At 43.5% G+C, this 60,948-nt stretch overlaps 2 protein-coding genes and 1 long non-coding RNA gene across 4 annotated transcripts; 1 reads left to right on the forward strand and 2 right to left on the reverse strand.

The window, feature by feature from the left end:
* Positions 1–741: 741 nt before the first annotated feature.
* Positions 742–21,736, reverse strand: PSMC3 (proteasome 26S subunit, ATPase 3). Its single transcript, XM_056526537.1, has 12 exons — positions 21,583–21,736; positions 19,017–19,100; positions 10,118–10,243; positions 9,924–10,028; positions 8,808–8,870; positions 8,414–8,551; positions 8,190–8,333; positions 7,961–8,109; positions 7,415–7,511; positions 7,174–7,319; positions 6,917–6,998; positions 742–964 (listed from the first exon to the last, which is right to left on the reverse strand). Exons 1-12 carry the CDS (start codon positions 21,607–21,609, stop codon positions 854–856), a joined length of 1,272 nt encoding a protein of 423 aa, XP_056382512.1. The 5' UTR covers positions 21,610–21,736; the 3' UTR covers positions 742–853.
* A 21-nt stretch (positions 21,737–21,757) lies between these two features.
* Positions 21,758–60,392, forward strand: LOC130276736 (hatching enzyme 1.2-like). Of its 2 annotated transcripts, XM_056526535.1 has the most exons (13): positions 34,495–34,628; positions 35,135–35,162; positions 35,243–35,296; positions 35,884–36,024; positions 36,163–36,280; positions 42,298–42,476; positions 43,115–43,196; positions 44,138–44,265; positions 44,777–44,886; positions 45,001–45,220; positions 47,252–47,370; positions 50,101–50,308; positions 60,139–60,392. In XM_056526535.1, the coding sequence occupies exons 1-13, from the start codon at positions 34,563–34,565 to the stop codon at positions 60,204–60,206; spliced, it is 1,521 nt and encodes a 506-aa protein (XP_056382510.1). In that variant the 5' UTR covers positions 34,495–34,562; the 3' UTR covers positions 60,207–60,392. The 2 variants fall into 2 exon arrangements, with proteins under 2 accessions (XP_056382511.1, XP_056382510.1); XM_056526536.1 differs by lacking the exon at positions 34,495–34,628 and adding an exon at positions 21,758–21,814 and having other exon boundaries at positions 35,135–35,296.
* On the reverse strand, positions 38,487–43,108 carry LOC130276739 (uncharacterized). The gene is made up of 3 exons (XR_008845229.1): positions 42,909–43,108; positions 39,119–39,195; positions 38,487–39,025 (listed from the first exon to the last, which is right to left on the reverse strand). It is a non-coding gene; the product is annotated as an uncharacterized LOC130276739 (long non-coding RNA).
* Positions 60,393–60,948: the final 556 nt, after the last annotated feature.

Consider the following 60,948-nt stretch of genomic DNA (forward strand, 5'->3'; position numbering starts at 1 on the left):
TCTGTATACTTCATTGTCCTCTTATGCTCTAATAAACCACTCCAGTGTTTTTTACCAATACTTCTGGTTGGCATCTACATCTACTCTGGAACTAGCAGCACCTCTGTAAGGGTCAAATTTTCCTTCTTCACCTCCCCTTGTGATCAGTGTCATCCACACTAAAGGCCAATACCAGCCAGGACCCTATGCAACAGCAGTACATGGGCCTCTAGCTCACTAACAGCTTCCCTTAAAGAGCACCCACTTTATGTCTCTATAACAATCTTCAAGTAAATTTGAGCCATGAAATTAGGACAGACACAGTCTCTTAGATGCAATCTAATATACAGTAGGAATCTGCAGCAAGCACCCTTATCTACTGGGAACATGTATACACAGTCTATTGCAACCTGTAATAATAATGCTATGAACACACCTTCATGCATTCCAGATGTAATAGCCTAGGTGGTGTTCTGGTCAGTGCTGCATAATAGAAGATGCCTACAAGTCATAAAAAATTAAAAAAACAGAATAGGTTTCCTTGGCCCAAATTACACTGCAGAATGGTTGGAAACATGTGACAGCCAACCGGTACAACTTACAAGTAGAATTTTAGGGATTGGATTTCCAGGGTTCTCATTTTACTGTCAAAAGTAAAGAAGCAATTGGAGGAAGATGTGATCATGAAAGGTAAGGGGAATAAATCATCAAATGATTAATTGCTTGATATAGAAGCACAGATTCCAGAAAGAGGGCAGGATGCAAAGTTAAAGAGGTCTGGTTTATTTCTTCCTGTAACATAAGTAAACAGTCCTGACACAACAAACAGTGGGACTCGCCACTGGTCTTCCCACATGTTGGGGGAAAGATGCTTCTACGCATAGTACTGCAAGTTGGCTTTTTTCTTAGCTTGGACTTCCAAGATTCCCTCCATGTAATCTTCATGCGTCAGCTCAGTGGCTCCTCTGCGCAGAGCAATCATACCCTACAAAAAAAAGTAACAGTACAGGTCAGACACATGTATCACTGCCTGTTACAGACAGCATTTCCAAATTATCCAGAAAGCCAGGCTACTTTTTACATATACAACGCATCTTTTATTACTGGTCTGTGTCTGGTATCACAGAGTCAAATGTATAGCATGGAACAACCCATGAAAGAGGCACCATTTCTAGGCAAAATGCAGAGCCAATTTTCTTCTTCCAAACCAATTTAAAAGGGACTTTTCAGGATTATTTATCTGATTTTCTAATGTGATAGTGTAATACATAGAGGAGCAAATTTAACCTATTAATAGATGCTTCCCAATTGCACACAGGAGGCAGGCCCACCGGGTGAATTTGAATATTCATGGACGCTGGTCACGTGAGCGCTCAGTAGGCGCAAAGCAAAGTGTATCGAGTTTAGTGTGGGTGAACAGGATGACTGTTTTCCTTTAACACTAAGTTTGTTTATCTATTACTGTTGCAGATAGAGCGAGCTAAAGGTGTGACCATATTATCTAAAATAACCATAAAGATATATTCATATTTCCTTTTCACAGGAACTTAGAAAAATAGCAAAAAAGGAAGTTTTGCATGAGACGTTATTGATAATGCATTAACATCGTCTGATCTGTTGGATGCGACTCTCACCCTGAAGTAAAGGTGTAGCAGTGCTGGGTAACAGCTGCTTCTTCACCTATTTTACCTGCACAGCAATGCTCCAAGCAACCTAATGTGAAAGGAACTACAACACAGCCACATTTGAGGGAAGCAGTGCTGTAATGCCCAGTATAGTAAATGTGGAAGGAATAGGCCAAGTGACTTTTCTCAATAAAAAACAAAACAAAAAAAAACAAGATAGAATTTTATGGTATATCAGCCTTCGCATACTATGAAGGGAATATCCCCTTTAAATTTCTGGTAGGAAAGACTGCAGGGGCAAAATATAAGGTTGTAAAGTGACAAGGAACCACCACCATACAGGCACTGAGCATACAATTTAAAGGGGGTGTCAAAGGGAGTCAAACGTACCAATCCCCTGCTGCTCCAATGCCAACATTCTCCCAGTCTCCTGTCGTTCTATTCTTCCTATTCTAACAATGACACTAGTAACCACTGCAGCAAGTCACTGGCAGCAGTGGTGACCTCATGCCATTGCTGGAGGCCAGTAAAAAAAATACTAGTGGGGGACATGGAAAGCGTTTTACATGGGAGCAGCACAGGATTCATAAAGGTGTTACTTATTTTGTTATGTAAGTTTTCACTGGGTTACAGAATCTCCATATTTGATTCTTTTAATCTTCTCTTGCCAGTGGCACTATAGGGATAGGGCCATACAATGTGTATTTGCTTTGGTTTTTCACACAATTTCCACAGCATTTACAGTAGCAGTGGAGATTAAAAAAATAGTAATAATTATAATAAAATATATTTTATATATCTATCCATATATCTATATATATATAAATATATGCTGCGGAAGAAAAATATATGCACAACATCCATGCTGAAACTGTCCTGCCATATGGATTTCCAATAATCAGCATACAAAATCTGTGTGTCGGATATGCTGCAAGATTATTACAGATTGATCCCGTTGACTTCAACAGAGTCCAAATCCACAATAAATTTAAAAATGCTGAATTTTAGTACATTGCAATAAGTGTCTCCAATGCAGCACGATTATGTGTGGATTTCAGTGCAGTAATACTGCGTAATGTAAAGGTTTTCAGTGCGGAATATATAGAGTATTTAGGATCAACAATTCCTACTTTCTACCAGAGATCCTATTGAAAAACAAAGTGTATTATTTCAAGCCTATAATGGATGATTATAGAGATCACAGAAACGGATCTCTATAATTTATTTCTTAAACTAAAAGGGATGGTAAATAAAGTTATTAACCCCTTCCCGCAGAATGTCATATATAAACGCCGGGTTGTGCAGTGCGTTCGCGCATCCCGGCGTTTATAAATGACATGCAGTTAACCCGGCGATGCGCAGCATCGCACGGGTTAACTGGCAGAAGTCCCGCTGTTTCCAGCAGGGGACAACTTCTGCTTCACCCCCAGGACCATCAATTGGTGGTCCTGGTCAGCGATCACTGTGATTGGTCCCTGTGGACCAATCACAGTGATCTGGGGTGAAAGTTCAGATCCCCCGCACTGCCCGCCCCTGGAAGTCGGGCAGAACGGGGGACGAAGCGCTGCAGGGGCTCGCGGGGACCTGCGGCATAGGGGGGGAACACGTGGGGACCGGCGGACTTACCTGATCCAGCGGCGGGACCGAGGAGCAGCGCGGGACCGGCCACGTGGACGAGCAGCGACGGGTAAGTATGTGGTCCTCAGAGGCAGCAGTGAAGATCTTCACTGCTGCTTCTAGGAGTCTGAAAACTACAACTCCCAGCATGCCTAGACAGCCTTTGGCTGTCCGGGCATGCTGGGAGTTGTAGTTTTGCAACATCTGGAGGGCCCCAGTTTGGAGACCATTGTATAATGGTCTCCAATCTGTGCTCTTCCAGCTGTTGCAAAACTACAACTCCCAGCATGCACTGACTGTCCAGGCATGCTGGGAGTTTTAGTTCAGCAACATCTGGCCCTTCAGATGTTGCCGAACTACAACTCCCAGCATGCCCTTCAGCTGTCTGGGCATGCTGGGAGTTGTAGTTTTGCAACAGCTGGAGACACACTGGTTGGGAAACATTGTTTCTAACTCAGTGTTTCCTAACCTGTGTGCCTCCAGCTGTTGCAAAACTATAACTCCCAGCATGCACTAAAAGACCATGCATGCTGGGAGTTGTAGTTTTGCAACATCTGGAGGGCCCCAGTTTGGAGACCATTGTATAATGGTCTCCAATCTGTGCTCTTCCAGCTGTTGCAAAACTACAACTCCCAGTATGCACTGACTGTCCAGGCATGCTGGGAGTTTTAGTTCAGCAACATCTGGCCCTTCAGATGTTGCCGAACTACAACTCCCAGCATGCCCTTCAGCTGTCTGGGCATGCTGGGAGTTGTAGTTTTGCAACAACTGGAGACACACTGGTTGGGAAACATTGTCTGTTTCTAACTCAGTGTTTCCTAACCTGTGTGCCTCCAGCTGTTGCAAAACTATGACTCCCAGCATGCACTAACAGACCATGCATGCTGGGAGTTGTGGTTTTGCAACAGCTGATGCAAGCCCCCCCCGCCCCGCCACCCCCGTGAATGTACAGGGTACATTCACATGGGCGAGGCTTTTACAGTGGGTTTCTCGCATCTTGAGATGCAGCAAATTTTGCGCTGGGAAACTCGCTGTAACCCCCGCCCATGTGACTGTACCCTAAAAACACTACACTACACTAACACAAAATAAAATAAAAAGTTAAAAACACTACATATACACATACCCCTACACAGCCCCCCTCCCCCAATAAGAACGTCCGGTACACCACTGTTTCCAAAGCAGAGCCTCCAGCTGTTGAAAAACAACAACTCCCAGTATTGTCGGACAGCCGTTGACTGTCCAGGCATGCTGGGAGTTTTGCAACAGCTGGAGGCACCCTGTTTGGGAATCACTGGCGTAGAATACCCCTATGTCCACCCCTATGCAAATCCCTAATTTAGGCCTCAAATGCACATGGCGCTCTCACTTTGGAGCCCTGTCGTATTTCAGGGCAACAGTTTAGGGTCACATATGGGGTATCGCTGTACTCGGGAGAAATTGCGTTACAAGGTTTGGGGGGCTTTTTCTTCTTTAACCCTTCATGAAAAGGAAATGTTGGGGTCTACACCAGAATGTTAGTGTAAAATTTTTTTATTTTTTACACTAACATGCTGATGTTGCCCTATACTTTACATTTTCACAAGAGGTAAAAGGGAAAAAAGCCCCCCAAAATTTGTAACGCAATTTCTCCCGACTACAGAGATACCCCATATGTGAGCGCAAAGTGCTCTGGGGGCGCACAACAAGGCCCAGAAGGGAGAGTGCACCATGTACATTTGAGGTGATTTGCACAGGGGTGGCTGATTGTTACAGCGGTTTTGACAAACGCAAAAAAAAAAAAACCCCACATGTGACCCCATTTCGGAAACGACACCCCTCACGGAATGTAATGAGGGGTGCAGTGAGAATTTACCCCCCACAGGTGTCTGACGGATCTTTGGAACAGTGGTCCATGAAAATGAAAACTTGTACAGCCCACTGTTCCAAAGATCTGTCAGACACCAGTGGGGGGCAAATGCTCACTGTACCCCTTGTTACGTTCCTCAAGGGGTCTAGTTTCCAAAATGGTATGCCATGTGTGTTTTTTTTTGCTGTTCTGACACCTTAGGGGCTTCCTAAATGCGACATGCTCCCCGAGCAAAATTTGCTCTCAAAAAGCCAAATATGACTCCTTCTCTTCTGAGCATTGTAGTTCGCCCATAGTGCACTTCAGGTCAACTTATGGGGTACCTCCATACTCAGAAGAGATGGGGTTACAAATTTTGGGGGGTATTTTCTGCTATTAACCCTTGCAAAAAGGTGAAATTAGGGGGGAAACACACATTTTAGTGGAAATTTTTTTTTTTTTTTTTTACATATGCAAAAGTCGTGAAACACCTGTGGGGTAATAAGGCTCACTTTATTCCTTATTACATTCCTCAAGGGGTCTAGTTTCCAAAATGGTATGCCATGTGGGTATTTTTTGCTGTTCTGGCACCATAGGGGCTTCCTAAATGCGACATGCCCCCCGAGCAAAATTTGCTCTCAAAAAGCCAAATATGACTCCTTCTCTTCTGAGCATTGTAGTTCGCCCATAGTGCACTTCAGGTCAACTTATGGGGTACCTCCATACTCAGAAGAGAAGGGGTTACAAATATTGGGGGGTATTTCCTGCTATTAACCCTTGGAAAAATGTGAAATTTGGGGGGAAACACACATTTTAGTGAAAAAAAATAATTTTTTTTTACATATGCAAAAGTCGTGAAACACCTGTGGGGTATTAAGGCTCACTTTATTCCTTGTTACGTACCTCAAGGGGTCTAGTTTCCAAAATGGTATGCCATGTGAGGGTTTTTTGCTGTTCTGGCACCATAGGGGCTTCCTAAATGCAACATGCCCCCCAAAAACCATTTCAGAAAAACGTACTCTCCAAAATCCCCTTGTCGCTCTTTCCCTTCTGAGCCCTCTACTGCGCCCGCCGAACACTTAACATAGACATATGAGGTATGTGCTTACTCGAGAGAAATTGGTCTACAAATACAAGTATACATTTTCTCCTTTTACCCCTTGTAAAAATTTAAAAATTGGGTCTACAAGAACATGCGAGTGTAAAAAATTAAGATTGTGAATTTTCTCCTTCACTTTGCTTCTATTCCTGTGAAACACCTAAAGGGTTAAAATGATGACTGAATGTCATTTTGAATACTTTCGGGGGTGCAGTTTTTATAATGGGGTCTTTTGTGGGGTATTTCTAATAAGAAGACCCTTCAAATCCACTTCAAACCTGAACTGGTCCCTGAAAAATAGTGAGTTTGAAAATTTTGTGAAAAATTGGAAAATTGCTGCTGAACTTTGAAGCCCTCTGGTGTCTTCCAAAAGTAAAAACTCGTCACTTTTATGATGCAAACATAAAGTAGACATATTGTATATGTGAATAAATTTTTTTTTAATTTGTAATATACATTTTCCTTACAAGCAGAGAGCTTCAAAGTTAGAAAAATGCAAAATTTTCAAATTTTTCATCAAATTTTAGGATTTTTCACAAGGAAAGGATGCAAGTTACCAAAAAATGTTACCACTACGTTAAAGTAGAATATGTCACGAAAAAACAATCTCGGAATCAGAATGATAACTAAAAGCATTCCAGAGTTATTAATGTTTAAAGTGACAGTGGTCAGATGTGCAAAAAACGCTCTGGTCCTTAAGGCCAAAATGGGCTTGGTCCTGAAGGGGTTAACTACTTCTTAGCTAAATACTTAAGCTACAATACTCACTGCTTCCACACACACAGCTTTACATTGTGCCCCATTAAAGTCATCAGTACAACGAGCAAGCTCCTCATAGTTGACATCAGTGCTGCAGGAGAAACAAAAAGTTTTCATGTCATTACGCAGTTACAGACACAGAACCTGTTTCCAGAGTGTATTGAACACAGAGAAACCACTAGACCAAAACAGGGGAAAATATCAATAAATAAATCTACAAAACTACTAATACTGTTCTTTAAAACCACAGAAATTCTGATCCATACCTAACGTTCATCTTTCGGGAATGGATTTGCATGATTCTGGCTCGGGCCTCTTCGTTGGGCATTGGGAATTCAATTTTCCTGTCGAGACGCCCAGAACGGAGGAGTGCAGGATCCAAGATGTCTACACGGTTTGTAGCAGCAATAACCTGTGCAATATTATATGGAACAGATGAAAACTCTGACCATAAGACTGGATATAGAGACATGAAAAAAACTACAAGCATAATGAATGGGTTTTTACCTTAACTTGGGTGTTAGGTTGAAAACCATCCAACTGGTTTAGAAGCTCCAACATGGTTCTCTGCACTTCTCTGTCTCCTGCCTTTTCACTGTCAAACCTGCACACAGGGTCATAAACCAAGTTTATTACATTTCCATCACATTAAAAACTTAAAACTGGTCATCTGCCAATTCTATTTGGTACCATGTAATACTACATTCCTCCTGAAGCAATGCTAAAATGGGATATGTAAACACATAGGCTTCTGGACCACCCCCCATGATCACATCATGGTCAAGGGAGATGGCTTCACAAATGGTTAAATGTGTCCTGGGCGGAAAATCTATGTATAGGGCTATCTTCATCTTAGGAAGTGATGGTATATTGCTGGGATAAACCATCACTATGATCAGCAGGGGTCTAACCTCCAACAATCACAAGAATGAAGGAGACAAAGCACTTGTGTATTTTCTTGCACATCAGCACTCCTGACCACCCACTAGCAATATGCCATTATTTATAAGGTGGGAATAATTTCTTAACACAATGCTAAAAAATACAACCAACCTTTTTGTTCCAATAGCATCCAACTCATCAATAAAAATGATAGATGGAGCTTTCTCCTTTGCTAGGGCAAAGGCATCTCGGACAAGTTTGGCTCCATCTCCGATAAACATTTGAACTAACTGAGGACCAGCGAGTTTCAAGAAAGTGGCCTGGAAGAAGAAGGTAAATGTCAAAAACAACCCGCTTCCATCATTCTTCTTTCCCTGGTCACCTCGGGTAACTAACTTACCTTAGTCTGAGCGGCACATGCTCTCGCTAGGAGGGTCTTTCCAGTCCCTGGGGGTCCATACATTAGCACACCTTTAGGAGGCTGAATTCCCAAGTTCTCAAACTTCTCCTTGTGGTTCATTGGTAGAACAATGGCTTCTACCAGCTGTGTAAGGAATGTTTGGTAGTCAGTACTGTGGTAGCATAACAGAACCTTTCGTAAAAGTTAGGTGCTCTGATCCATACCTCCTGAATCTGCTTATCAAGACCACCAATATCACTGTATTGCTCTGTCGGCCTTTCATCTACCTCCATGGCCTTAACTCGTGAATCATATTCTGTAGGTAAAGTCTCCAGGATGAGATAGGAATCCTTATTCACCCCCTGAAAGAATAAAGAAAAGTTAAGTTATACATATGTTGCCTCTAAAACTGCAAGGATAACAGAAAAAAAGTGTTACTCACTCACATGCCATACATCCCTAAGGTGTTGCTAGGTGTCCACTTTATTACATATAGTAACATATAGCCCCTTTTTATCTTATTACTGCCTTTTAATGTATAGACTCCCATCATGTAAACTTGAATATACATTTAAACTTAGTTCCATTTCATCACATTAACTGAAGTACTGAACTCACCACAAGATCTCCAGGTTTTAGCTTTTCAGCATCCACCAAACCAATCACTGGCAAGAAGTACGTCTGGTGAAAAGAGCAAAACAAAGTGAATAATATTGTATAGTTATGAGTTGATCATTGGCGCGCACACACTATTTTATCTGATACCTATGTTCTTCCATGGGACTTCAGGTTATACTACTGGACTATATCTATACCAAGGACAGTGATACTATATAACTGTGCTAGAGGAAGTGGTCATAGAGAAGCAGTAATTATAATAACCAAGTACACAGAAAAAAAGTAATTATAATAATATTATTATTATAGGTTCTAGTCACTAGATTCTGAAGAAAAGTCGATTACATTTTGAAAATTTTGTCCATTTTTAATGGGAGGGGTGTTTGTTGGGGACTTTAGGATGCAAATGCGCATGTGCAAAGTAAAAACCGTATATGGTTTCCCGTATGGAACTGTATACATGTGCGTTTCCCATTGACGTCCATGTTAAAAAAAACGTATGCGGTTGCAGTACGGTTTTAAAACCGGAGACAAAAACGGGTTTGACTCCGGTTTAAAAAAACGTACTGCAACCGCATAGGTTTTTTTTTTTTAACATGGACGTCAATGGGAAACGCACATGTATACGGTTCCATTTGGGAAACCGTATACGGTTTTTACTTTGCACATGCGCATGCTGCATCCTAAAGTCCCCACCCAACGCCCCTCCCATTAAAAATGGACAAAATTTTCAAAAAATTATGTTTTTTTTTTTTAAATAAAAACTGACGGAACTGTATGCACTATTAAAAACAGTATACAGTTTAAAAACGCATACGGTTTTCTTTTTCCGATACTTTACCATCTGTTTTTTTTTTGCCATACGGTTTTCTTTAGAAAAACAGATTGAAAACAGTATGGCAAAAACGTGATGTGAACCCAGCCTAACTGCATTTTTTTTTTATTTCAATTCATATTTCACCATGGTGGGGCACCAAAAAATAAATAAATAAATAAATAAAATAAAAAAGGCTGTCTTTTTAATGCAAAAAGCTCAGCAGAGCTGTATAATGCACATAATGGTAAATGTAGTGGCATATACACAGGACAATGGAAAGCACCTGCCCTGTATGTTACCTGTCGGGTAGATGTTTTTATTACTGCACATTTTCCCTTTCTCTGTGAATCAAGATCAATATTGGCGCCATCTTCCTCTTGGTCATTGGGATCAACATCTAGTAGCTGAGAATAAAAGAATTGCACCAGAGTTACACACAACAAGTACACTGTAGCTTATTGAGCTGAGGTTACTGGCCCTTACAACATCATACCTCAATGACATTGGACACCAGATAAGGGAGAGTCTTATTCACTTTGATTTTCTCACTGTTTTCTTTGATTTTGTCTTTCATAGCTTGTAACTCATGAGTCACACGTAGAACCTCACTCTTCATGATCTGAAACACAAACATAAATTGTTACATATGTGGAACAGGATACAGTGGCTATACACATTGCATAGCTGTGGGTCAACAAGTTCTCTCTCCCCATCTTCCATACAAAAACATTCTGCTAAGTCCTTAAAGTGGTACTCCGCCCCTATACATCTTATCCCCTATCCAAAGGTTAGGGGATAAGATGATTGATCGTGGGGTCCCGCCGCTGGGGACCCCTGCGATCTCGGCTGCAGCACCCCAGACATCCGTCCGGTGCATGGAGCAAACTTTGCTCCGTGACGGATGACTGGCGATGCGGAGGCTCGTGATGTCACAGCCACGCCCCCTCCCATAGACTTGCCACGGTGGCAGGACCCCCGTGAATAGACATCTTATTCCCTATCCTTTGGATAGGGGATAAGATGTCTAGGGGCGGAGTACCCCTATAAAATGTGGCAATGAACGGAAAGGTAGAGACCGGGTATATGCTGTTGCCACTAGGAGGCTGACACTAGGCAACAAAAGAAAGTCTGCTCCTCCTGGCAGGATATACCCCGCCTACACAGACTCTGAACTACCAGTTTAGTGCCAAAGCAGTAGTACAGGACTGACAAGGAAAGAAAAACCAGCAACTGTCCTAAGAAACCACAGACAAAAAATAACCGGAAATAACCCCCGGACAGACAACTGAACCAAAGACACCAGAACAAATGGGTGGGTGCTGTGTGCCCCAATGGATCCTATGAGGAAGATTTTACGGTAAGCATTAAAAAAAAATTACTTTTCTAAGTCAGCTTCATTGGGTGAGACAGAGACCGTGGGACGTACCACCTGCAACACTTTGCGACCCAAGCCGACGTCAGCGGACGCAAAACGTGCACCTGGTAAAAGTGTGCAAGGACAACCAAGTGGCCGCCTTACAGACTTGCAAGGCCCAGGCCCTATTGCGAAGAGCCCAGCAGGCCCTGACAGATCGAGTGGAATGAGCTGAGACCCGGAAAGGTGGAGTCATACCTTTGCAGTGGTAGGCTTCCTAGATGGCAGAACGGATCCACCGGGAAACGGTAGCCTTAGAAGCAGGAAGTCCCTTACAATGACCCTCCGGAAGCACAAAGAAAGAGTCACACTGACGAAAGGATGAAGTGACCGAAAGGTAGGTCCGAACAGCCCGAACTACGTCAAGACAGTGAAGTAAATGCTCCATGGGAAGGAGCAGGGCAGAAGGATGGAAGGACAATATCCTTATTTTAGGTGAAAAGAGGAGACCACCTTAGGCAAAAAGGTGGAGATCGGTCGGAAAATGACTTTGTCCTGGTGCAGGACCAAATGCGGGGAACGTCAGGAGAGAGCCGCTAGCTCTGAAACCCTCCAGATGGAAGTGACCGAAATTAGAAAGGCCACCTCCCAGGAAAGGACGCGAATAGGAACGTCTCGGAGAGGTTCAAAGGGAGCACCTTGTAAGGCACTGAGCAACAGATTCAGATCCCCTATGCCTTGCAGAAAAGAGCGAATGTGAGGATCGGACGCCAGGGGACACTGAACAAGAATGGAGAGAGCAGACACCTGACCCTGAGAGCTAAGCATGCTCCAGTCCAAATTGTAAAAAGGAAAGAAGGCACGGGAGGGAGAAGACAACTGGAGAGAATGATTGCGATTCACACCAGTGAAAGTAAGACCGCCAAGTACGGTTATAAATCTTTGCAGCGGGGGGCTTACGAGCCCTGATCATTGTGCGGATCCCTTAAGGGGGGAGAACCCTCTGGCCCTCAGAACCGCAGTTTCAACTGCCATTTCGTGAAATGCAGCAACAGTAAATTGGGGTGGCAAAGGGGACCAAGAGAGCAGGTCGGGAAGCAGTGGCACGTCGGCCACTAGGCGAGCGACGTTGGCGTACCACGCTCGTCTGGGCCAGTCCGGAGCCATGAGAATGGCGGAGATGCCCTCCGCTTTGAGCTTCCTCAGGACCCTGGGAAGGAGAGGAAGAGGAGGGAAGAGATAGGGGAGGAAGAAGTGCGACCAGGGAATCACTAAGGCATCCATGGCCAGGATCGCGGGACTTTGAAGAATCAAGGAACTTTCTGGTTGTGGCAAGACGCAAAGAGGTCTACGTATGGAGTTCCCCAGAGGAGTGGCTGAGGAAGTCCGCCTCCCAATTGTCCACTCCCGGAACGTGAATCGCCGAGATGGAGGGAACTCCGAGTTCCGCTCAGAGCAGGATCCTGGAGACCTCGGACATTGCCACCCTGGCGATTGACATACACCATAGCTGTGGAGTTGTCCGACTGGACACGAACAGGACAGTTCTGGAGAAGTCGCTCAAAATGGAGGAGGCAAAGGTAAATTGCCAGAGTTCCAGAATGTTGATGGGGAGAAGAGCTTCCCGAGAGGACCAACGGCCCTGGACGTCCGATCCCGGAAGACTCTACCCCCCAACCACTGAGACTGGCGTCCATCGTGATGACCTGCCACTGAGGGGGCAGGAAGGACCATCCCTGCCAAAGAAGGGGAGACTGGAGCCACCACTGGAGAGATTGGCGAATCGTGGCCAGCTGCCGAGGGCGATAATGAAACTGGGCAAAGGGGACGGCTTACATGGTCGCCACCATCCGACCCAGGAATTCCATGAATAAATCGAATGAAAACTGGAACGGGACGACAGAGAAGGCGAACAACTGCTGATAGAGAGCGGCGCTTGACCAGCAGAAGCTGAACCTGGGCGGCCGCCGTGTCGAACTGGAGTCCCAAAAAGATCAGGGACTGAGTGGGAGTCAGGTTTGACTTTCCCTGGTTGATTACCCAGCCGAAACGATACAAGGTCTGAAGAGTGAGGGGGAGACTCTTGATTCTGGTCCCTGGTTGGAGCCTCGATCAGGAGATAATCCAGGTAAGGGATCACCAACATACTCCGGGCTCGAAGGATGGCTATAACTGCCACCAGGGCCTTGGTGAAGACCCTTTGGGTCGTGGCTAGGCTGAAGGGAAGGGCCACAAACTGAAAATGGCCCTCTGGAATGGCGAAGCTATGCGTCCCGGATGTGAAGATATGCGTCCCGGATATCCACCGAAGATATCCACGAATATCCATAGAAACCACCACAGAACGGAGAGAGACTCCATACGGAAATGACGCAGGAGTAGGTGGTGGTTGAGGAGCTTCAGATCCAGGATAGGGCGGACGAAGCCCCCTTTTTGAGACGACGAAAAGATTTGAGTAGAAGCCTGAAAAACGCTCCCTGGGATGATCACTCCCTGAGCGAGAAGGGTCTTCCTTGGAAAGGAAGCAAACTTGATCCGATAGCCATCAGAAACGACATCTGGGACCGATGAGATCTGCACCTGAGCCAACTAAACATACCGGAACAGGGACAAATGACCTCCCACCAGGCGGAAGGAGCGTCCCTTCAGGCGGAAGGAGGCTTATGGGTGCCCGACTTGGCTGCAAAGCGGCCTGAACGGTTATCCGACTTTCAGGAAGGGCGTACCTTGAAGCATGGGACCTTCCTATGCTGTTAGGGTGCCAGTCTGGCTGCCCGACCCGAGCCAAAATACCGAAAGGAAGTTGATTCCCGGCAGGAATCAGTACGACGGGACTTGTTCTGCGATAGTAAGGAGCTCTTACCTCCAGCAGCCTCTGAGATAATTTCATCCAGGCGTTTTCCGAAGAGTCGGGTCCTGGAGAAAGGGAGTCCCGTGAGAGACTTCTTAGAAGCGGCACCAGCGTCCCAAGCCTTCAGCCACATGGAGCGATGAATTGCCACCAGTTTACCTGTCGGAAAAGCCAACAAGCAGAGCACAAGTAGTTGGAGTGCAAGATCTACGAAATCTTCCGAAGGGGCCCGAGACAAAATGCCCTGGCGGAGCTGGGAAGCCCAAATAGAAAGGGCTGTGGACACTCAAGCAGAAGCGAAGGCAGGAAGCAAGGATGAACCCGCCACTTTAAAGGCAAACTTGGCCAGATTCTCAATCCTCTTGTCCGCCAGATCCTTAACCCCTTAAGGACGCAGGACGTAATCAAACGGCCTCTTTTCCGAGTCCTTAAGGACTCAGGACGTTTGAGTACGTCCTGTCAAATCCCGGCCCCCCTGCCGCTAGCCGGAGGGGAGCCGGTGCCCGATGCCTGCTGAAATCGTTCAGCAGGCATCGCGGCATATCGCCCAGGGGGGTCATGATGACCCCCCATGTCGGTGATGGCCGCAGATCGCTGGACAATTCAGTCAAGCGATCTGCGGCAGATTCCGGGTCAATCGAGTCTCCAGTGACCCGGAATTGCAGGCTGTTCGGGGCCGTCGGAGACGGCCCCGAACAGCCATAGCCAGCAGGGGTAAGGTGGCACTGGTGCCACCTCACGATCGCCCTGATTCGTCGGCCGGTTTACCGTCCGACCAATCAGGGCACCTGCTGCGAGTGTCACTCCCGCAACCCGCTCCGCCCCTCTTCCGGAGCACGTGAGCGGGTGCGGGACGTGGACCCCGGGAGCTGGGGACCCTGATCCCCGGCGTCAATGTTGGGATCGGGGCCCCAGGAGCGACGGCGGCGAGGGACTGACCTGTGCACGGAGCAGCAGCAGCAGCAGCAGGTGGTGAGTGACAGCCTCCTGTTGTTGCTTAGCTACACCTCCCAGCATGCCCTGCAACAGCAGGAGACAGACCACCACAACTCCCAGCATTCCCTTATGGGCATGCTGGGACTTAGTTTTGCAACAGCTGGAGGCACATTTTTTCTATGGAAAAGTGTACCTTCAGCTGTTGTATAACTACATCTCCCAGCTTGCACAATCAGCTAAAGTGCATGCTGGGAGTTGTAGTGGTGCATCTGCTGGTTGCATAACTACAACTCCCAGCATGCCCGTTGGCTGTCGGTGACTGCTGAGAGTTGTAGTTTTGCAACAGATGAAGGCACACTGGTTGTGAAACAAGTAGCAAACCAGTGTGTCTCCAGCTGTTGCATAACTACAATCCCCAGCATCCCCAGCCAAAGTAGTATGCCTCCAGCTGTTGCATAACTACAAGACCCAGCATGCCCTTCCGCTGTCCGTACATGCTGGGGGTTGTAGCTTTTGCAACAGCTGAAGGCACACTGGTTGCAAAACACTGAGTTTGTTACCAAACTCGGTGTTTCACAACCAGTGTGCCTCCAGCTGTTGCAAAACTACAACTCCAAGCATGCACTGATAGACCGTACATGCTGGGAGTTGTAGTTTTGCAACAGCTGGATGTTTCTCCAGCCCAATGTGAACGTACAGGGTACACTCACATGGGCGGAGGTTTACAGTAGGTATCTGGCTGCAAGTTTGAGCTGCGGCAAATTTTCTGCCGCAGCTCAAACTGCCAGCGAGAAACTACTGTGAACCCCCGCCCGTGCGACTGTACCCTAAAAAAAACTACACTACACTAACACACAATAAAATAAAAAGTAAAAAACACTACATATACACATACCCCTACACAGCCCCCCTCCCCTCCCCAATAAAAATGAAAAACGTCTGGTACGCCAAGGTTTCCAAAACGGAGCCTCCAGCTGTTGCAGTATTGCAGTATTACCAGACAGCCACTGAGGCATGCTGGGAGTTATACAACAGCTGGAGGCCCCCTGTTTGGGAATCACTGGCGTAGAATACCCCTATGTCCACCCCTATGCAATCCCTAATTTAGGCCTCAAATGCGCATGGCGCTCTCACTTTGGAGCCCTGTTGTATTTCAAGGCAACAGTTTAGGGTCACATATGGGGTATCGCCGTACTCGGGAGAAATTGTGTTACAAATTTTGGGGGGTATTTTTTTTTTTTTACATATGCAAAAGTCGTGAAACCCCTGTGGGGTATTAAGGTTCACTTAACCCCTTGTTACGTTCCCCGAGGGATCTAGTTTCCAAAATAGTATGCCCTGTGTTTTTTTTTTGCTGTTCTGGCACCATAGGGGCTTCCTAAATGCGGCATGCCCCCAGAGCAAAATTTGCTTTCAAAAAGCCAAAATGTGACTCCTTCTCTTCTGAGACCTGTAGTGCGCCAGCAGAGCACTTTTCACCCCCATATGGGGTGTTTTCTGAATCGGGAGAAATTGGGCTTCAAATTTTGGGGGGTATTTTCTGCTATTACCCTTTTTAAAAATGTAAAAATTTTGGGAAACCAAGCATTTTAGGAAAAAAATAAAAAAACTTTTTTTTACATATGCAAAAGTCGTGAATCACCTGTGGGGTATTAAGGTTCACTTTACCCCTTGTTACGTTCACCGAGGGGTCTAGTTTCCAAAATGGTATGCCGTGTGTTTTTTTTTTTTGCTGTTCTGGCACCATAGGGCTTCCTAAAGGTGACATGCCCCCCAAAAACCATTTGTCGCTCCTTCCCTTCTGAGCCCTCTACTGCGCCCGCCGAACAATTAACAGACATATGAGGTATGTCCTTACTCGAGAGAAATTGGGTTTCAAATACAAGTAAAACTTTTCTCCTTTTTACCCCTTGCAAAAATTCAAAAATTGGGTCTACAAGAACATGCGAGTGTAAAAAATGAAGATTGTGAACTTTCTCCTTCACTTTGCTGCTATTCCTGTGAAACACCTAAAGGGTTAAAACACTGACAATGTCATTTTGAATACTTTGGGCGGTGCAGTTTTTATAATGGGGTAATTTGTGGGGTATTTCTAATATGAAGACCCTTCAAATCCACTTCAAACCTGAACTGGTCACTGAAAAAAAGAGAGTTTCAAAATTTTGTGAAAAATTGGAAAATTGCTGCTGAACTTTGAAGCCCTCTGGTGTCTTCCAAAAGTAAAATCACGTAAATTTTATGATGCAAACATAGAGTAGACATATTGTATATGTGAATTAAAAAAAATTATTTGGAATATCCATTTTCCTTACAAGCAGAGAGCTTCAAAGCTAGAAAAATGCAAAATTTTCAAATTTTTCATCAAATTTTGGGATTTTTCACCAAGAAAGGATGCAAGTTACCACAAAATTTTAAAAACTATGTTAAAGTAGAATGTGTCACGAAAAAACAATCTCGGAATCAGAATGATAACTAAAAGCATTCCAGAGTTATTAATGTTTAAAGTGACAGTGGTCAGATGTGCAAAAAAATGGCCGAGTCCTTAAGGTGAAAAAGGGCTCAGTCCTTAAGGGGTTAAAGGAGGCCGCATCCGCCAATGGTAGAGGAGTCGATATTGATAGACGAGAAACTGGAGGATCCACAGCAGGCAGTGTTGACCATTTAGCAATAAGGTCCTTGGCAAAGGGAAACAGCGCCTGAACCTTCTTAGTCCCTTGGAAGCGTTTGTCTGGATGCTTCCATGCCGCTGTGCAGGTACAGATGGAAGCAATGTCACAGCAAAAAAAAAAAATCATTGATCCACAGATATTACCTGCACAGGGAGGCATGCATACAATCACAGTGTGATTGTATGCATGCCTCCCTGTGCAGGTAATATCTGTGGATCAATGTTTTTTTTTTTTTGCTGTGACATTGCTTCCATCTGTACCTGCACAGTACCTTTCCTGGTAAAAACCTCCTGAGGAACCCCGGCCACCATTATGTTACCGGGGGGGAAAGGCGTAGAGATATTCCAAAGGCTTATATTTTATCCTTCTTTATCTTTTCCTATCTTCTATTTGTTTATTTGGTGAAGGATTTATTTATTTAACGTTTATTCACTATTTTATACACATAGATGTGCTGTATAATAATGCATCATTATATATATTATTAAAGGAGTACTCTAGTGCAGAGTATTCCTGCTCCGTCCTGCCCGGGCTGCAAAATAAATGAAAATGAACCATCACTCACCTCCCTGGGTTCCCGCGGAGCGCCACTACAGCTGATCGGTCCTCCGATCCATCTCCTTCATACTTCCGGGTGTAACGAAGCGTCACATGGTGCTCAGCCTATCGCCGGCCGAGGCAGAACATTGCGGCGGCCGGCGATAGGCTGAGTGCCATGTGACGCTTCGTTACACCCGGAAGTATGAAGGAGATGGACCAGAGGACCGATCAGCTGTAGTGGCGCTCCGCGGGAACCCAGGGAGGTGAGTGATGGTTCATTTTCATTTATTTTGCAGCCCGGGCAGGACGGAGCAGGAATACTCTGCACTAGAGTACTCCTTTAATGGCTTTGTATTGATATGTATGCATACATTTGGTCTAGTCAGCCATAGGGAGTGGAGAGTCAACGGTTGAAGTGGGGGCGCCTACCCCGCTGTTAGGTAGGGTAAGATTCTGGATATAACAGGAGTGTTATACACATCCGAATACCACCCTAACTTTATCTTACCCTACGACAGTCTCCTCCCTAAGGACTGAAAATACAGCCTGCAGTACGTGAGTGACACTTAACGATATTTTTATATTGTATTGTTAACCTGTCTGCATTTATCTGTTTTCCAAGTGTGCATACCTATGACATGTTTAGATACTAGCTTGATGTGAGCATCATCTCATATTTGTATATACAGCAGGTCGCTGGAAATATCTGTAGTACATTTTTAACAAGATATAATAAAAGGTTATATTTTAATAGGGTATTGGTATTATAGTAAGTTAGTTTCACACATACCCACTTATATGGTAATTATTTTGTAAGCTTCTAGTGTCAGCCTCCTAGTGGCAGCAGCATATACTCACGGTCTCTGTATCCCCAATCGAGCTGACCGAGAAATTTAGTTTTAGTTTTTTTATTCAGTACAATTTAGAGGACACTGATATACAGTGCAGTGCACTTACTAAACAATACAAAATATCAAGACAGCAGCAGTCATATTCCACATGTACCATATACATATTACAGTATGATAAGTGCAGGACTTACCTTGATCTCGCTGTCCAGGAGTCGGGTTCTCTGGATTATCTCTTCTGTCGACATCTTGAGGACTTCTTGTCCCACCCCATCCTGCTGTAATGTAACAGATTGAAAGTAAACATCAGGATTACAAAACAGTAACCACTCACCATCACTACAACAAACTTTCAGCTTCTAAAAGACATAGCAAGAGAGTTTTCGTCAATATAATAAAGTAGGCCACAACTCTACTTCCACATGTGGCCTTACCTTTTGGGACTGCAGCTGGGAGAAGACTACTTAAGGGTCATTTGACTCAGATTGAAATCTACACAGAAAATTTCTGATTCATGTGAACAGGGCTGTAGCAACCCCAAATCTTATTGGTCATTACTAATTTGTGACTCAATGGCCTTGACATGGTTGGTGATGATCGCACCACTATGTATGTTTGATAAGATTTCTGCCTGACAACTACCTTTACAGATGTTTAAAGGAGTTATTCCAGGATTAAAAAAACAGTCCCCATCCACAGAATAGGGAATAACTAGCAGATCGTTGCAAGTCTGACTGCTGGGACCCTCAGTGATCAGGAGAATGGAGGTTCCTTGTCCATAGAGAATGGAGCAGCAGCGCACACGCTTGACCGCCACATCATTCATTCTATATGGGACTTAAAAACATTTCTGCTGAACTCAATTCTGATACCATGATGAATAGAATGATGGCCAAGCATGCTGCTGCTCCAATTACTTGGTGGGACAAGGATTCTCCCTTTTCATACATGATGTGGGACCTCCTCCAGCAATCAATTGGTTATTTCCTAACTTGTGGATAGGGGATAACCTAGAGCTGGGCGGTATGAGCAAAAACGTGTATCACAGTATTTTTGTAAGTGATGGCGGTTCCACTGTATTTAACGATATTCCTCACCCCCCATGTGTCCTGGGCGCCGCTTCTCTTCCAACACCCCCCCCCCATGAATTATCAGCTGCGCTGTCCCCACATCATGTCACCGCAAGCGCTCCTCTGCTCATCCTCCTATGACTTGCGGGCCGCCGGTGCTAGAAATCTACTGTACTACAAATAACGTTTCCCGGGCTCTGCTACCGTCTTCACTATCCTGTGGTCCTCTTGCTGTCTCCTTGGGACGGGAAAGTCACAGAGCCACCAGCCTATCCTCGGCCAGGGCAGGACATCGCTGCGGCCGGTGATAGGCTGAGCGCACTGTCATGTATGAAGCTGGCCTGCTCCTTACATGGCAGTGAGCTCAGCCTATCAGTGGCCGAGGCGGGACATCGCTGCAGCCGGTGATAAGCTGACGGCTCTGTGACGTTCCCATCTCCAGGACCGCAGTGGAGGGACCGTGAGGCCGGTAACGAGGAACGTCAGGAGGAGAGTTAAAGTTTATATTTGCAGCCCGGGAAACATTATTTGTAGTACAGTACAGGTTTCTAGCGCCGGCGGCCCGCAACTCATAGGAGGATGAGCAGAGGAGTGACATGATGTGGGGACAGCACAGCTGATAATTCATTGGGGGGCGGAAGAGATGCAGAACTCGCGGGTCACATATGATTAGTTCCCCGATGTTGGGACAGCGGTCTGCGGCTGATAATTCACTCATTCGAGGGGGGAGAGTCCCAACCGGTATTGCGGTATGGGCAAAAGTCATATCGTGCAGGGAATAAAATTTTGGTATTCGGTATGAACTGGTATACTGCCCAGCACTAGGATAACCCCTTTAACTTTTCTAAGATGTCATGTACTGCGACTTTAAACAAACTACTACATAACCATTTCCAAGATGTCTGCTTGCAGTCAGCCTGCACAATCTTCAATTCCAGCATGGGGGGGATACAGGCCACACTAGGGGGGGGGGGGGGTTGTACGGTCAGTGAAGTTCATCAGAAAAGCGCTAATGCACAGAACTTTGTTGGGCATTGTACTGCTTCCTTGGCAACTGTCCAACCTAAGCACAATCTGCTTCTCAGCACGCTGGAACTGTGGAACTGTAGATCGCATAGGCTCATAACTATGGATGTGCGCTTTAAGGGTACTTTGACACATACCGGACCTGCTACATACTGACTCCATTGGGTAGCTAAATCAGCTGCAAAAAAAATATGCAGCAGATGCTGTAATGGAAAAATTATAGTCCTTCACACAGCTGCAGGGATTGTTACAGTGTACCAGAACACATTCTCTCTCACAAATCACAAATCTGTTGTTCCTTTTTGTTAATGCAACAAGAACCATTCAGCATTTTGACCACACGATATTATGTAACTATGGACAGAACCTCACTGGTCATAACAAAGGGCTGATGGAGGAAATTTTCTCTCTCCTTCCCCAAAAAGAAAGACACTACTGAGCAATCCCCTATAAGCCCTGTGGCAGAAACAGGCAGCCTGAGAAACACCTGTAACCTAAGAACTATAAGTCCCAGCAAGATGTCTCAGTGTGGGTCACTGTCACTTTAGCAGCACAGCTACAGGCTGCCTATGAGCACCACACACTGGGCTAATGGCTGACTCTTAGGAGCTGCTCCTCCAATTCCCGCTCCAGAGGGTATACCGGCTCCTCTCGTCCCTCTTACCTCGGTTTCATCCCACACAGACGACATGTTTACTTCCCTTCTCAGGCCGGGTGAGTTCGCACTATCACCGCCGGAAGTAGAGGGGTAGAAAGCGCCGAACACCCGGCTTCCGGTGTAACCTGAAAAGTCCTCCTCCGTCGCCTCTGTGCTGTTGTGTGCGGCGTAAAGCGCCGGAAGTCATGTGACCGGGCAGAAAAATTGCTGACTGTTGTCTGTGGTGCCGCCATTTTTGGTAATGGCAAAAGCGTTAGTTTGTAAGAGTGTTTTCCAAACAGCGTGTCACCCAGTGCCACTATTCACACTTGCAGAAATAGTCATATTCTCTTACAATAGTGCAAAACGATAACTCCCAGCATGCCCGGACAGCCTTTGGCTGTCCGGGCATGCTGGGAGTTATCGTTTTGCACTATTGTAAGAGAATATGACTATTGCTGCAAGTGTGAATAGGGGCACTGGTTTTATTTTCTTCTGGTATGGTTAAACGCTTATAATGCCAGAATGGGAAGCAATATTTTATTTCAAATAAATTGGAAGGAAAAAACAATCAGATAGGTAAATAAAATAAATAATAATGTTTAACCCCTTAAGGACGCAGGGTTTTTCAGTTTTTGCATTTTCATTTTTTTTCCTCATCACCTTCTAAAAATCAGAACGCTTTCAATTTTACTCGTAAAATTCCATATTATGGCTTATTTTGTGCCCAACCAATTCTACTTTGCAGTGACATCAGTCATTTTACCAAAAAATCCAAATTTATTGTGCGACAAAATAGAAGAAAAAAATGCAATTTTGTAACTTTTGGGGGCTTCCGTTTCTACCCAGTAAATTTTTCGGTAAAAATGACACCTTATCTTTATTCTGCAGGTCCATACGATTAAAATTATACCCTACTTATATAGGTTTGATTTTGTCTTACTTCTGAAAAAAAAATCATAACTACATGCAGGAAAATGTATACGTTAAAAATCGCCTGACCCCTATAACTTTTTTTAATTTTTCTGCGTACAGGCCGGTATGAGGGCTAGGGTTGCCACCCTGCCGGTATTTTACCGGCACAGCCGGTATTTTCATTCAGATTCCGGGCTGTGTCGGTAAGTTTGGATGAAAAATACCGGCCATGCAATGGCCGGTATTTTTCATTCACTCTCATCACACTAACCTGAAAAAAAAAAAAAAAACTCCTGTTCTGTTCAGTGCCGGCACCGCTGAGCGGGAGTGCGGGCCGCACGCCCGCACCATGCCGCTCAGCACAGCACCCTGTCTGACTCTGAGGCTGTCCCTGTCTCCCACTCCCAGTCTAAAACTTTACCTATGCAATGCTGTGCGGCCGGATCTGCGGAGGGACGTTGCGGAAGTGACGTCACTCCGCAGGCCCGCGCAGGACATCACGTCACTCGCCGAGACTGAGAGGAGACTGGAGAGGTGCTGCGGTAGTAGGTAAGTGTGTCTGTTACTATGTATGTGTCTGTGTTCGTGTGTCTGTCAGTCAGTGTTTGTGTGCCTGTCAGCCAGTGTGTGTGTGTCAGTGTTTGTGTGTGTGTTTCTCTGTCTAGGGAAGAGGGGGGGGGGGGGGGGGGTAACTGCCTATACCTATGGGGAAGAGGGGGGGGGTAACTGCCTATACCTATGGGGAAGAGGGGGGGGGTAACTGCCTATACCTATGGGGAAGAGGGGGGGGGTAACTGCCTATACCTATGGGGAAGAGGGGGGGGTAACTGCCTATACCTATGGGGAAGAGGGGGGGGGGTAACTGCCTATACCTATGGGGAAGAGGGGGGGGGGGAAACTGCCTATACCTATGGGGAAAAGGGGGGGGGGTAACTGCCTATACCTATGGGGAAGAGGGGGGGGGGTAACTGCCTATACCTATGGGGAAAAGGGGGGGGGGTAACTGCCTATACCTATGGGGAAGAGGGGGGGGGGTAACTGCCTATACCTATGGGGAAGAGGGGGGGGGGGGTAACTGCCTATACCTATGGGGAAGAGGGGGGGGGGGGTAACTGCCTATACCTATGGGGAAGAGGGGGGGGGGGGGTAACTGCCTATACCTATGTGGAAGAGGTGGGGTAACTGCCTATACCTATGGGGAAGAGGGGGGGTGGGGGTAACTGCCTATAACTATGGGGAAGAGGGGGGGCGGGTAACTGCCTATACCTATGGGGAAGAGGGGGGGGGGTAACTGCCTATACCTATGGGGAAGAGGGGGGGGGTAACCGCCTATACCTATGTGGAAGAGGTGGGGTAACTGCCTATACCTATGGGGAAGAGGGGGGGTGGGGGTAACTGCCTATAACTATGGGGAAGAGGGTGGGCGGGTAACTGCCTATACCTATGGGGAAGAGGGGGGGGGGGTAACTGCCTATACCTATGGGGAAGAGGGGGGGGGGGGGTAACTGCCTATACCTATGGGGAAGAGGGGGGGGGGGTAACTGCCTATACCTATGGGGAAGAGGGGGGGGGGTAACTGCCTATATCTATGGGGAAGAGGGGGGGGGGTAACTGCCTATACCTATGGGGAAGAGAAGGGGGGGGGTAACTGCCTATACCTATGGGGAAGAGGTGGGGTAACTGCCTATACCTATGGGGAAGAGGGGGGATGGGGGTAACTGCCTATAACTATGGGGAAGAGGGGGGGCGGGTAACTGCCTATACCTATGTGGAAGAGGTGGGGTAACTGCCTATACCTATGGGGAAGAGGGGGGGTGGGGGTAACTGCCTATAACTATGGGGAAGAGGAGGGGCGGGTAACTGCCTATACCTATGGGGAAGAGGGGGGGGTAACTGCCTATACCTATGGGGAAGAGGGGGGGGGTAACCGCCTATATCTATGTGGAAGAGGTGGGGTAACTGCCTATACCTATGGGGAAGAGGGGGGTGGGGGTAACTGCCTATAACTATGGGGAAGAGGGTGGGCGGGTAACTGCCTATACCTATGGGGAAGAGGGGGGGGGGTAACTGCCTATACCTATGGGGAAGAGGGGGGGGGGGTAACTGCCTATACCTATGGGGAAGAGGGGGGGGGTAACTGCCTATACCTATGGGGAAGAGGGGGGGGGGGGTAACTGCCTATATCTATGGTGAAGAGGGGGGGGGGGGTAACTGCCTATACCTATGGGGAAGAGAAGGGGGGGGGTAACTGCCTATACCTATGGGGAAGAGGGGGTGACTCTGCCTATAGGGAACGGGGGGGGGGAGGGGTGTAACTACCTATACTTATTGGGGGGGCTACCTAACTTTATACCTGGATGCCTAACTAATTACCTACATATGGGGAAGAGGGGGGGGGGGGGTAACTGCCTATACCTATGGGGAAGAGGGGGGGGGGGTAACTGCCTATACCTATGGGGAAGAGGGGGGGGGGTAACTGCCTATACCTATGGGGAAGAGGGGGGGGGGGTAACTGCCTATACCTATGGGGAAGAGGGGGGGGGTAACCGCCTATACCTATGTGGAAGAGGTGGGGGGGGGGTAACTGCCTATACCTATGGGGAAGAGGGGGGGGGGGTAACTGCCTATATCTATGGTGAAGAGGGGGGGGGGGTAACTGCCTATACCTATGGGGAAGAGAAGGGGGGGGGGGGTAACTGCCTATACCTATGGGGAAGAGGGGGTGACTCTGCCTATAGGGAACGGGGGGGGGGGGGGGGGGGGTGTAACTACCTATACTTATTGGGGGGGGCTACCTAACTTTATACCTGGATGCCTAACTAATTACCTACATACCAGGCTATCTAACTATGTACCTGGCCTTCATACATGGCTGCCTAGCTACCTAGCTAGCCCCCTACCTACCTGGCTTGTCACCTACCTACATATCTGGCTTCCTGATCTACCTACCTAGTTACCTATTTACCTGGCTACCTACCTTCCCTTTTACTGTGCAGGACACCAAGGAGGGCATTATTACACTTTGTGGGCCTATAGATGGGAAGATTGTGTAGAGGAGGGGGAGGGCACTGAATATATGCAGAGTCTGACATGTTTTTCCTGCAGATGTTGAGAGATCCACATGGAGGTCTTATCCGGACGGAGAAGAAAAGGAAAGAGGACGCCGCTGATCAGAAAAGACGTAATTGTGAGTCCCAAAATGTAACTGTAATCACTTATATGGTATACACATCCTGTGTACAGCTGATCTCTACCGCCATATGGTCCTGTATATAATCACTTATATGGTATACAGATCCTGTGTACAGCTGATATCTACCGCCATATGGTCCTGTATATAATCACTTATATGGTATACAGATCCTGTGTACAGCTGATATCTACCGCCATATGGTCCTGTATATAATCACTTATATGGTATATACATCCTGTGTACAGCTGATATCTACCGCCATATGGTCCTGTATATAATCACTTATATTGTATACAGATCCTTTATAGTATACTGGTCTGTGTATAGTGGTTTTATTCAGTACAACATTTTCAGTTTTCCACCTACAGAGCTATATGAGGGCTTTATCGGTATCAATTTGGTTTTGATGATTTTTTCATCCTATTTTTTGTTGTTGGTAGTGCGTATACAGAGGAGCTGTTACAATGTTTGCATTTGTACTATTTGGTGAGGTTGTCAAATGTATTTATATTATATTTGTATTTGCTGGGTATCCCCTTAAATTTATTGCCTGTTGTTAAATAAATGTTATTTACAATTGTAAGTTTTATTCTCTAAATGTAATTTTTTGGTGCATATATATTGCATCCATCCCATCCCCTGTGCCATTTCTTTACCCCCCTCATCCCCCATGCCATTTCTTTACCCTCCCCATCCCCCATGCCATTTCTTTACCCCCCCCATCCCCCATGCCATTTCTTTACCCCCCCCCATCCCCCATGCCATTTCTTTACCCCCCCATCCCCCATGCCATTTCTTTATCCCCCCCATCTCCCATGCCATTTCTTTACCCCCCCCCCATCCCCCATGCCATTTCTTTACCCCCCCATCCCCCATGCCATTTCTTTACCCCCCCATGCCATTTCTTTACCCCCCCATCCCCCATGCCATTTCTTTACCCCCCCCATCCCCCATGCCATTTATTTGCCCCCCATCCCCCATGACATTTCTTAAACCCCTGATCCCTCGTCCTCTGTGCAATCGGTCCCGCCCCCCTTTTTTTTAGCTCCACCCCCACATAGCCACACCCACGACCGGTATTTTTCTGAGGGAAAGGTGGCAACCCTAATGAGGGCTCATTTTTTTGCGCCGTGATCTGAAGTTTTTATCGGTACCATTTTTGTATTGATCGGACTTTTTGATGGCTTTTTATTCATTTTTTCATTATATAAAAAGTGACCAGAAATATGCTATTTTTGACTTTGGATTTTTTTTTGCGCGTACGCCATTGACCATGCGGTTTAATTAACGATATATTTTTATCATTCGGACATTTCCGCATGTGGCGATATCACATATGTTTATTTTTATTTACACAGTTTTTTTTTTATGGGAAAAGGGGGGTGATTCAAACTTTTATTAGGAAAGGGGTTAAATGACCTTTATTAACTTTTTTTTTCACTTTTTTTTTTTTTGCAGTGTTTTAGCTCCCATAGGGGGCTATAGCACTGCACACACTGATCTTTTACACTGATCCCTGCAAAGCCAGAGCTTTGCATTGATCAGTGTTATAGGCGGTCGATTGCTCAAGCCTGTATCTCAGGCTTGAAGCAATCAATCGCCAATCGGACGCGACGGAGACAGGTGAGGAGACCTCCGCTCGCGTTGTAGCTGATCGGGACATCGCTATTTTATCGCGATGGTCCAGATCAGCCCGACTGAGCTGCCGGGAAGCTTTCACTTTCATTTTAGACACGGCGATCAACTTTGATCGCCGCATCTAAAGGGTTAATAGCACGCAGGACAACGCTCGGTGACGCATGCTATTAGCCCAGGGTCCCGGCTATCATTAGCTGCCAGGACTGACCCGGTATGAAGCGTGACCCCGCGTTGTTTACTGGCACAGGGCGTACAGGTATGCCCTGCGTCCTTAAAGGAGTACTCCAGCACGCACTTTTTTCCTTTTATCCCGTCCGGGCTGCAAAATAAAAGAAAACACACTTTCTCTTACCTGCATACGCTCCCCCGGTGCTCCAGTACACTCCGGTACAGGTGATCGGTCCCCGGGCTGTATTCTTCTTACTTCCTGTTAGCCCGGCGCGTCACACGGAGGTGTGTAGATGTGTAAGCACCGGACAACCCCTTTAAGTTCATACAATCCCTTTTTAAGAAAAATTTGGACACAAACAGCAAAATATACAACTGTCTTGGAAACTATGGTATAGTCACAAGGTTGCTTGCAACTTTTTGTGCCATAGAAAGCAAATAAAGTCCCTCTGCATTTTTAAATGTAGTACAAGCCTTAAAGGGGTACTCAGTTTGAAACATCTTATCCCCTAACCAAAGGATATGGGAGAAGATGTTAGATCGCGGGGGTCCCGCCGCTGGGGACCCCCGCGATCTCCAGGCCTGCAGCGGCGGCATCCAGGAACACAGAAGCTTGCAGCTTCCACGTTCATGACATCACAACACACCCCCTCCATTCATGTCTATGGGAGGGGGCGTGATGGATGGTACATAGCCGGAATTCGCAGGGGTCCCCAGCGGCGAGACTCTAACATCTTATAAGATGTTTCCAGCAGAGTACCCCTTTAAAGGGGCTATTTGATTTAGAAATAACATTTTCAAATACCATACTTGCAAACTCTCCCAGAACAACTCAGAGGAGCCGGCAATTCACTTTCCTCTGTTCCTAGGCATAGCCATTTACAGATGTGCAGTCAACACATTGGCAGCACCCAGGAGTAAGTACTGGTTCCAAGCAGTAGGCATGCATTGGCTGCAGAGAAACAGAAGGCTGCCTGATTGGTGTGAGACAGAGCTGATAGGTGGAAGTAAGTCAGTGGTCTCCAAACTGCGGCCCTCCAGATGTTGCAAAACTACAACTCCCAGCATGCCACAGTTTGGAGACCTCTGAAGTAAGTAGTGGGCAGAGATCATGGGGATAGATTTATCATTGTTTTGCTGTGCAAAGTCTTTGCGCTGTCTTTTGCTTTCATGCGCCAAACCTATCAAAAAGGCGCAAGAACTTTAATAGATATTGCGCAAATTTTATTTTACCTCACAATTGGCCGTGAGCTGCCAAATTTAACATTTACAAATTGGAATTACAGAGAGCTGTTGTTTCTGTCTGTTAAGGCATATGCACCAACCTTCAGACTAAAGGCTAGCTGTCTCCCCGCAGAGTTTTCAACACCTAGGCCATTGTGACTAGGACTGTCACCGCTTCCTGGTCTCAAAACTTGGGGCTCTCCATTTTATTAGGTGAGCGACAATTTAAGGCGATTTGGCTCACTCAGATACCTAAATACATGAATACACTCTCCAGCTGGTTGTTAGAAAATACAAGGACAGCAGTGGTGTCTCCAACTGTTGCCAAATGCGAAATCCAGCATAACAATACTAGCTTGTTTGACATGTCCTAATGGTATGGAATAATCTCTATTAATATATTGATCTGTGTTAATAATAATGTATTGATATATTAGAAGATCGGATTAGGTCACACAACCCTGCTTGGTGCTTAGTTCTTATTTGATTTTGCTTACTCTATTAGAACAGATGACTCCTTACTAAATTAAACTGGTCCCCACGCTTGAAAGTAATTTCACTGTGGTCTGACATTTTCTAAAGCCAAGTTGGTCATGGTCTAAATTTGTGGTGTTTTTAACATGGTTGCACAAAATATTTGCGCCTTTTTAACAAAGGCACAGTTAATGAATACTGTCCACTGCATGGGCAACTGCACAGCCCTGCAGCACACTATTTAAAAAAAGGCATAAAAAAATGCGCAAAATCACACTGTGCAAAAAATTGCGCCTTTTTACAGCCAAAAAAAATGACGGAAACAGCTTGATAAATCTCCCCCCACGAGTTTATACAGGCAGGATATCTTCCTGATTTCCCTTCTCAAAAGTTAGCAAGTATATCAAATACTCCATTACAAAATGAATAGAGAGGGTCCCTCATTGGCAGCCCTGTCAGTTACAAAGAGTGTCTTTGTCTTTTGGCAGACCCGATTTGTCCATGCTTTGCACAGGCAGCCCACTGATTTCAATGGAGTCTGTGTAATACTTCTTGCCACCTGTGGTGGCACTGCAGGGAAGCTTAACAATTGCTGTCGAGTTTTCTAGCCGGTAACAGCTAATGGCACGCGTCCCCAACAGGCAGGCACATTGTTATGTGCATATTTATATGCAACTCTTCTAATACAAAGGAATTGTCTAAAGTGGACACCCCCTTTAGCAAGTTATCCACACATGAATCTATATTTTTATTATAATAGCTATAGAAAAGCAAAAATGAAAACCTTTAACCTCTTGGGGACGCAGGGCGTATGCATACGCCCTGCATCCCCGATCCTTAAAGGGTAGCTCCTACCATCCTATATTTTTTTTTCTGTCCCTGCCTATTGCCAATCTATCCCTAACCCCCTCCCTGCTTTAAATTTTTTTTTTTTACTATATTCAAAATAACTTTTTGTCTGCCTGGTAGTGTGCTCACTACCAGGCAGACTTCCCCAGCAGGTACCACGTCACTGATGCCTGCTGAGGACAACACTTCCGCCCTTAGTTTATCTACACAAGGTGCCTCCAGCTGTTTCACCACTACAACTTCCAGCTTGCCCTGACATCTATTGGCTGTCAGGGCATGCTGAGAGTTGTGGTAGTGAAACAGCTGGAGGCACCCTGTGTAGATAAACTATAAGTTAGTGCCATGCGGCGCTACGGCACTAGCCAGTTCCCTCCGTCAAACCCCCCCCCCCCCCCCGCCATACCCCGTTCCCTCCATCACAAACCCCCCTGCCCGCCCACAGATCCCATTCCCTCCATCACAAACCCCCCGCCCGCATACCCCGTTCCCTCCGTTATACTTACGGATACTAGAGAGTCCGGCAGCGGTCGTGCAGGGACAGCGGCGGCGACGATATGTGCGGGAGAAGTGGCCTCCCAGCAAGTGGCTGGGGAGCCAATGCGCTCGATCCCGCCTGTCTGATTGTCGAGAGCAGCCTAAATGAAAAAGGACTGATTGCCAGGCCAAAATCAGTCCTTTTTCAGCCGTGACGTCACGCCAGGCTGCAGCCGGCCACTACGAGGGTGACCCCTAGTGGCCGGTTTTTAAACGTAAATTTCACCCTGCTAATCCCCAAAAAATATAATGACAATATATTAGAGATATGTTGTAGTACATAAGTACTACAACATGTCAGAAAATAAAGTTGGTGACAGTGCCCATTTAAGGTCCCGATTACCGGGTTTAAACCGTTCTCACCAGCAGAGAGCGGGTTAAACCCAGTGGGTCCCGGTTGCTACGGGCAGCCAGGACCCACGGCTAATGTCGGGCACGGCCGATCGGGCCGATGCCCGACATTAACCCTTTAGACGCCGCAATCAAAGTTGATTGCGGCATCTAAAACGAAAGTAAAAGAATCCCGGCAGCTCAGCGGAGCTGATCGGGACTATCGCAAAAAAAATCACGATGTCCCGATCAGCTTACTGGACGATGGGAGGGTCCTCACCTTCCTCTCCATCGTCCGATCGGCGATCTATTGCTCTATGCCTGCGCAGCAGGCAGGAGCATCAGAGCGCCGGTCACAATGATCAGTGCTTTGATCAGTATATGCAATCAGAAGATTGCATGCTTTAGCCCTCCTACGGTGGCTAAAAAAAAAAAGTGTAACTTTTTTTTTTAAAATAAAAGTTCATTAACCCCTTCCCTATTAAACGTTTAAATCACCCCCCTTTTCCCATTTTTTAAATAAAATAATGTAATAAAGAATAAAAATAATCATATGTGGTACCGCTGCGTGTGTAAATGTCCGAACTATTAAAATATTAGGTTAGCTAAACCACACGGTCGATGACACGTAAAAAAATACCAAAGTCCAAAATTGTGCATTTTTGGTCAGTTCATATACCATAAAGATATTAATAAAAAGCGATCAAAAAGTCCCATCAAAACAAAAATGGAACCTATAAAAACTACAGATGACGGCGCAAAAATGAGCCCTCATACCACCCTGTACACGGAAAAATAAAGTTATAGGGGTCAAAAGACCCCATACTAACGTTGGTGCATGTAGTTTATAATTTTTTTAAGTATTAAAATAAAACCTACATAAATTGGGTATCCTTGTAACCATATGGACCTACAGAATAAAGATAAGGTGCAATTTTTACCAAATATTGCACTGCATAGAAACGGGAGCCCCCAAAAATAAAAAAATGGCGTTTTGTTTTTTTTATTTCACCCCACAAATATTTTTTTTTTGTTTCACCGCAGGTTATATTCTAAAATAAGTGATGTCATTGCAAAGTACAATTGGTGATGCAAAAAACAAGCCCTTATATGGGTCTGTAGGTGCAAAATTTAAAGCGTTATGATTTTTAGAAAGGAAGAAGCGAAAATGCAAAAACAAAAATTTTAGTTCTTAAGGTGAAAATAGGCTGAGCTCCTAAGGGGTTAAGGGGGTGCTCTGGTGGAAAACATTTTTTTTAAATCAACTGGTGCCAGAAAGTTAAACAGTTAAAATATTTGTCCATTCCAGTACTTCTTAGCAGCTGTATGCTACAGAGGAAATTCTTTTCTTTTTGAATTTCTTTTTTGTCTTGTCCACAGTGCTCTCTGCTGACACCTGTTGCCTGTATCATTAACTGCCCAAAGCAGGAGAACATCCCCAGAGCAAACATATGCTGCTCTGGACAGTTCCTGACATGGACAGAGGTGTCAGCAGAGAGCACTGTGAACAAGAAAAAAAAGAAATTCAAAAAGAAAAGAATTTCCTCTGTAGTATATAGCTGCTAATAAGTACTGGAAGGATTAAGATTTTTTAATTTAACTTTCTGGCACCAGTTGATCTAAAAAAAAAAAAAAAGTTTTCCAAGGGAGTACCCCTTTAATGAACTTTTATTAAAAAAAGAGGAAATGTTTTTCCTTTTAGATTTTTCTTATGTCACGACCACGGTGCTCTCTGCTGACCTCTGCTGTCCATTTTAGGAACTGTCCAGAGCAAGAGAAAATCACTATAGCAAACATATGCTGCTCTGGACAGTTCCTAAAATGGACAGCAGAGGTCAGCAGAGAGCACTGTGGTTGAGAAATCCAAAAAGAAAAACATTTCCTCTGTAGTATACAGCCCCTAAAAAGTACTGGAAGGATTAAGATTTTTTTTTAATAGAAGTAATTTACAAATCTGTTTAACTTTCTGGCACCAGTTGATTAAAAAAAAAAAAAATGTTTTCCACGGGAGTACCCCTTTAACCCCTTCCCTATTAAAAGTTTAAATCACCCCCCTTTTCCCATTTTTAAAATAAAATAATGTAATAAAGAAACCGCCGCGTGTGTTAATTTCCGAACTATTAAAATATCAGGTTAGCTAAATCACACGGTCAATGGCGTACACATAAAAAAAATACCAAAGTCAAAAATTGTGCATTTTTGGTCACTTCATATACCATAAAAATATTAATAAAAAGCTATCAAAAAGTCCCATCAAAACAAAATGGTACCGATAAAAACTTCAGATGACGACACAAAAAAAAAATGAGCCCTAATACTAAAAGTATTAAAATTAAATAAAACCTATATAAATTGGGTATCCTTGTAACCGTATGGACCTACAGAATAAAGATAAGGTGTCATTTTTACAAAAAAGTGCACTGCGTAGAAACGGCAGCACCCAAAATTTACAAAATGGCGTTTCTTTTTTTTATTTCACCCCACAAATAATTTTTTTTAAATTTCACAGCAGATTGGCCCACATTTACTATTGCAAACCCAACATGTTTTGTCGGGCTGTGCGCCAGAAATTGCGCCAGAATTGAAAAAAACCCGACTAACTCCATTTAACTAAGAAAAAATGAAAAAGGGGTGTGGTCACCAGGAAAAGGGGGCATGGTCACCGATCAATCGTAATGCCCCACCTTCGCCACGCCTATCCCCTGTAAGTGAGCACTGGCATCACTGTGTGATTGACACACAGGTCCCCCACCCCCGATGTCCATGATGTGCGTGACTCCACTGAGCCTATACATGTGCACCTTTATGATATACAGTGCTCGTACTCCTCTTCTTTCTTTTCCTGATGCCGGAGACGCGCTGCTTCCTCTTTCACTAGAGGAAGATAGCTCGCTCCTTGCCTCTAGCACTGCGCAGGCGCACTGAGCTGGCGGCAGACAACGGGAGTGAGCGCTTTCTCTCTGCCTCTAGTGAAAGCAGAAGCAGCGCGTCTCCGGCACCAGGAGAAGAAAGAAGAGGAGTACGGGCACTGTATATCATAAAGGTGCACATTATATGTATAGGCTCAGTGGAGTCATGCCGGACCGCACATCCTGGACATCGGGGGTGGGGACCTTACAGGGGATAGGTGTGGCGGAGGCGGGGCATTACGATTCCCAGCCATGCCTATCCATCTGTTGCTGACCGCACGATAAAACTATTTTCCTGCTGATAAAGAGTGATAAACAGCAGCCAAAGGTATAGCTGCATTACACGTATCATCATCTATACTATCATGGTATTAGTCGGGGTGGGGGGGGGGTACAGTATCCATGACAGTTGCGCTTTAAGGAGAAAATAGGCTGAGTCCCTAAGGGGTTAAATATTTAGATTTTCCTATTAATTGAAATAATCTGCAAAAAATATCTGTAGTATGTGCACTTACCCATAATGGTATAGGTCACTATAGGTTATGTCACCATATTTAGTTGTACCAATGTTCAGAAACCACTCGCTATGAGTTTCTTGACTTTGGTCAAATGAAAATGTAAGAGAAAAAAATCTTTTTGTAAAACAGTTTTGACGCCCTCCACCTATCATCGTGCTCCATATCAGTGCTCACCCATGTCATCATTACTCCCTCCCAGCTCCTGCTATATAAAGACAGGGAACTGTTCTCATCACATTTCACCCATCCACCACAATGCCACCCTCACTCCTGCTTTTTATAAGCACCATCATAGACTTATGCACAGGGAATCCCCTGCAGGTACGTACAATGCCCAATAATCTCTATTATACAGTTGTTTCCAGGTATAACCTCACATATTGAGTCCTGAGAATGCATCTTTCCATTGTAAGCTTCTTGTGTCTTGTCCCTGCTGTGCTGGTTGCTATTGCTGTTCTTGCTTTTATCCAGGAATTTAGTAATTTTTACACCACACTGTACAGCACCACAAACAATAGGGGCACTATACAATGATAGTGACAACATTGTAAGTGCTTTATTCTATGGTATTTTATTGCTTCTGTGTGTCACTGATTTAGTGGTTTTCATAAGTTTACTGGTGAATGTATTTTTTATGTAATGGTTTATGTATTTTGTACTCATGGTCAATGCATACAAGAAAAAATATATTCTCTCTGTATACCGCATTATGTAGACACGGCCATTACAGGTTTGAGCTTCCTTATATAGGGGGACATGGGCAGTTATAGGAAAATCTTTCTTTTTATGTTCTAATTTATTTAATATTTTTCACTTTTTTATTGCAGAATACACAGTTTATATCCAGTGAGCCAGGTCAGTCAGACCTTTTTAGAAAATTCCTTGGATTGTCAGCATAACACTGCCTAACCATGCGCCATGTTTGTTTTGAACAGATCGTACACATTTCAGTGATGATATTTTCAATGAAATTTTATCTTCAAACCAAGGTATGTGACAGAAGGCAAAATACTAATATGCATAGGGGTACTTAAAGGGGTTATCCAGGAAAAAACTTTTTTATATATATATATATATATATATATATATATATATATATATATGTATATATCTCAACTGGCTCCAGAAAGTTAAACAGATTTGTAATTTACTTCTATTAAAAAATCTTCATCCTTTCAGTACTTATGAGCTTCTGAAGTTGAGTTTTTCTTTTCTGTCTAGGTGCTCTCTGATGACACGTATCTCGGGAACCGCCCAGTTTACAAGCAAATTCCCCATAGCAAACCTCTTCTACTCTGTGCAGTTCCCGAGACAAGCATAGATGTCAGCAGAGAGCACTGTTGCCAGACAGAAAACAACAACTCAACTTCAGCAGCTGATAATTATTGAAAGGATTACGTTTTTTTAATAGAAGTAATTTACAAATCTTTTTAACTTTCTGAAGCCAGTTGATATATAAAAAAATTTTTTTTTCCTGGAATACCCCTTTAACTTACCGGCCGACTCTTTAGCTGCTATGGGGGCAAGGGGAAGTGTTCAGTACTGTATCTTACTATCTATCTATCTATCTATCTAGGTAGCTCTCGATTTATGTTACAAGGAGACATTGCAGTTAAAAGGAACAGGAATGCTGTGATCTGTAGAGGGAAATCTTGTCTCTGGTCGAAATTGGAAGATGGCTTGGTCTATGTGCCTAACACCTTGTCTAACAATTACAGTACGTATCTGTCTTGTTTCTTATGTCTATCAATACAGGACTATAAGTCAGTGTTTTTCAAACTGTGCCCCCCAGATGTTGGGAGTTGTAGTTTCAGATGATTATTCTGAATAAGTTATAGAGATGTATGGGTTGCAGCCTCTGAAGAGAAGATGCTGATCCGAGCTGCCATGGAGGAGATAGAGGTTCTTACGTGTGTACGATTCATTTCACGGCACAGAGAGCCCAGTTATTTGAGGATCCAGCCCTTTGATGGGTGAGTTACTTGCTTACAATATTTCCAGTATGGAAAATTTCCAATATTTGGACTTTTGCTTCTGAAAGGGGTTAGGATATTCTTTAATTAATTGTATTGTTACAAGAATTTGATTAATAATGCAATGAGGAATAGAAAAGTGTAGATTTCTGTAATACCAAGCTTCCTGGCTTATTTTCTTGTACAGTATAATATGGTGAACTTCGTAGGTAATAGGGACTTGTGTGGCGCTGACAGCGCCACACAAGTCCCTATTACCTACGAAGTTCACCGTATTATACAAGTTTCTATGGGAAGGCTGCAGACGGATAACCCAAATCTCCTCTCAAACACGCGCTAACCATTGTTGTGTATGCCGGGACACAACCGGAGCGGGTAAGAGACCACCTGTATTCCTGTTCTGGTCCGGCATTAGCATGTGTGATCCTCCACAGGGAGCCCCTTTGCTTTGTGTTTTTTGGCTTATTTTCTGTCCTCTGCCAGGAACCAGATAACTCTTTATCTGAAAAATTCTGTAAGGCTGGGTTCACACCACGTTTTTGCAATACAGTTTTTTTTCAGGTTTTTGATTAAAAAAAAACGGATTCCTCAAAACCTGACTAAACTGTATCAAACGTGTGTACAAAGTTTTATCTGTATACGGTTGAAAACCGTATACGGTTTGAAAAGTGATGTACGGTTGCATCCGTTTTTTAAGAAAAAAAACGCATACGTTTGGAACTTTTCACTCCATTATGAATAAAGTTTCACTTGTTTGATTGAAATTCCAAGAAAAAAAACTGTGCAAAGTCAAAAATCGTATGGTAAAAACTGGATGGAACTGTACACACGTACAGGTCTGTACGGTTCCCATTGTCTCCCATGCAAAAAAAAAAACGTATACGGGTCTATACGGTTTTTCACCTGGACCAAAAACCGTGGTAGGCCACAGTTTTCTGTCCAGAAAAAGAAAAGTAAAAAACCGTGTGGTGTGAAAAACGGAGACAACCGTATGCAATATGGTGCATACGGTTTTGAATGGAAAGTCTATGGGCACGGTTTTCTGTACAGTTGCATACGTTTTTTTTTCAAAACCGTATCCAAAAACTGTATAGAAAATCGTGGTGTGAACCCACCCTAATCTTAGACTGGTTGCTATGAATTACCTGCACACCAGACACATTATACAGTATATCACCAACAACCTTTTTTTTTTTTTTTTTTGTCTCCTCACATTTGCAGTAGATCCTCATCCTCTATATGAAGTGCATATTGCCAAACACTATTTCCCCTGAACATCATAGTGTCACTTGGTTGCTTCAGTGGACAATTGTCTTTTATAGAGGTAACAAGTTGAGATTAGAAGCACTTCCTTTAAGAGAATGCCCCTAATCTCAGCCTGTTACCTGCATAAAAGACACCTGGAATAAAAGTCTAATCAATTCACAACTTATTTGAAATGTGTCTTTCTGAATTATTTTTTGTTGTTGTTATTCTGTCTTTCCTACCATTAAAATGATAAACTCGTAATTTCTTTGTCAGTGGGCAAATGTAGAAAATCAGTAGGGATCAAATACTTTTTCCTTAATTGTACAGAACACAGGTTTACCATTAAAGGGGTACTCCGGTGGAAAAACAATTTTGTTTACAGATTTACAAATGAATACAGATTTGTAAATTACTTCTATTTAAAAATCTTAATCATTCCAGTACTTAACAGCTGCTGTATGCTCCAGAGGAAGTTGAGTTGGTCTTTTCTGTCTGACCACAGTGCCCTCTGCTGACACCTCTGTCCAGAGCAGGAGCAAATCCCCATAGCAAACCTCTCCTGCTCTGGACAGTTCCTGACATGGACAGAGATGTCAGCAGAGAGCACTGTGGTTAGACAGAAAAGAAATTCAAAAGAAAAGAACTTTCTCTGTAGTATACAGCAGCTGATAAGGATTAAGGAAGGATTAAGATTTTTAAACTGAAGTAATTTAAAAGTATATAATGAATAGTATGTGTAGCTCACCTGAGATAAAGATATGAGTACTTGAGGTTAACGGTGTTACCTTCACCCAAAAACTGAAGAGTGTCTGTGATATAAATGTAATATTTATATTAACCAGTCCTCTAAAGTACTATAGATGGAGAAAAGATAGGAAATGAGAGATGAAATGTATATAACAATTTATTAATGGATAATATATGTCGTCACCTTCAGCTGGGCCCTTGCGTGGGGTGAACGGCAGTATAATTTAATATGAATGGGATAAGATAAAAAATAAATAAAATATTAGCAATAAAGTAATAAAATGCTCAAAAGTATCACAAAAGTTTCAGTTTGTCCATTGCACTTGATCCCCTAGTATTGTGGTTCACCAGTCTTAATATTGTACTATATCTGTAGGTGATACAGTTTATGTATTTGTATACTTTTTGTATACTTTGTATTCAGTTCATTGGTGGTGCAGTTTTAGATACAGTTCACTGGTGTGCTAGTGCCAGGTAGCAGAATGTCTTAAACAGCGCTGTGTTACTGTAGCGCTTGTAATGATGGTCGGTGCACAGCACCACTCACCCTCCGCAGGATATACTTCTGCCCGGGCTGGTAAGGCTGTCGCGGCTGGGTCCTGTACTGGGGACGGCTGCGTCTTATGTTCTGCCCGTCTGTGTGGAGGGTGAGCGGTTCTCCGGCAGTCTGTGGGTCCCGGGCTGGCACGGCAGATGTCCGGCCTGTAGTGGTATTGACCGGGACTCACGCAGATAATAATGGAATAATCACTACAATTGTAGAAAAGAAAAATGAAATAATTAGTAGAAAAGTCCTATAATGAAATGTATATTTAGATCCAGGCTCTTTCTCTTCATATTTACCTAGATTGAATGATTTATCATAAGATGTTCAGGTGGGAGGGTTGTGACAATTCCATGTCATTGTATTGAGAATCGTTCTTCAAGCAGTTGGAGAATGAGCGACATTCCATAGGAAGTTAATGAAGCAATTATCCCAGGAAGATAAACACAAACGTCATTTATTTTATAACCTTCAATGAGCATTTAGTCTGTAGATGCAGAAAAGCTCACTACCATTCAAATTAATGGCCTTGGTAATTGTAATGTATTCTCCAAAGCGACCCACAGGCATGTAAAATGGTGCTTATTAACACCTTATGAACACCTTTCCCATCTGGAATGCAGTTGTTCTCCACTGATAGTGTAATTATACCTTCTAGATATAAAAAAATAATAATAATGTGCTGGCACTAGACAGTATAGAATAGAGGTGGCTCCATTACGTTGCCTTATTTTGCACCCTAAGGTCCAGTTGACAATGCACCACAGTAGACAGGACTTGTCCCAGTTACATAACTTGGAAATGTGAGGCTAGGTTCAGACTGATACATTTCCAAGCTTAATTCCTCTTTGAAATTATGTTTGGAAATTCTGATTGCTTTCAATGGGATTCCACAGTGAAGACTGTTGAATTTCAACAGCAGAGCTTCCACCATTGAAATTCCAGAGCCAAAAAGTTATTCTTTCGGCAGAATCTGCACAGAATACATTGCCATCTTTAAGGATGGCAATGTCCACGCTATTCTAGTGCCAACTAATTTAGTCAATTCAGTCTCCAGATGGAGATTCCTTAGTCTGAACATAGCCTTACTGGGCATTCACTGTGACCTTTTCAGAGGACATTTTACATTAAGGAGGGATGCTACGCTTTAGCTATTGTAAATGCTGTCCTATATATATACTAGGGTCAACTTCACTGTACTCCTTTCAGTGATGAGAAGAAAGGTATAACTGGGTAATGATCTGTACAGAACAGGAAGTCTCAGCTTAGGTTTAGGCCTGAATGGAAACTTCAAGATTTCAGGATTATTTTAAAATATGTACAGTAAAACATATTAAAAAATATGATTAATATAAAAACCTGATTTAAAGCATAGGTTATTTTCTGATGACACATTTTTGTTAAGGGCAATGAGTTTTGTGCAACTCACAGAATAACTCTACAAAGCCATATACCCTACACAAATTAAAAACAAAAAGAGACTCGGCTTGTCCAGACACTGATGAGTTGGTCAATATACAAAGACTCCTTCTCTGTGTGATCGGGGTCAGCACTCGGCCTTTCATGCCACACGCATTATTAACCACTCTCATAACAGCAAATTGGAGGCAATCACTGGCTCTGACATCATTGTAATCTTCTTATCAAAGAGATGAAATGCTGGAGATGTAATGGCTGGTTTACTTGTCATTGACATCACACAGTTTAATTTTTCACCCCAGATTTTATTATTATGATGTTCTATAATTATACAGGGATATAGCTGGGGATGTGATAGCAGTTTTTTTACAGAAATATCAATGAATTTTACTCTCAACGTGCTTCCCTTTGGAGTATACCAGAATTCCTCAGGGGAGATTTGCTGACATAAGCTTAGACAAGATATGAATTGTTACTGGTTCTAAGTTCAATTCTTTGGACTTAAGCATCACATTTTCTGTGCTTGTAGTGGCTAAACACATTACATGTAGTAGATGCTCAAGTGTACAGGGTTTTGGTGTCTGAATATGATGAACCCCAAAACTAAAACACTACAACAAATATTATACAAAATATAAATCTTTATTGAAAAGTCACATTAAAGGGGTTATCCAGAATAAGGTGATTTTAGTACGTACCTGGCAGACAGTAATGGACATGCTTAGGAAGGATCTGCGCTTGTCTTGGGGCTAAATGACTATGTTGTGAGATTACCATAATACTGTGGCTAACTGGTATTTCCTGTTTGACTTTTCCTTTTTTGACTACAAATCCCACAATTCCATCTTCCTCCCTCCTACACATCAGCCACCCCACCCATTGAAACATAAATGAGCTACATCCATTCAAATCAGTGTGATTTTCAATCAGGGTGCCTCCAGCTGTTGCATTAGTTGCAGATTGATCCCTCCACCCATTGAAGCAGACAGGTTTCCTGTCATCAGCTGACTAGTGAGTCAGGTCTCGACCGCATTGCAAGCTGGGAAAAATCTGAGAACAGTCATTTTGTATGCTGTTAAAAATAAATATTGGAGTAAATATCACAGAAGAATTGTGAGAAAACTGTCACACACAGGTACAGACACTATATTATGGACTACACTAACTTTACAGCCCCTGTAGCATAGTCAAATAAAAAAAATCCTTGAATACCCCTTTAAAATGATACACAAAGTTAAAAGAAAAGATGAAAAATGGCACCAATGAACAGTTCCCTTAGGAGCACATACCCAGGCAAGGTGTAGCGTAGGAAGTAAATGATGAGTGAAAAAGGGGAATATGTACATACACTACTATTTATAAATTAACCCTACCCCTGATAAAGAGCATAATACCAACATAATCATAACAGGTTAGTACAGAATAGTAAGTACAAAAAGTCCCAGCATATGTCATGGATATCAACCTTACCCAGGGAGACGCAGACCCCCAACACACATTTCGCTCAACTGAGCTTCAGAGTACAGAGTACAGAGTAAGGCCCAACAGGGAAGGTGCACTGACAAGTTTTTATGACAATCACACTTTCTCAGTAAGAGTAAGGCCAGTGTGAATTCTAGGGATATGATCTGCTCCGGATTGGTAATATAGTGAGACAAGTGAAATAGCCAAATCAATTATACCTGTGCAAGCAGAGCTCAAAATTGATAAATATGTCTGATACAGCTCCACTTAGTGCCACTGCACGCAGCCAGAATGTTATCATTTAACTCTATATCTGTAAAGGAATTTCAAGCTCTGTATCAAGACTGGGCTCTAACCCCTAAATAATGAATCTGACAAGAATTTGTGAAATATTTAGATTAAAAATGGTATTCCTGGATGTACACCCACTTTTTAGGAAATATAAGCACCAACACCTTTAAGCTGTCAGAGGAAACTTCCCCTCACATCATTCCTGGCATCAAGAATCTAGATTTGGAGCTAGAAGCATTTTAACCCATGGCATTATATTAGGTGATGATAAGATTTTTCTGTCATCCCATTTGTTTTTCTGTAGGTGCTGGTCCTATGTTGGGCGTGTAGGGGGCGCACAAGACCTGTCCCTCATGAAACCTGGGTGTCTGCATTGGGGTATAATACAACATGAAGTGCTTCACTCTCTGGGCTTCCAACATGAGCAGTGCCGCAGTGACAGAGACAAGTACATCCGCATTAACTGGGGAAACATCAATCATGGTATGATGGAAGTGGCTTTTGAAGATGGCTCCCAGTACTGTAAAGATGTGCATGAACAGGGGGGAGGAATACAGATAAGTAGAAAAGCCAGTAGTAATGTGCATTAAGAAACAGATTTTGTAAGACTTTTAATTGGGAGTATTTGGAGAAAATTGGGCTTTAAATTGGTTTTCCAGGATTAGAAAATCATTGCTGCTTTCTCCCAAAAAACAGCACCACACTTGTCCATGGGTTGTATATGTTATGGTAACTTATCTCAATTGATGTGAATACGGCAGATCTGCAAAGTTACATACAACTTGTTGACAGTTGTAGCACTGCTTTTGGAAGACAGCAGCCATGTTTTTCTAATCCTGTTCACCCTTTGTTTAGTGGGTTATTTAGTTATGTCTCTATTAAATTGAAGAATTTGCAATGTATTATAGAACTTACATAAGATGTTGGAAAATCTTAGTGTGCTCTGTGCTTCTGACAGTCCAAAATTTGCTTCCCATACAATCCATTCCTCATCCATCTCTGTAGTGAGACCAACCTATTGCATCATGGTAGTCATATTATGATAAATTAAAATATGAATAATCTTTTGCATACTTTGTTCTTGCATGTGTGTTATTCAATGCTATTTCTTTTCATTGTAGACAAAGAACACAATTTTTACAAAATGAGCACTCAAAATCTAGGGGTACCTTATGACTACCTGTCTGTTCTACATTATGGCAAGTAAGTTGGGTGGGTCTGATAAATATGGCAGCGAAACAAAAATATTTCAGCCACCATGGTCCAGGTGAGGTTTCAAGACAGGGAACAATGTTAAGTAAAAAAAAGTATAAAATTGGCAGCCATTCTGTGCTACCTGATAAGATTCTCACTCTACTCTGATGGGGAATGTGTCCAAATTTGCAACCACTATAAATGCATTTACACTCACTGCTTGATTGCCTGGTGTGACAAACCCTTTAAAGGATACAAAACGTTATTATTGACATGCATGTTCACAGTGTGAAGCATTCTACACATATACAATAGTCAATGTCATCCTTATACTGTTATGTGGATGTAAGATCATAAGTACAATGAACATATAGGTAAAGAGGACTTCAGCTCACCCAAGATAATGTGCTTGAGTCCTGGACCGATGTTGGCAGACACCCTCACTGGGAAAACAATTGGGGAAAGATGCACTTAAAAATCAAAATGTTATTCACAAAGCGTCTAGAACATCACAGGCATGTGCATGCAAGTAACAGTGACGCATTTCAGGGCTCATTTCATTCTTAATGGTACCCATGTTACATTTGTATTGATCATACCTAAAGAGGACATCACATGATAGAACAAGCCAATCACAGACTTACCAAATTAAAACATCCTAATAAGCACCTTGTCACACATCAAGATCAGATACAAATGACTATCTAGATAAATAAATACATAAAAACAAATAGATATCCTATTTACAATGGGTACAATTAAGAGTTCCATGAGTGCTTAAAACGCGCCTACGTTACTTGTATAAACACATCTGTGATGTTCTGCATGTTTGGAAGATAAGATTAGGATTTCTAAGTGCATCCTTCTGCGCTGGACACATGTTTCTCATTCATACATACTATAAAGCACAGTAGTCAAATCTTTAATGTGTTTTTCTGTGCTTGCTATAGGTTTGCCTTTGCGAGTGATGCTGGAAAACCTACACTTGAACCAACTGGCAACCCCAATGCTCTGATTGGTCAGCGTGTCGGGTTAAGTTCTTTGGATGTTGCAAAGATTAACAAACTCTATGAATGCAGTTAAGTTGTGGAATAAGACATGATATAGTGTTAGAGAATGTATCCTCTAGAAGCCTTCTGAGGATCCCCTGTTGAGTGACTTGTATTGACATAGTGACCACAAGAGGAGTAAATGTACTGTAAAGAGTATTGATTTTTGCAGGATGTGATTTATTATTGTGTCGGCATCTTAACAGAGCAAGTGGGATAAAAAAAATATGGCACTTTGATTTGTGGTCGAATTGGCAATGTCTATTCGTTCAAAACCATGTTTGTCCAGCCAGATCTCCCATGAGGCTGTATTCAAGTTTCTAGTCTACAAGTCAGTGTGACTACATTAGCATGTTCCCTGAGCTCCCCTGCTCCATCCTCTCCTGTTGCCAGAGAAGAGGACCAACAGCCCATTTTGTTCATGAACAACCACATCAACACACCATGGAGTTCAGAGAAATGTAGTTCATCGCTCATCTGTGTCATTTAGGGTAAAGTCTTTTGCAGGGCAGTACCTAGATGTTTTTTTTGTTATTTTAGATATCTGTAGTTACCTGCTACCAGATGCACATGGCACAATTTCATGGGAGTCCAAGAGGAGTTTAAACATTACAACTTGTGTGTGGGTGATCCGGGTCCCAGACGACAAGGTACCAGTACATATATATATATATATATATATATATATATGTATGTTTGTTTGTGATGGGTAAGCCATGCAGTAAAGCGGATACATTATTTATCATTCCATAACTTTTTTTCAGGTTTTCCTGCAGTTTGATACATTCAGCATTCAGTCCTCCACAGGCTGTGCTCAGGCCTCTGTTACTGTGTATGATGGAATCAGCAAAGAGTCCCCTATTCTTATCAACAAAACCTGTGGGAACATTCCTCCACTTCCACAGATTTCCACTGGAAAATTTGCAAAAATAGAATTTACGGGCGCACGGATTGGAAGCAACTTTAAGGCGATATACAGTTCAAGTGAGTCCAGACATTGTTTCTGAACAGTGCGTGAAGATGGTAAAACTTGCCATTGATTTTTTGAATCTGTAAATTTATATAGAATAAAAAAAGGCATATTTGTAATAGTTTTTCATTACAGTAATTGCTACTTTTGTTTATACAGCTCCTATGCAGGCTATGGGTTTCCATAGTAACAGACAGTAAATAAACTCTGTGTAGTCTGATCCTGCTCACTGTCAGTCCAAATGTGTGTTGTCACAAAGTAGGGCACAAATGAAAGCATATAACACTGAAAAACTGCAGTTGTTAGGGTCACGGCAGGTGGTGGGTCCTCTGGGCCAGTGTGGATGATGACGTGAGCCGTGGCAGGGAGCGGAGTCTAAGGTGTCGCTGGTTTTCACCAGAGCCCGCCACAAAGCGGTATGGTCTTGCTGCGGCAGGCGGCACCCAGGCCGCTATCCTGGGCACGACTCGTCCACACAGGTTGCTGGGATGTGGCGTGGCACAAAAGAAAAATGGCAAGACGAGGTCAAGGTAGCAGTAGGTCAGGCAGACGGCACAGGTCCAGGGTCAGGTAACGGAACAAGGATCAGGTACATGGATATCAGGAACACAGTATGATTTCTCTAGGGCACAAGGCAACAAAGATACAGCCGGGAACAAAGGGAGGAGCTGATACTTAAAGACAGGGTGCAGATGTAAACACTTAAAGGAGTTATCCAGGAAAAAAAATTTTTTTTTATATATCAACTGACTCCAGAAAGTTAAACAGATTTGTAAATTACTTCTATAAAAAAAAATCTTAATCCTTTCAGTACTTATGAGCTTCTGAAGTTAAGGTTGTTCTTTTCTGTCTAAATCCTCTCTGATGACATGTGTCTCGGGAAACGCCCAGTTTAGAAGCAAATCCCCATAGCAAACCTCTTCTAAACTGGGCGTTTCCCGAGAGAGGTGTCATCAGAGAGGATTTAGACAGAAAATAACAACCTTAACTTCAGAGATCTCATAAGTACTGAAAGGATTAAGACTTTTTTAATAGAAGTAATTTACATATCTTTTAAACTTTCTGGAGCCAGTTGATATATATAAAAAAGTTTTTTCCTGCAATACCCCTTTAATTCAATGAGTAGATCAAAATAGAGAGTGTGGAGTCAGCTACTACTTGTGAATATGGATGACGGAAATATGATGCAGATGTAGAGGCTAGTAGTGGAGTGCTTTCTGGAGGTGCTCTGCTAATGGAAGTATAGATATCGGGTCCTTGGATAAAGCCCAGGACGCGATATCTACGGCATCATCCATCTACTCCTCCTCTCCCCTCCACGCTGCCATGTTATACATTTTAACATGTAAGAAATAAAGTATTGAAGATTTTAATCCGCATAGCCTGGTGAGTTGCCGCTTTTCTACTTCTCTGTTTGAATGTTACTTAATTAAATGAGTACTGGCCCTTTAAATGAAAGAGCTCCGGCACATGCGCCCTAGGAGGCGGGGGCACATGCGCCGGGGCTGCGAGACAGGAAGACCAGGGAGGTAAGTGACGGGCTGGGATTCGCATGCGGGCGCGTTCCGCGATGTGAATCCCAGCCCTGCCGACAGTGGGGTCATGACAAGAGAGCGCTCATGGCCAGCGTGTCTGGCCGGAGAGCAGATGTTACAACAGAGAGCATATCACAAAACCTGTATGCATTCTGGAAATGATCTGATAACTGGCTTCAGATAATAATCTGATAAAATAGGACATTTTTATTTTGGATCTATTCCAAAGTGGCTTTATTTTGATTATATTTTTTAGGACAACATAATTACAACATAATCACAACTAATGTCCTCTATATGTCTATAGAAATCCCTTTTATGACTGCCCTTCTTACCCTCCTTTTATTTAAACTGTCTGTCCTGTTCCTGCAAAGAGCTTTTGGTGATATTGTCTCTATGCTATAATGTTACAGGAACTAAGCATGATTCTAAGTCAAGTTAGCAATTGGTTTATGTAGTGCCATATTTATTCATTACAACTGTTAGCTTTATTTTGTTTTTATATTATAGTAAAATGCGGGGGATCTTTAGTCAATACAACTGGAAACTTTTCAACACCACTTTTTCCCTCTAAATACCCCAACTCAGTGAACTGTGTGTGGGTCCTATCTGCATCTGTCGGGAACAAGGTGAGTCACAGGGTTTTCTGTAGATTTGAGGCATTTTCATGTTAAAGGAGTATTCTCTTCGTAAACATTTACACAACCTCTCCATTAAATGCAATCAGCAAACAGAGTCATGGAACCATGTGTGTTTAATAGGTGATGGTCCAAGATTTGAGCACACACCCATCAGGAATTTTTGACATATCCTGTTTATATGCTAATGATATTTAAGCTAGGAATAACCATTTAGTGCTTTGGCATACATTTTGATGTGCTGGCCATATGTACTTAACACCAAGCACTGTAAATGTATGATGTGAGGATGTAATAGGCACAGGCGCCCATGCCTTCAGCAGTGGATATCGGCTGCATATTATGTGGCGACGGGGTGCAATGCATCGTAGATGTTATAACCCAAGGGGCAGATGTGATTAACCCCGTCTTGTCGTAATGCCAGGGCATGGTTTAGCCTTAACCACCCGAAGGTAAAACCGCTGGTCCTGGGTTAGGCATGGGGAGAAATGAAGACACCGATGCCAAGTTACGGACAAACAGTAGCTTTACTGAGGTTAGACAGATGACACAGTCTATGCAGTACAGCCAATATCCCAAGGAGGTGACAAGTGACACAGGGGGACCTCGCAGGCTTGCTGGGACTTGCAGTATGTAGAGACACTTTAGTGCAGGCCACGGTGACTATATAGAAGACTTGACTTGGCTGACTTGACAATTGACAAAAAATCAAAATAGACAAATCGCCAGGTCCAGATGACATTCACTGTTGTGTTCTAAAGGAATTAAGTAATGTAATAGACAGACCCCTATTTTTAATATTCAGGGACTCTATAGTAACACGGACTGTTCCCCTGGACTGGCACATGGCAAATGTGGTGCCAATATTTAAAATGGGGAAAAAAAGGTGACACCGGGAATTACAGACCTGTTAGTTTAACCTCCGTTGTATGTAAATTATTTGAGGGTTTTCTAAGGGATGCAATTCTGGAGTATCTTGATAAAAATAAATGTATGACCCCATATCAGCATGGCTTTATGAGGGATCGGTCCTGTCAAACTAACCTGATCAGCTTTTATGAGGAGGTGAGCTCCAGACTGGACCAGGGGCAATCGCTGGATGTCGTATATCTGGATTTTTCCAAAGCATTTGATACGGTGCCACATAAAAGGTTTGTGCATAAAATGAGAAGGATGGGGCTGGGGGAGAATGTGTGCAAGTGGGTAAGTAACTGGCGCAGTGATAGGAAACAGAGGGTGGTTATTAATGGTACTTATTCTGATTGGGTGACTGTTACTAGTGGGGTACCACAGGGGTCCATCTTGGGTCCTGTTCTGTTTAGTATATTTATTAATGACCTTGTAGAGGGGTTGAATATTAAAGTAGCAATCTTTGCAGATGATACTAAACTTTGTAAAGCGGTAAACACAGTAGAGGACAGTGCATTGTTCCAAATGGATCTGGATAGGTTGGAGGTTTGGGCTGGGAAGATGCAGATGAGGTTCAACACTGATAAATGTAAGGTAATGCACATGGGGAGGAAAAATCCGGGCTGGGATTATGTATTACATGGGAGCGCACTTGGGATGACTGACGTGGAAAAGGACTCTTAGTTAACAGTAAATTTAGCTGTAGCGACGAGTGTCGGGCAGCTGCTGCCAAGGCAAATAAAATCATGGGGTGCATCAATATGGGCATAGATGCCCACAACAAGGAAATAATTCTACCGCTGTACAATCACTAGTCAGACCACACATAGAATTCTGTGAACAGTACTGGGCACCAGTGTACAAGATAGATATAGTGGAGCAGGAGAGGGTTCAAAGACGGGCAACCAGGGTAATACTGGGAATGGGAGGACTACAGTACCCAGAAAGATTATCAGAATTAGGGTTATTTAGTTTAGAAAAAAGAAGGCTTAGGGGAGACCTAATAACTATGTATAAATATATCAAGGGGGACGGACAGAGATCTTTCCCATGATCTATTTATACCCAGGACTGTATCTATAACAAGGGGGCATCCTCTACGTTTAGAAGAAACAAGGTTTCTGCAACAGACGGGGGTTCTTTACTGTAAGAGCAGTGAGACTGTGGAATTCTCTTCCTGAAGAGGTGGTCATGGTGAATTTAAATGGGGTCTGGATGCATTTTGGAGAATAATAACATTGCTGGTTATGTATACTAGATTTAAAGGGACAGAATGTTGATCCAGGGATTTATTCTGATGCCATATTTGGAGTCAGGAAGGAATTTTTACCTCTGGTGTGAGGGGTTTTTGCCTTCCTCTGGATCAACTCAGTAGGGACTCATTAGGGTTATAGGTTGAACTTGATGGACTCTGGTGTTTTTTCAACCTTATAAACTATGTTACTATGTTACATGAAAATGACTTTAGCTTACCTGAGCTGACTTTGTCGCTGCAGACTTTAGGCTTGAGGCCTCCAATGCTCTGGACACACTCTGAGACGACTGCACTAGACCTCAGCAGGAATAGCAATGAGCCAAGAGAGATATTACAGTCCCTCCCCTGGTTTTATAGGGGGGCTGTGCAAGGAGCCCATAGGTCACTTGGGGGGGGTCACCTGGTCACTAGTGCCTCCAGGGTAACAATCACATGGTAACAGCTATTAAAGAAACAGTACATTTTATGTTTGGAACTTAAAAATATTGAACAGTTTCGGATTATTCAAAAACAAAAAATAGCTTTACATATTAAGTAAATCTGTCTTATTTTTGCAGATCACACTTCATGTTTCACCATTTAGTTTGGAGCCATCACCAGGTTGTTCCTATGACTATATTCTACTGCGTGATGGTCGAAGACAAACCAAGAAATGTGGTCACCTTTCCAAGCTGGATTTCATTTCTTCTACCAATTCTCTTATTGTACATTTTCACAGTGACTCCTCTGTCAAGGCAAATGGCTTCTTTGTCACTTATTCATTCTGTAAGTAGATGCTGCAACTCATATATAAGGGTATAGATTCGACACATATAAAGGTGACTTTAGTGAGGTATGCACAGCTAGTTGAGTAGATGAAGCCTTCCAAATCACAAATCATTATAATGAGGATACCAGTTTATGCCTTGAAAAATATGGACAGAGTACTTGTTATATACTAATACAACCTCTGTGGATCAACCAGAATTACTTCATTTTATTAACAGAATTAACAGAACCTTTTGGTATTTCCTTTGTTAAACCAATACTGTATTGAAAGCCTTGTAAAAAGAGTCTGCAGGAGACAAATGAATATGGCAGGCAAAACAAGCAAGCCCCATGTACTACAATATATGACTGGATACAGAAGTATTTAGCTTCTCTTTACCACCACAATGGGTGAAAAACAAAGCCCTAACTAATTCCCTCTGTTTTCATAGGCTGATTTCACGAGGGGGCGGAGCCGTGATGTCACAATACTCCGGCCCCTGTATCGTGAGTCATCAGACATGGAGCGATCTTCGCTCCGTGAGGCTGATGAAAAGTGGGTGCAGCAGGGAGATCGTAGGGAGATCAGACGGATAAGATGTCTAGGGCTGGAGTACCCCTTTAAGCCTTCTAGTACTTATCAGCTGCTGTATGTTCCAGAAGAAGTTATGTCGTTTTTTTCCAGTCTGACCATGGTGCTCTGTACTCAGTACTCTGTTGCCACCTCTGTCCGTGTCAGTAACTGTCCAGAGCATGAGCAAATGCCCATAGCAAAGTTCACCTGCTTCAGACAGTTCCTGACACAGACAGAGGTGGCAGCAGAGAGCATTATGGTCAGACTGGAAAGAACTACACAACTTCCTCTGGGGCATACAGCAGCTGATAAGTACTGGAAGGCTTAAGATTTTTAAATAGAAGCAAATCACAAATCTGTATAACCTTATTCCTCTAAAGTACACCTGGCTCCTGTGATATTTCCCAACAAAACTTCCGTTTTCAATTCAGTTACCTGCGCGCAGGAGGCAGGGCCCCGATGGATGTCCACCCCCCGCTTCTATCTGCCTCCTGAAACAATCTGCCTCTTATAGTATATTCAAATTCTGCACTGCGCTCTGAGGCAGGAGCGCAAGCGCAGTTAGTATACAAACAGCTCTCACGTCCTAGTGACGTGAGTCGCATGTCACGTGAGTGCTGCGCTCCGAGGCAAGAGCGCATGCGCTCCGGCACAATAGCAGAGCGCTCTAGCAAGAAGAGCTCACGCGTCGCTAGGACAGGAGAGCTGTTTGTAAACTATCTGCGCTTGTGCTCTTGCCTCAGAGCGCAGTGCAGAATTAGAATATACTAATAGAGGCAGATTGTTCCAGGAGGCAGATAGAAGCAGGGGTGGACAGCCATCGGGGCCCCGCCTCCTGCGCGCAGGTAGCCGAATTGAGAATGGGACTTTCGTCGGGCAATATCACAGGAGCCACTGGATGGAATTTGTTAAGTGACCCTCTTTGCACTCCTAGTCACCCACACTATAACCCTGTGTATTGGGTTTAGAGTGGGAGATCAGGGTGACAGTTTTCCTTTAAATACTCTCTTGAGATGCCTTGTCAGGCCTTTACGGCAGGCTCCTTTACTTACTGTTGGCTGTGGGTCTTACTACTTTCAGCTTTAGGACCATGCTCAGTCAGGTTAAGTTCAGATGGCTGACAAACCGTTGAATAATATCCCAATTTTTGTCTTAAGCCACTCTTACAACGTAAAATTCACTGGCATATTTTATTTCATGCACGCATTTCCATCTATAATCGGCAATAAGGAGGCCACAAAAAAAACTTACGATGCTTTTGTGGTAAGTTGTGCTGACCTCCTTGAGAATGTGAGTCACTTGGAAAGGGGTTTTAGGTTACCAAGGAAAGGGGTTTTAGTTTACCAAGGAGCTCACCAGTTCTTTCCTTCTTTTTAAGAATCTACCAAATTGTTAAAGGGGTATTCCGGTATCAGAAATTAATATAAAGGGAAACTGACAACAGGGTTGTAACGGCTGGAGGTGGAGAAATTGATCCGCTGGACCTGTGTTGATGATGGTGTGGACAATACCAAGGAGCGGAGTCTAAGGTGCCACTGGTATTCACTAGAGCCCACCGCAAAGCGGGATGGACTTGCTGCGGCAGGTGGCACCCATGTCGCTACCCCTGATACGACTCATCCACACAAGCTGCTGAGGTGTAATGTGGCACAGAAATTATGAGACAACTTGTAGTCAGGACAGGCAGGAGGTCAGGGCTAGCGGCACTGTAGCAAGGTCAGGTCACGTAGCAAGAGGTCAGAAGGCAGGCGGCACAGGAGCAAGGTCAGGATACGTAGCAAAGGTCAGATACACGGCAAGACAAGACACAAATGAAGGCTTTCTCTAAGGCAATGATGGCACAAAGATCTGGCAAGGCAATAGAGAAAGTGCTGACACCTATAATTTCACTAATTTGCAAGAACCAATTAAGGGCGTACTGGCCCTTTAAATTTCTGAGAGCCGGCCCTAGGAAGCAGTCATGTGCGCGCCAGCAGAAAGAGGGAGCAGGAGCATGGCAAGGTAAGTTACAGGTCGGTGGGCGCCTCTGACCGCATCCCGACATGCAGACAGCGGTGCCGCCGACACCGGGGGACAGAACAGGGGTGTGCTCGCGGCCAGCATGTCTGGCCACAGCGTAACCCCTAACAAGGGTCACTCACAATAACCTAAATATACAGGTAGATAGTGCTGGTGACCCTGTTTCTATTGCTTCTTACTAGGTACTAACCGTAATAATCTTGTTGCTAATAAGCAATTTTTTCTTAAGTTCAATGGTGACTGGCTGCCGCTGTATGAGCAATGCTTTTTTTCTTTCTAAACTGGATGATAAGGCTGCACCCTTCACGGATATGCTGAGGAAGAGGGGATGAATATTTATGGAAAGGTAAGAGTTTTTGGCCGAAGGGGGCAGGGTTATTAGGGAGCCTTGCAGGAGAAAGCATTGCACATAAGAAGAAATAATTTATTAGCAACAAGACAAATATCTCCAGAATGGCTACACCGATTTTCACCCATTAAGCAGCATTAAAACAATGTGACCTGCATTATTTATCAGCATATTTAAGTTAGTGTGAGGGACCCTGCTGTCAGTTGTCCTTTAAATAAGACCATTACCCCAAGATTTACAATTTACTGGCTTCAGCATTTTTCTATGTGATTTACCCCTGACAGGGGGTTGTCATTGTCTCCAGTTCCTCCCTCTCAACCAAGACCACCCATCATCCTCTGCTGTTTCAGGAGGTTTGGCTGGATCTTGTCTTCAAGCTCTAGTCTGGCCCCTTCAGTGATGTCACCACCTTCGACCAGCCCTAACAGCCTGCATCACCATCTCCCTGCCATAAACATATAAACATCTTTATTGGGACATTTAGGGGGAGATGATGTGTTTTTATACTATACTGCCTTTTGCTCAACAATGCCACAGGCAAAGGAGCAGTCAGGGAATTAATAGAAAGTGCTGCAACCTTTCTGATTGTGTAAAATTGGTCTGTTGTGAAATTAGATGTTCTTTAACAGTACTGTGGGTGGGGAGTAGGTAGGGTGGGAGGACTGTGATGAAGAGCCGAGGGCAAGTAATGCATTCTGGGAATTGTAGTGTTCAGTAGTTGCTCAATGAGAAAGTACAGTACTAAGCCCCCCCCCCAAACAAATGGATTCCTAAAGTTTCTAGCTCTCTGATAGATTGGCTTTATTTTTCATTAGGGATGGCTGCTTTTACTTGCATTGACACCTCATTGGACCACATATTGAGAGTTCCCATGATCAGCCACCAAATGCAAATCCAGATCTTATATCTCCTTACTTGCCATGAAAAAAAAAAGCTAATAGGTCACACTGGATCCTGAAACTGCTTATCAGGCAATTGACCAATTACTTAATAAGTGGGAAAATGAAGGGACTTTGTAAAAAAAAAAAAAAAAAAAACGGCTGTAATTCCTAAACAGTTAACGGAAGATTTCTGTACAACCCCCTACTGTGTCCACTTCAATTACATATTAGCGCATTATTTCACTTTCTTTGTGGTGGTGTGCAGATGGTAAATGATCACTGTGCAAATATTTCTGGACCCCACTGTACTTGTGTTGTAGGTGTGGGGCGGGGGTCATATTTCTGTTGAGAATGTTCTCTTTTCATATTTGCATTAAATATGAGCAAAGTCATTTTGTATTGTTCATTCCATAGTTGTAATAACTCTGCACTATTTAATTTCCTCCTTTGATCACAGAAGAACATTAATCTCCTGCCGTTAAATAATCTCTAATGACAGATGATTGTATTGTGGAATATTGCCAGTCTGGCTACTTTAACCCTAAAATGGGCCCGTCACGTACATTTTAGAAAGATCAGACATTAATAATACAGTCCAGGTAGGGCTTCTAATTGTAGAGCATGATTGTTAATACATGTATCATTAAATCAACTAAAAAGTGAGCTCCTTTAAAACACAGCAGGGATATTGTACAATGCCTAGGCATTAAGGGAGGGGGCACATCAATGACTTAGCTATAGGGGGTGCAGAGGTAGCAGTCAAAACTGGGCTTCCTTTCATATAGAGTGCAGAGGCGATAGATAGTTGAGGATTATGTAAAATTATCATCGTAAATTGGCAAAGGGGCACACAGGGCAATGATATGGATGACAATTGTCATGCTGTATTGTAGTGAGTAGACACATTCTAAAACCCCTGTCTTGGGCACCAGGATTCTAATGAATGGGTGGTATTTGGACAGTGACCAAACATGGTGCAACATGTCAACACAAAAAAATAGGTGAGTGTCTGTTGTTGAAAATGGACAGCATTAGGAGTACATAGAAATTTCATGGTGGGAATATTCCCTTAAGCCAAGGCATCTCTCACTGGGGGAATACTTTAAAGACTGTCACCAGAGATGTAAATTTAAAAGGCCGGGCTCCATTGCAGACTTTTGAATGGGCTCCTCCAGGGCTGTGATGACTGATTGCAATCTGATGCCTGCGTTTGGCTGCTGACTACTTCCACATGCTCTTGGAGCCTTATAGGCCACATGCCTAATGTAGTATATGGTGGGGGAAGGAGCTGCTATGCCTATAGTTACGCCTCTGCCTGGGACCACATTTCAGTCATTTTTGTTTTCTCTTTGTTCCAGTGCATCTAAAATGAAAAATGAATCAAAAAGCAGTTTCAATAAAAAATCGTGTATTATTTGGTAGAGACTACAAACACACTCAGAGTAGTCTGATCTTGCAGCCATTCCCCTTGTTATTTGTCTTCAACTTTTTGTTAACCTTCCAATTTTCAGTACCAAGACAGCAGACAGAAATCGCAATTGGAAAGGCTGAGGTCAGAGCAGGTAAAGTAAAATCTCTATGGTAGACAAGCAGAGGTCAGGACAGGCAAAGTTCAGTCACTACAGTAAACAGGCAAAGGTCATGAAGGTGAAGTTCAACCATTGTGGTAGGCAGGCAGAGGTCAGGGCAGGGTAAGTTTAATCCTTACGGTTGATAGGCAAAGGGGAGGAAGCTGTGGCGCAGCTGCTCACTGTTCTAGAGCGTCCACGGTGCATAATAGCCCTGCGGGCTCTTTAGACAGTGAGCCTGCCAGCCGACCTGGGTCTGATGAGGGACTTCGCGCAAGTGACGTCCCTCTGCAGACCCGCGCAGGAGGACATCTGTGACGTCAATCGTCAGGCCGCCGGCGGAGAGGAGAAGCGCTGCGCATTCCAGGTAAGTGTGTCTATGTGTGTGTCTCTGTGTGTTGGGGGAGCCTAATGTGGAGAAACTGCTACCTAATGTAGGGAATCTATGCTTCCTAATGAGGGGAAACAATGCTACAAAATGTGGGGAAACTATGCTACCTTATGTGGGAAACTATGCTACCTAATGTGGGGAAACTATGCTACCTAATGTGGGGAATCTATGCTACCTAATGTGGGCAAACTATGCTACCTAATGTGGGCAAACTATGCTACCTTATGGGGGGAATCTATGCTACCTAATGTGTGCAAACTATGCTACCTAATGTGGGGAATCTATGCTACCTAATGTGGTTAAACTATGCTACCTAATGTGGGGAATATATGCTACCTAATGTGGGGAATCTATGCTACCTAATGTGGGCAAACTATGCTACCTAATGTGAGGAAATTATGCTACCTAATTTGGGGAAACTATGCTACCTAATGTGGGAAAATATGCTACCTAATATGGGGGAATCTATGCTACCTAATGTGGGAAAACTATGCTACCTAATGTGGGGAAACTATGCTACCTAATGTGGGGAAACTATGCTACCTAATGTGGGGAATCTATGTTACCCAATGTGGGCAAACTATGCTACCTAATGTGAGGAAACTATGCTACCTAATGAGCTGTGGCATATGAGGGGCCTTAAATAATTAACAACTGATACTGAGCAAGTGACATATGGGGGTTCACCTGAGTAAGTGACATATGAAGGGGAGGGGGAGTTCCTGAACAATTGACATATGGGGTCCTCTGTTGTCTGTGTCCACCCCTGTCACCCATATATACAAAGCCAGGTGGTGATTAAAAAGGCACAGGGTGGTACCCTGCTATTCTGCACCAGCCAGGTATGTAAAATGGTGACTGACTAAGGCTGAGATATGAGTTAACAGTTACTGGCCTTTGGAGGGTATGCATGTGCCCAACATTGCGGTATGGCCAAAAAAGGCCCATGCTGGAGTAAGTAATGCAGTGTATAGTATTGGTATGAACAAATAGAAGAACCCATTTCCAAAATGATTGTATTTGAGGATGTGCCCAAAGGCAGTGAAAATTTTGGCCTCTAAAATGGGACTGACTTGGAATCAAACCCACATGGGAGGTGCGTTTTGTAGTTTTGGTCTGTCAATGTTTATTTCAATTTTGCAATGTTGGGTGAAGTGTTGGCACCTCATAAATACTCTATAATAAAAATAGAATCTGGAAACGAGCCACAACTACTGGAAGACCTGAAGATCCTAAGCACTTTTACAGCCATCTGTGGTATGTGGCTGCACATACACTGACAGAGGAACAAGCCTAAAAATAGTGATCCATAGATCATTATGAGGAAGCATTGTCAAGATGGGGCTTTATCAGGACACACAGTACATTGGCAATACATCGAGGAGTGCTCATGCCCCATCTAATAGCCAATATAAACCAAGTGCTAGTATTCATCTTTTCATGAATTATGTACAAGCTTGTTGCTTTTTTGAGCTATTGATGCAACTCTACAGTATATGAAAGAATGCTATACAAGGGGAGTGGTTGTGGTCACACATGGACCTGAGTGGGCCCAAAAGTTCCCTGTGCTCCATATATATGCAGACTAATACTACAAATTACAAGTGATAGTTGGGGTCCCTGTTACAGATTTAATTTTGGGCCCATTATTTTGATGCTGCACCTTTTCATGTTTCTGCTTTTCAAAATTGTGGGTTCCAAACCACTGATATCGGGGTCCAGCACTGCAAGAATTGCAAGAAAGGGCTTTATTTATTTGCATTTGCATGACAGTCTGCATTAAGGATGGGATGCAAATATCTGGAGGGGCATGTGTCCCAGGGCATCAGCAAAGCAATGGGATTAGATAAAAAGCTAGGGCAGCAAGCTAAATATTTTGTATACATAGATATTTATGGACATATGTATTAGAGTGTATTGATTTAATATCCACATCTTCTGCAACTACCAAGCATGTATGTTAATTTTGGTGGGGGCTTTATACTTAGAACAGAATGGTCCACACAAACACTGACCATTTGGGCCTTAAAGGGGTATTCCAGGAAAAAAAACTTTCTTTTTTATATCAACTGGCTCCAGAAAGTTAAACAGATTTGTAAATTACTTCTATTAAAAAAATCCTAATCCTTTCAATAATTATCAGCTGCTGAAGTTGAGTTGTTGTTTTCTGTCTGGCAACAGTGCTCTCTGCTGACATCTCTGCTTGTCTCGGGAACTGCACAGAGTAGAAGAGGTTTGCTATGGGGATTTGCTTCTAAACTGGGCAGTTCTCGAGGACTTTCCCGACTTTCTGGAGCCAGTTGATATATAAAAAAAGTTTTTTCCTGGATAAACCCTTTAAGGCAGTGCCCTAGGGCTAATGTCAGAAGGGGTCCATGGCTTCATAAGCTTGCCAAACTTATAGTTACCTTGACAGTTACGTAGTTCATACGGTTAAAAAAAAAATAAAAAAATGACAAAAGTCCATCAATTTCAACCTATATTCCTACTGTGATCCCACTGTGTTAATCCAGAGGAAGTCTGGGTAAGGCTGATGCCAATTGCCCCATACCAGGGAGATAAATTCCTTCACGACTCCAATATCAGAATAAATCCCTGGATCAATGTTCTGTCCCTATAAATCTAGCTATCAATAACCTGTAATATTACTATTCTCCAGAAATGTATCCAGGCCCCTTTTGAACCCCTTTTTAGAGTTTGCCATGAACTCTTCCTCTGACTCACTGCTCTTATAGTAAAGAACCCCCATCTGTGCTGATGTAGAAACCTTTCTTCCTCTAGATGTGGATACAGTTCTGGGTATGAATAGATCATGGGAGAGATCTCTTTTCTGTCCCCTGATATATTTATACATAGTTCTTTGGTCCCCTTAGTCGTCTTTTCTCTAAACTAAATAATCCTAATTCAGATAATCTTTCTGGGGACTGTAGTCCTCCCATCCCCCATATTACTCTGGTTGCCCATCTTTTAACCCTCTCCATCTCCACTATGGGGGAGATTTATCAAAACCTGTCCATTAGAAAAGTTGCCCATAGCAACCAATCAGATTTCTTCTTTGATTTTTAACAAGGCCTCTGAAAAATGAAAGACGCAATCTGATTGGTTGCTATGGGCAACTTTTCCTCTGGACAGGTTTTGATAAATCTCCCCCTATATCTTTCTTGTACACTGGTGCCCAGTACTCTACACAGTATTCCATGTGTGGTCTGACTAGTGATTTCTACTGTGGTAGAATTATTTCCATGTCGTGGGCATCTATGCCCCTTTCAATGCCCCCTATGATTTTATTTGCCTTGGCAGCAGCTGCCTGACACTGGTTTCTACAGTTAAAGGACTATAGCCCTAAGTCCTTTACCACGTCAGTCACCCCCAGTGTTTCCGATTTAATACATATTCCCAACCTTGATTATTTCTCCCCATGTGCATAACCTTACATTTATCAGTGTTGAACATCATCTGCCTTTTCTCAGCCCAAACCTTTAACTTATCGAGATCCATTTGTAACAGTGCCCTGTCCTCTATTGTGTTAACTGCTTTACACAGTTTAGTATCATCTGCAAAGATTAACATTTACTGTACAATCTCTAGACAAGGTCATTAATAAATATAATACAAATGACAGGATACAAAACTGACCCCTGTGGCCCCCACTAGTAACAGTCACTCAATTGGAGTATGCACTATTAATAATCCCCTCTGTTTCCCATCAATGAGCCAGTCACTTACACAAACACACACACACACACACAACATTTTATTGTACTAACCTGCCAATTTCTGGACCATCCGGCCATGTGATGTTTATTAGCCATATTATGGTTACAGTAAATGGTAAAAAGCCCAGGACATAACACCTAAGGGGTCAGATCACCTTCAGTCAACCCTGGGAGGTTTATCCTACAGTCAACTTATGGGGAAGAAAATTGTAATCTTATAAAGGGTTGTTATAACATTTTACCTATGTATAACTAGCTGTTAGCTTTATCTACTGTGTAGAACATTTACATTGCGTATTATAAAATGCTTTACTTAACTATTTATCAGTCATTCAATTTGTATTTTGCAGCTCCCTTATCACCAAGGAACCAGAATGATGCTCCATCCAAGCGGCTTAAATATTCTAAAATCACATAATCATCAGTAATTCCTCTGGTGGACAGCAGGTGGCGCTACGGAAACTCACAACACAAATATATCCCCATTGACTATCCTAGTACTTAGTTCATCACACCAGTGTAAGAAAACAGATGTTATAAATAACCTTATCTGCACGGCATGTTCACCAATGGCTAGAATAAAAGCTACTGCTTGAGCAACAATACACATGTACAAGTGAATGCATGTTACTTGTAATGCTAGATAGATAGATAGATAGATAGATAGATAGATAGACAGATTGGATGAAGATAAATTCATGTGAGCCAGATAGATTAACAAACAAGATGTTTTTCATCAATGAATTGGTTGCTTGCAGTTTATCCATCCACTGGTTTCCTGGTGGGCTTGTGTTTATACACAGGATTTTATCTAATAGAGATGAGAGTAAGGCATGGGAGAGATATAGAGAAGCAGCAGCCTGAGCCTGTCATGAAAAAATTGAATTTCAGTCTATCTTAAGGTGCCCATACACATAGTAGCAAAGTCATCCAAGCAATCCAGTTTCAGAATAAGGATTGGTAATGTTAAATTTTGCGCCAATCCTTTTGTTTTTATGGGAGATAACCTGTAGAGGTGCAGCGGGTTATTCCCCCATCACTATTGAGAATACACGCATGCTCACACAAAATTGGCATACATGTGTATGAGGAGGATTGGAGGAATAGCTGTTGAACAGCATGTGTATGGCCACCTTTAGACTTTACATAGTAGACAGAAG

The sequence above is a fragment of the Hyla sarda genome, chromosome 6 (assembly GCF_029499605.1).
Source record: "Hyla sarda isolate aHylSar1 chromosome 6, aHylSar1.hap1, whole genome shotgun sequence".
NCBI lineage: Eukaryota > Metazoa > Chordata > Amphibia > Anura > Hylidae > Hyla > Hyla sarda.

Bases quoted from the DNA above. Each gene is read 5' to 3' on its own strand.
- PSMC3 (XM_056526537.1), bottom strand. From the start codon at position 21,609: ATGTCGTCTGTGTGGGATGAAACCGAG. The intron at 10,029-10,117 runs GTATGATGTTGT...TTTTATTCTCAG, and splicing joins TGGTGTCCAATGTCATTGAG to CTACTAGATGTTGATCCCAA. The intron at 8,871-9,923 runs GTAACATACAGG...TCTTTTCACCAG, and splicing joins TAAAAACATCTACCCGACAG to ACGTACTTCTTGCCAGTGAT.
- LOC130276736 (XM_056526535.1), top strand. From the start codon at position 34,563: ATGCCACCCTCACTCCTGCTTTTTATAAGCACCATCATAGACTTATGC. The intron at 44,266-44,776 runs GTTAAGTTGTGG...TTGTTATTTTAG, and splicing joins TAACAAACTCTATGAATGCA to ATATCTGTAGTTACCTGCTA. The intron at 45,221-47,251 runs GTGAGTCCAGAC...TTTATATTATAG, and splicing joins TAAGGCGATATACAGTTCAA to TAAAATGCGGGGGATCTTTA.